Genomic DNA, 72089 nt, shown 5'->3' on the forward strand with positions numbered 1-72089 from the left:
GCGCCTTCTCCGCGGGAAGCATCGAGGTCAGCAAGAGTAGCGCGTGCGTATCAAGTTAACTGAAAGCCGTTATCCCCGATAAGCACGGGTGGCTTTCACGGAGTTAACCGTGCCAGGAGTCGTGTCGTGCTGGTGAAAAGAGCCTAGCGGATGGAACTTGCGCTTCCCGTGAAATTTGTGGACATGCGCTACTGCTGCTGATCTCGTCGCTTCGCCATAGAAAAAGAGATTCAACAAGAGCGGACACTCCCATAAAGCACAGCAGCTGAATTGACTGTAGCGCACCAGGCGGATAAGATTAACACCTTCCACTTTCGGTTTTGTGTGCGCACGTTTTGAACATTAGCTGGTACACCACACACCCACTCCAATGATCGACGCGGCATTTTTTTTCTTTCGCTTCTGCTGAAATAATAATTATATTTGGGGTTTTACGTGCCAAAACCACTTTCTGATTATGAGGCACGCCGTAGTGGAGGACGCCGGAAATTTTGACCACCTGGGGTTCTTTAACGTGCACCTAAATTTAAGCACACGGGTGTTTTCGCATTTCGCCCCCATCGAAATGCGGCCGCCGTGGCCGGGATTCGATCCCGCGACCTCGTGCTCAGCAGTCCAACACCATAGCCACTGAGCAACCACGGCGGGTCTTCTGCTGAAACACACATGCCCTTGGCGCAAAAGCGTTTTATTTAGTAAAAATGATTGCGAAAGATTTTTACAAGCCTCCACTGAATCTGTGCCAAGTGAAATTCAATAAATTAAACGCAAGAAGTTTTCTGAAATGATGAAATGTTTTTTTTGCTCTATATAAATGGTCTTTTGGGGCTTTTTGTCTATTTATCCAAAGTTGTGGCACCTGGTAAGCAGCAGTCGTTGCCGTACCAAGCTCCACCGGATACCATCAGCTGAAAAAAAAAAGTAAAGTAAAAGCATGTGTCATTTTGGTATATTCACCTAACAGCAATATTGCGTGTAGAGGCGAAATTTGCGTAAGTGGTGAATGGGCGGCATTACAGAGAAATTCAATTTTGCATACACTTCGTAGCAAAAACACTCCTCCCAAACAACGCCATAAAATATGAAAACATTGATTTTCAAGCATACCATCTAGCCCGGGCATTATTTCCTGTACTTTAAGAACACAGATACGCGGGGGCAGCACGTTTCCAAAACAACTTAGCCTCAGTCGACGCGATGGTACGCCAAGCACACAGAGGTGCCCACAACACAGGCTGTCAGCCGGACCATGTTACACGCTCGCAGAATGCCTTCTAGTCGCACTCCAGGCAGATGCGTGGGTGCACAGCCTGTTTTTAGTAGCTCAAAAGACAGATTCGTCAAGTTCGTGTTTTGGAGCTTCTCGGCATTATCTTTTACGCCTCCTGCCGGCTCAAGCAAAACACTCCCGTGTTATCACTTTTGATAGTTGCTCGTCGCGTTTTCGACAAGCGTGAGCACCGAAAGAAGGTATATGTTGTTGCAAGGCCATAAGAAGCGTCACAAACTTGTCCCACTAAAATTCAATACACGCCAAGCTAACATATGGGGTTTTACGTGCCAAAACCACTTTCTGATTATGAGGCACGCCGTAGTGGGGGACTCCGGAAATTTTGACCACCTGGGGTTCTTTATAATAATAATAATATTTGGGGTTTTACATGCCAAACCCACTTTCTGATTATGAGGCATGCCGTAGTGGAGGACTCCGGAAATTTCGACCACCTGGGGTTCTTTAACGTGCACCTAAATCTAAGTACACGGGTGTTTTCGCATTTCGCCCCCATCGAAATGCGGCCGCCGTGGCCGGGATTCGATCCCGCGACCTCGTGCTCAGCAGCCTAACACCATAGCCACTGAGCAACCGCGGCGGGTCAATACACGCCAAGCTATCACAACGGCCAGGTTGCTTTTTTGCTAACTGCTTCACAACCAGAGGCGCGGCGAGCGTGCCTGAAATGTATTAAAAAAATTACCAAAATAATTGCAATAATTTCGGGGGTCAGACAATGCGTCACGAACTTGTTCCAGTAATATTAAGCTCACGCAAAACTGCGGCGTAATAACAAGCGCCGCGCACATACCCCATAAGTATCCCAAAAAGTACCCAAAGACAATAATGTTGGTGGACAGGGAAAGCGACACGAACTTGTCCCAGTAAGATTCAGTACACACGAAACCGTCACCACGGTGGAGCTGCATTTCACTAAGTGCATCACATAGCCGGCTGCGGCAAGCGTGCCCCAAAGCTACCGAAATAAGTTATAATAAGGCTTGGGCTCACAGAAAGCGTCGCAAACATTGCAGTACGAGTCATTAACTCAAATTAACTGTGCCAAAACGGTCGAGCTGTCTTTCACTAACTGCGTCACTAGTCTCCGTCGTGTGCCGTAAGCCTAAATTGACTTGAAACGCGTCGAAGACTGTCAAACGAAATTTCTCACCTTGCCGTAGTCCAATACTGCAGTGGTGCCGTGTCGAAATGCAGAAGGAACGCAAGAAAACGGCGGGAGCCCAACAAGCGGGCTACATCCAAAAGAGGCGGGTCGCTGAGTCCAAAAGCTGTTCACAGCTTCACTATCGTATTCAGTTTTAAAAAAAACCTTTCAAGCACAAAATAAAAGCACTTAAGAACCGCTAATTAATTAGCAACAATTTTGCATCAACTAACCTTCATAAAGTTTTAAGAACTACCTAATTTGTAGCGTTAACAACAAATACTACGACCAAAGAATGCGACTACGAAACTAACGGTAACCGTGTGTACTGTTGCAGAAGTGTGCGCAAAACGAAGCTCGGTTGAACCCGCTTGCGCGCATACATACACACCCGAACGCTACCTTAACGTTTGTCGCGCCATCTAGAAATAAAGATTACTACTAGTTTTGCTATTTTTAGAAAAATAAAGCTACTCAAATAGTTTGTAGCATCTTTGCAGATGAGAAGGTGACAAGTCCAGTACCTGCATTTCTTCCATTTCCCTTTGGTGTTCTTAACTTAACATACGAGACCTGCAGGCTTGGGACATGAGAGGACGACAGTACGGCGAGGCTCAAATAAATCGCGTGCTTCTTGCAAGGCGAGAAACGGGAGCAGCCGCAGATACAGCGATTAGCTGTGATACTGTTGCGGCTGTTGCTGAATCCGAAGCTCTTTGAAGTCAATGGTTATAGTGGCTGCGCACTGCGATCTCAAAGCGCGTTCATTCTTTGATCTCTAGTACCACGGACATTGGATAAAAAACTATGTTTGCTTTACGGACAGAGGGTATGTCGCAGGAAATTCGAAGACCTCACCCGTGTATGTTTGTAGCGTGTGCGCGCTAGCATCCTACGGTTCCCACAGTGCATGGCTATGGTGTTAGGCTGCTGAGCACGAGGTCGCGGGATCGAATCTCGGCCACGGCGGCCGCATTTCGATGGGGGCGAAATGCGAAAACACCCGTGTACTTAGATTTAGGTGCACGTTAAAGAACCCCAGGTGGTCGAAATTTCCGGAGTCCTCCACTACGGCGTGCCTCATAATCAGAAAGTGATTTTGGCACGTAAAACCCCATAATTTAATTTTTTTTCCCACAGTGCATCCGATGCTCGAAGGTAGCGCCGTCGCCTGTCGGCACCTGTCTTATCGCCGGCCGCGCTGCCGCCGTGTCTACTTTTGGGGAACTCCACATGCGCGTAGTCACCGTGTTTGCAAGTGGATTTCACATTCTTCTGCTCCCCGAAACGTGCTCATTTCGGATCGTACCAATGGTTATGTCATCTAGTGTATGTTAAAACGACGATGGCATTTGTACACCGGCGAAGAAATAAATCGTTATGAACTTGGGCGGTCATGAATCTAGTCTAACGTTGCAGTTTTTACGTAGCGAAAGTGGCTACGAAAGTGGGGCGTTCCCGGAGGTAGGCGCTTCAAAGCGCCAGCTGTAGCGACAGCACCAGGAAGTGGCACGCAGCGCACACGCCAAGCATTTCAGAGCTTACTGGCTTTCGAATGAGAGGAGTATGCGCGCGCTCGTGGCCTATTGGTTAGAGTACCGGGATCGACGGCCGACGTTCGATTCCACCCCATCGGTAACACATAATTTTCTTTTAATGAAAGCGAGGCGAAAGAAGAACCTACCTACCGCAAAGTGACAGGAATGAGGTTGGAATGCATCGCAAAACATGTCTGGAATGTATTCATACGCGAGTGTTAATTATTGTATACTGAACTCAACTGCTACACAACAAAAAATCAACTAAAAATCAACACAAACTACCCAATAAATTGTTTATTGAGAACACTCAACGGTAATATTGTTGTGCCAGAGTTGAGTGAACTCGATTGCTCTTGAAAATTTGTTGAAGTCCGTTGTTTCAACAATTCCCCAACAATATATCAATGGTTACTGAACAGTCATTTTTGTACGGGGATACTTCCGGGTGGAGCAGGTTGACCTCCGGGCACGGAAGGGTAACCCGGGTAACCGGGCGGCGTGGGATAACCAGATGCGCCTCCGTGAGGCAACCCATTATTAATTTGTTGCTCACATGTTGGGCAAGGCTTTGTAGATTCCGTATCTGCGGAAGAAAAGAACAAGCACCAATACATTGTTTGATGGAATACGCTGTTCGTGAGGCCAGGATAATTAATTTCTGTGTAAAGAACATAGTAATAAATATGCGTGCATTGAAGCGCGTATGTCTTATTGCACGATAGACCCGCTAATAATGAAAGCGTATGTGAACTTCACGTATCGCATCACCTCTTTTCATTCTGCAAGCATGAGCTGAAATAGTGCCATAAATTATATCGACGCAGCGCTGAAGCTTGATGCATCCCTAATTACAATCGCAGTTTTTCTCATGTGAGTGCTTATCCGCTATGCCACTATGTTCTCACATGTATCCCCGATATCGTGCAGAATAGTTCTTTCTATTAAAGCATGTTATGGTGGTTTGAACTGACTATATCTGTCCAGCAGTAGCCTAAAGGGGCCTGCCATGTTTGTTGTGGTATAGTAATAACTTATTTTATTGAGAATATATACCTACCTGCTTAAACAGTTATTTTATAAGATTGATTATTTCGTGTGAAAACAGATTTGAAAACATTGAATTCAATCGTTTCGGCTTGTCCAAGAAAACTGGCAAAATCTAAAATCATCCAAATCCAGCGCATATATTAGAATTTATGGGGAAGCGAACTTTTCGTGAATGTGCAAATATAGTCCATAATACTGTTCATCTATTGCAACATGTTTTGTGGCGTAGCGACCACGTGTCTTCTTAACAAATCAGCAAGACGTGGAAACACCAACTGCATGATCAATGTGATCCACGCAACTAGGAATTATACAATCTCCGGGATCGCCACACTTTTTTTTCACGCCGTCGCCGCGGTCACAAGAGTTTCCTGTGACACATCTCCAGAACTTACTCCCACCTTACTTAGCGAGAAGCTTTCCAAACAGACGCAAGCCACCTCGGGCATTCTTGGATTGAATAAAAACATTGGGAGTTTCACGGAATATATTTGCTGCAGTAGGAATTTTAGTCTTTTGCTGTATCATCAGTGGGTAACTTCGCGCAGCACAGAGCCGGCGTCAGGCACATTCCTAAGGGTATTTGCATCTCTAGACGACGCACAACCTGATTTCTGCCTCGCATGTGATCTATTCGACAAGACAGCAGCAGGAGCCATATGGCTAGCAAAGTTTGGGGAAAATTCGTCTGGAAAGATTTCCACTGAACAGTGTTGATCTGGCGTCCCGCTCACGAGTCACAGTGGTGGTGCTCTCAAAGATGCCGAAAAGAAAAATGAACGCGGTCCTTGCAGAACTCGGCGGTTGCACCGATTTGACAAGAGAAGCGCCCTGTGGTCGCGAAATTATCACACGCGTCTAGACGCGCACGATAATTGCGTCTACATGGGATAATTGCGCAAGGACCGTCACGCCTAGCGCAGGACCGTTTGTGATAGCGGTAAAGAAGAGAGCTCATGCTATTGATATGCAGTGTGAGGCAAATCACACGTCTGGCGTGAATTCGTCGCCTTAAAGGAATTAAAAACAAAGAAAACGTTGCATCTCGCATTTATGACTGGTATTGTGCCTTGCGCTCTCTGAACTATTTTGTCAGCCGAGTGTTTCGGAGTTGCACTGGGGAAGTGCACAAACGGAAAAGAGTGTCGAATTTTAGCGTTTGAGGACTTTCATTTACACAGAGGAAACAGAATAACGCAAGTTGCAGCCTACAAATATGAATTAAAATTGACGTTTTCCTATGTCTTAGGAAACGCAATGTTCACCTACCTGCGTCGTACTAACTATTAAATGATGTGTATATTATCATTAAAGATTGACAAAGATCCACACAAGGAAATACTGAACGCTTTTTCAGGTTTTTGCTAACAAGAGACTGACCTACACAAGAAAATACGGAATGCTTTTTCAGGTTGCCACTAAAAGCAGCCTGTCACTTTCATTTGCAGAGAACGCTTCAATTTTGCTTAAAGATTCGCTCATGATAGCTGGCACGTTCTTTACGTACTTATGGATGGGGTGTGGGTTGATGACCTTGGGCCGAGGCACATTCACTGGCACTTCATGAAAAATAGCTATGGCGGAACTTTATGTACGATAGCATGCCATATCGGCATTATGGCAAGCGTTATGCTACCTTAATTTAACACAATACTACAACATTTCACTGCAGATACATTATCGGAAGAAAACAAGAACAAACACATGCTTTTCGATCAAGAGACAATTTTACCTTGAGATACGTTATCTCTGCTCGCTTTTGGTCATTGATATGCTGAGACACGTTTTACTATGTGCAGTGTTCGTCTGCGAATAAATACCTACCATAGTTCTGAAAGAAGGGGAAGTGTAGTTCCAATAATGTTCGTAAGATGATAGAAAGCATGATCCATTCGTGGGATCGTTTAGTGTTGGGTTGAGGTGTTAACGTCTTAAATACAAAAGCTACAAAATAATTGGCTCTGCATTTCTTCTGCTATACTATGTGGCGCGCGATACATGAATCACAGGTTGAACTGTTAGGTTGGTACTTCATAACTTCGTACCAGACCACTTTTTCTACTGAGAAGGGAGATAAGCTTGAATTAGTGGAATGATTATTGACTGCGATTGTAATACTATTATTTCTTTCAATATCACAAAATACTTACGAGTACGCTACTGGACCTGCAGTATAGGTTCCGAAGCCATAAAGCTAGTATCATTCATTGAAAGAGCATATAAACAAAAATATCGTTTACTGTAAATGTGCCACCCAAACATTCAAATCAGAAAACATGAAGAGCTTGTAGTGTGCCTGATCTTATCATATGTCCATTCCCTTTATCAAAAAAGAGGAAACTATGCGCAAATGTGAGAAGCAAGATCACGTAAATATATAATTTTTCTATTGATAATTTTCAAAGAACTCATCCAGAAAAGGCCCTGTCATACCATCCCGAAGTATTTCACCTTATCATCATCATTATCATCACCTGAGTTAGGTGTCAATTTTCCCCTGTCTTGCGCTGTCTGATATCAAGGTGTGGCTGCAAAGTTCTGAATTTCATCAGACAACCTAACTCTTTGCTGTCTTCAACCGCGCTTCCCTCTTCTGGGCAGTCATTCTCTAATTTAATCCTTGGTTCAGTTAGAAAATGCAACAATAGTCCGCACCAATGTCATCGTACCTCATAAAGTCGCGTCTAAATTTTCTCTTCCATAACTCATTGGGAAGCCCTCAGTTTCTTCTGAAGCTTCTTTCTTAATCTGAATGGTGGTGCGCCATGTTTTAGTACCAGTAGATTCTTTTCTTTTTTTGTACTCATTACTTTTCAAAGATGATGGTTTGCTTCAGGTACAAAACTTAATTTCGCGTGGGAAAAAAGCAATGATCACTGCGGCAAATTTAGAAAATATTTCGCAGAAATATAAATGTTGCACAATCGATGTTTCTGACAGACATAAGTTGTTTGTGGTATAGCGCGTTTATATAAGCCCTGTTGGCTGTTTTCCTGTTCCCTGTTCCTATCTCTGTTTCCTGTTTCCCTATTCCTATCCCTGTTCCTGTTCCTGCGAGTATCCCTGTTCACCGAGAACTAATGAAAATATTCATACTATCGAAATGATTTAATTACGCAATAAGTAAGGAAATATTGGCACCGCAATATGGTGCCACCTACACCTTTCGACGTCTGTGATATTGACCACATAATGTCATATATCAAAAATCTCGAATATTACGATATATCACAAAAAAGTACAATATACGGCACATCACAGTGATTCATTTTATGTCTACGAAACGCCAGTGGTACAGTGCAAATGCACAATGACATGAGCGACAAATGTTGATCGAAAGATTATTATATAAATGTTGTACGCACTAAAGTTGCAAACAACAATACGAGGGTCGCTTGATGAGGATGACAAAAATACAAGCGATGGCGCTTCAGTTTTGTTTTCTTCAAAGAGGTGCGCGAGAAGCACCCTTCATACTACGGCAGAACTTGTTTATGCTGCTACCGACAGTTCGTAAGCTTCTGAGAGCCAATGACACTGAGCTGTGTGAGGATTCCCACCGAAATGGAAAAGGTAAAGTTCGAGCGATGATCAAACATGTTTATTTAAAATACCGGATGCCTGCCCAACTTAAAGCTGCGTTGAGCGAAGCTTATGGAGCCTCTGCACCATCACTAAGGACCACTTACTACTGAACAAATGAATTCAAACGTGATCGAACTCCTACGCAATATGAAGCACGTCGTGGGTGTCTAGGGGAGGTCACCACGCCAGAAATGATATCTAAATTTCATGAAATTGTCATGGAACACCGCCGCGTGAAGTTACGGGAGATAGCTGAAATTGTAGGCATCTTGCTAGAGAGACGTCGCAATATTCTTCACGAGAAATTCCACATGAAGGAGGCCTATGCACGTTCTCTCGCGACTGCTGATGATCGAACACCGGCGCGTGAGGGAGCACATCTCGAAGCAGTCTTTAGCGTTGCTTGATCGCCATCCGCAGGTGCTTTAGCGTCGATTGGTGGCAATCGACGAGACGTGGATAGCTCATTACACTCCAGAGTCTAAACAGCAGTTAAAGCAATGGACAGGGCCTTATGAAGGCGGACCAAAAATGGCAAAAAACTGTTTGTTCAGCCGGAAAGGTAATGGCGATTGTCTCTTGGGATTCAGGAGGAATAATATCTGTAGACTGTTTACAGAATAACAAATCGATAGCAGGACCATATTATGCAACACTACAAGATCCAGTGAAAAAAGAGTTGCGCACTGTACGACCTGCGTTAGCAGGGGACTAACTTTTCACCAAGACAATGTTCCGCTCCACAGATGGCTTGTTGTAATGGCCAAATTACACGAGTTAAGCATCGAGGTTGTGCCTCATACTCCCTATTCTCAGTATTTTGCCCCATGCGACATTGCCCTCTTTCTGAACCGGAAGAATTCGCTGGGTGGAAAGATTTTATTCAGATGAAGAGGTTATCTCAGTGTTAAATCACTACTTCATACACTTCGAGGCATCCTTTATTTTTCTTAGGGGATAAAAAAATGGAGCATCGTTGGAAGTAGTGTGTGGAGCTGGAATGGGACTATGTTCACAAATAAAATAATATTTTCTGCCTACATGGTACCTTTATTTGCTTGTTACCACAATGATCAAATGACCCTCGTATAACACAGACACAGACATAGAAATGCACAGAGTCTACATAAATACAATGCGCTGACGTGCAGTGAGTGTTTGCTTAAGATGGTTAAGAAATGTTCAGTTTATAATAAAAGAAATCGATCATTTGAAATATTGAATTGCCTTCCGTTTTCCGTCCTTCACGAGTTTTGGAAGCTGTTGAAATTTCTTAAAGCTTAACATAAGAGATGATTGTGACAATAACGACGATGAAGCATATCCGTAGTCGTGAACGTTCCCTGAATGCAAAATATTTCGCTAAATTTGGATCTGCGTTTTTTTAATCGAAATTAGAGAAATGGTATGGCATATTGTTTGTCGTCCCAGATATTAGTGTGACATTTTTTCACAAAAATTCAGAATTGAAAAGAAGAGGAATACTTACAGCTGCACCGTTGCAAGCACTTTTCCAACTTTGAAAAGCCGTTTCTATTGCCACCGCATTTATTGTTTGGGAATATGAGACAGGCATTCCTTTTATCATCAAAGAAGAACCGTTTCTTTGCAAACAAACACCTGCCAGGTTTTGGCGGTTTGCTGCAGAAAACCTCTGGCTTCTGTTTTGCTGAAAATCAAAGATTGTTTTCACATTAACGAAGACATCGTGCAAAAACACAAAAATGCATTGCGAATATTTTTTTAGTTGCAACTAATCACCGCGGCGCACAATTGTTTACTGACATTCAGGTATTGAGTATTCGGAAATTTATTACCTCGCTGTGTCAAATTATATTTTTGCAGGGTTAAACGGAGGGCTGTTGTGACCGTTAGGTTCAAATACTATTTTTTTCAGTTTCGTCATTTTACATACTCGTACTATCGTGCACTAACCGTAAAGCGTTGTTTTTTTAACAAAAATGAGTGAAAGCTGCGGCCGTGCATTATGGCTACATGGCTAGAATGAGCTAGATAAGATGCTATATACACCTGAATGTCTCTTGATAAAAAAGAAACCATTGGCTACTGCATTCGTTATTCTTGTTGCTGTCAAAGAACATGAACTGCGCTGCTCATAAAACTTGTACATATTGCGCATTTGCGTACAGATGATTTGTCTTGACATATGCTCCATACTTCAATATAATATTTCTCTTTGTTGACATCTGTTTTATTAAAATTGGAAAGAGAATGCATTGACTATGTGCAAGGCTACTTGGGTGCTCACCGCACACCTCCGCTGACCTAACTGTAAAGTCCTAAAAATAGAGAGGATAATTATAGAGTCAACAGGTGGAATGGTGACTGCAATTATAATTGCCCCCATCTATTCTCCACTTAGTCCGAGCTTTCAATACGCGAGTCAAAGATTTATCAATTCTACTACTAAGATGTCAGTCATCTAGGTTATCGAGAAATTTCTGCGAAAGCCTGCTTGCGGAACAGCTTATATCATCCAGATAGTGGGTTTGATTGTGGAATGATGCTGGTGGTGTTCTAATAGTCGAACAAAGGCAGACTGCTCTGAGCTTGCAAAGCTTTCAATCTGAAAATTTCTCAAACTTTTTTAGTTTCGTGCTTTTTTCACGGATACTTTGGCATTTGCTTTCATCAAGTTTTTACATAGGTTTTCCGCATATATTGCCTGTGATAACACATAATTAACTTCATAGAAATTATACCAAATATGTCCGGAACTATGCAGACTACGTATGTGAACATCTACAAAGGCCGGCAACTTCGTTGACAGTGTATGGCTTTTTATATTATCTTTTAAAACACACCCAAAGAAGTAGGTAATGCCAAGCGCACTATGGAGTGTTTTCGCAAACTCACAGATGTTATCATATGTTCATACTACGTGCAACCACACGCACGTACTACAATCTCGTTGTACATGGCATAATTGTAGCGCCCTAGTAAGCTTGACTAAGGGAAGAGTCGGATTCCCGAGATATTTCTATTGTCGCGCCGCGTAAACATAGGGACCCGCGCGCGTAATAATAATATTCTAACTGATTCTTTTTCTGTCGTATCAGATGGGCGTCTTGTGTATTCTAACCATAACTTCGCAGTCGTATATGCGAGTGCGAGTGCACCTAAGTTGGATTAACATACGTTCTAATGGGAGTGAATGTATGATAGAGTGAAAAGATGTGTGTCTTTTCATGAGTTCATTCAAAGTGAATCCGTCTTCTTGAGAAGTCCATTGCTAGAATTTGTAAATTTCAGTATGGTTCATAAGATAATCGGCTAAAAAGTGAATTAGTTAATTCTTGTTAATTAATCAATTTTGCATTTCAATTTCTTGTGCAAGTAGTGTCCGCCGCTTCGAGTATACCGGCTCATAAACTAGAATTGAACTATCTGCCACAGGCAACCTTAAAAAAATTTGAAACTGTTCGCTGAAAGACCCTGTATATAGTGCCTTCTAGTTTCTTGTAGCGCAGGGGGACACGAAAATAGAGGTCAGACAAACACAGAGCGCCAACCTTGAAGGACGAATAAATTTTCAGTTCGCCCCAAGCGTAATTTTACTGCTCCACATGTCATAAGACGCGTGTACATTGCTCGGAAAATATGAAACAAAACCGCGAAAGCACATGCCGATACTTTTGTGGCCACACTGATTCTTTGTAGAGGTGTCTGTTCGATGCGAACAGTGATAATCAGGCTGTTTTATTGATAAAGAAATTGATGGCTTACTTGTGCACGTACTTGAATTTTGGTTGAGTTAACACCGGACGGGCATCGTATTTTTGAACCCCTGAGTCATCGAAGGCTTTCGCTTTAACAACTTTCGTATTGAATAGGGGCGTTCGAGAAAACATGCGCTAAAATTTACGAAGGCAAGTGGGCTCGCAAGTCCTACATAGGACAGACTGGATGCTGCATAAGTGAACGTGCCAGGCCTTGAACGTGCCTTGCGCACTGCAAGGCCTGAATGCGCAAACCACGTTTTTCTGAGATTAAGACTCTCAGCAGAAGCACGTGATCAAACAGCGCGTGAGCTAATGGAATCTTACTATATAAAAAATAAAGGTTCAAGTTACGTTAGCGATACATCTGTCGTGCTCCAAAAATCGAGAACAAGGTTGTTTGACCGCTGGATAACGTGGATTTGTGAACGGCCTGCGCATGTGTGTATGTGCATATATATTCATGTGTCACAGCCCAAATTTAATCAGTTAGAAATATCATCCGGGTTGTCTTTGCGTGTCTTCCTCTTGTGTGTGTTTTAACTTGCGGCAAAAAACATGTCTTCGAGTTCTTTATGCATGAGCCGCTGTCATCGTGCTGTTGGCTGGTCTTAGCTAGCCGAGGAAATGCTCCGTGCTCAAGGATCCTCGACGGAGTGGCGCAGAACCCGTTTCTGTGCCACCACTTAGCACTTGCGTGCTCTCGGTGAAAATCTCGGAGCCTGGAAGTTCCTGGTTATGCCCACATTCTCGGGAACCATTAGGAGCCTTTCGAAGAGCTCCCTGTCAAGCTATTGTTACTGATGTTATCGGAATGTACGCGACGCGATAGGCGGCAGCGCTCGTCCGGCGATGCTCAGTTCCCCCGGATTTTGGACACGGTTATGTATAATATATGGGGTTTTACGTGCCAAAACCACTTTCTGATTATGAGGCACGCCGTAGTGGGGGACATCGGAAATTTTGACCACCTGGGGTTCTTTACCGTGCACCTAAATCTAAGTACACGGGTGTTTTCGCATTGCGCCCCCATCGAAATGCGGCCGCCGTAGCCAGGATTCGATCCCGCGACCTCGTGCTCAGCAGCCTAACACCATAGCCACTGAGCAACCACGGCGGGTTTGGACACGGTTATGGATTGGTTACCCGATGTGAGCGTGGCTGAGCATTTAGCACAAACAAAATGTGTGCTCAATAAAAGTCGTGGTCTTTGCGGGCACTCCCGCCACCAGCGTGGACATACGTGCGCGCGCACTTAAGCCACTCCTAATCTACCGGTACCCAATGGGGTCGGGGCGGAAATGGGAAAGAATATGGACAGACGGGGCGGACAGGAAGTCTTAGCCAAAGCACGAGTTGATGAGCAGACGACGAAACCACGCCAAGTTCTATATATTAAGAGGAGCGTACAGACCGGTGCCGTATAGCTGTCCCAGCGGCTGAATGAACTTGCTCATCTCGAAAACACGAGATATACCCGCATGTTTTAAATGTATTTGTGACAATTCATTTTTATAGGGCTGTGGACAATTTGACGCCAGCTCAGTATGCGGATAATAGAAGCGTGCTCCGCTTATACGGTAAGCGCGTATATCAGCAGCAAATTACTGCTGATGGACTAGTTGAAGAAAATTTCGTACTTACGTAGACACACCTCTTGGCACTTCAACTCACTGAGGAAGGCGTTCCCTACTCCACCACATATGGTGTGGTTGAACATTTTACAGAACATGGTGTCAGCGTCAAAATACCAGGACACTTGTATTGGTCCACAAGGGCCAACGACTGGTGGTTGTAGGCATACTTTTGAGGACGATTTAGTCAGGGCTGGAAAAGTGTGAATTGTTAGTATTAGCAGTACCGGAGAAATAACGTGTGAAGAAGTTCGACTGCAACACCATTTTCGGTATATATCTTGATATAGTATTTGATATTTTCTGGGAGCTACGTCATCTGCAATATCTTGCGCGGTATTTCGTGAGTTCATTGCGAAGTGATGGGCTTCTTCTGTAAAATACCACCTTGTGTTCAATCCTTCACATGAAATATGAGCTGGCTCCTGTCCAAAAAATTCAAGATCAAGTGCATGAAAAAGAGAACTTTGACTGCATTAAGTGGCAGAGGTGGCAGCCTGGATCTCGGCCTGCTCAGTGAGCTTTCAGCTGAGCATGTGCAGTCCAAATTGTTGCAGTGCAGCGTTCATTTGCCTTGTCGACTATGGACGGTTGAACAAATTTCCTCTGCACTGATCGTCGTTAATGGAAAGCGCAGTGCCAACTGTGGCAGTGCATGCGTGTATGCCAGCTATATAAAATGAAAGTTATCGGTAGATTCCTTTTGATTTCAAACAAAAGTATCGCCTTCGAGGGCTGTAAACAAATGTCTTCACGGCGCTAGATTAGCAGTGCTAGTCTTATATGGCACTTGGTGACTGAAAACCGTGAGCTACTGTGTAAGCTACAAGGCGCTGTAATTGCATTAGTGCTAATGGCTGCGACGTTGTTGATGCTTTGGAGGTTATTTTCCACAAACAACCTTGCCCTCTGCGCATTCACTGTGTAAATTGGGTAAATTGCCCGTGTGTTTCCCGTCTGAGACATATAATCATCATTATCATGTACACCTCCCATTATTGCAGTGGCGCTGCTTTATAAGTCATGCCAAGAACGAATTCCACGCAAACACACCGCACTAACAATTTATATGCATAGCGCATAATGTGATCGTCTTCCACAGCACAATTGCTTGTTGTGGCATCCGATATACATGCACGGAAGATACTGGTATCAGAGGCTATCCGGATTCAGAAGCCTTGCAGTAGTTGAACAATAATGATTTTCCGCGATAGCTCGGGGTGCATGCGACCCCAAATTCTGTTGTCGATTACGGCCTTTGTCTTGATCAGCAAAACCCCACGACATTTTTTACTCATTTCCCCACCTCGACATCCCTAGATTCACCACTGCCACAACGTGAGGAAGAGAAGCAAGTGACGGTATTGTTTTTTTTATTGTCACTCCTGTAGAAAAAACGTGCAACCACTCAAAAATGCATTCGTTCAATTACAACGCCCCACATAAAATTCACTTACGCACGCACTGTTTGGTGCATCTCTTCATACTGGGGAACAGATTGTTTCCTCCGGCGCAAGCTCCGCGTGGCAACATCTTGCAGGTGTTGGCTTGAGCATCGTAATAATAAGCCTCCGTCAATGGGTGGCAAACGCCAACAAAGGGGGGCTTCGTGCAGGTCTTCGCACTCTTTTCACTGAGACCTGAAAAATATTACACACGTACATGCTCGTTGACTACGATGGCACTCGCTTTCCGTATTCGGCTTACCAACTGTTGAATAATATTTCGAGACCGAAGCGTCTTGTCAAAGTAAAGGTTAACCGGGTTGTCGTAGTGTACAAGTGTGCTATAGTGCGATCGGTGGAGCTGAACGCTTCAAAAAGAAAGGGAAGCATGTGTCTGACATGTTAGAAGGGCAGAATCGCTTCCCCAGAACAGGTATATAGAATATTGGCAATGTAGTAGAAGAGCACTTTCATATACAGAGACACATATTTGCAATAGCTTCGGATGATTAGGCAGTGTAATAAATGCCATAAAATAAATTCAATCACTGAATGTTGGATTGACGGTAGCAAGGAAGCAGGAATAGATGGAAAGACATGAAGGTTAGCCAAATCCAGACCGGCTGCCTGCCCTGTGCTGCGGAAAGTGGGTAAGAAGAATGAAGGAGGATTAAAATATAATAGAAAAGAGGTGTTACAAAAAAGCGGAAAGAGCGCGAAATAAAGCGTAAAAAGAAAACGAGAAAATGGCACTCCTCAAAGTCTGTCTCTAAGGCCAGTTCTCCGCAATAAGTGCGACAGCGCCTTCGAAACTTTCTGTTCTGAGAATGGTCTCGGCCAGTGTCCGTGGACCCTCTTCTCAGACAAAGAGCGTTTGTCAAGATAATCTAACACTCTTTAAAGTTTTTCCTGAGCGCAGTGAAGCGTGGGTACCCACAGAGAAGGTGGGCTATTATTTTCTTGCGCCCACAGTTACAGCATGGACGGCTGCTGGCTTCTCCGATTCGATGTGAATAAGCATTCGCGAAGTCCACGCCAAGCCACGCGCGTCACAGGAGTATCTCCTCAGCTCTAGAACGTACTGACGGTAGACGTAGCAGTTGATTCGAATCAAAGCTGTGAAGACTAGCATTGGTAAATTCCGTCGAGTTACACTGCGACATTGTCGGTTCACGTGGGAGGTAACGAATACCTGTAGCTGCGTCTGTTCTGGATAACGTTATAGCTGCACAGTGGAGGCTGTCGTGAGCTGATCGGGCGACCTCATCTGCATGGTCGTTTTCCTAGATACAACACCAGCCTGCGCGGTCTCCACAAGATGTCAGTGGTGGCAGTATACACCGTGCGAACAAAGAGGCAAGGTACAATCGATTGGCGAGCTGTATCATCTAAGAATACTGTACTCTACAGATTCACACTTGACCGGCCCTTCCGTGATGTGAGGAAAGTTGTTCATTTTGATTTCCTTTGAAATTTCAAGATTAGGAGAAGCACGCCTGCGTGGCAAAGTTCAAAATAGGCGAATCATAATCTATTTCTCTAATAGCTTTTATCATCCGTTCATGCCACATGCCGCTATGTATTGTAGAATTTTACATATGTTTAACGCAACAAGCGTGTAGGTTTTGTCGAGCACAGAAATGGCAGCGATAACAAAGCCGCAGTCTCACGGTTCTACTACGACTACTACAAAAACGTGCATTTTAATCCAGGGGTGTCACCTATCTGCATGGACGATATAAGTATACCACATTTCGCTGGTTTATTATTCCTATTAGGATGTCTCCACTCTCTGCTCTACTCAATTACACAAATTATTAAGATTTTTCCTAGTTTTGACAAGAGGCCCTAGAAGTTTCCGCTTTCCGGCTGCATATTGCGAGGTTTCGAGTGCCGGAAAGGGAAAGACCAACGACACCAGTCATATAGCGCATAAAGCCGCAAGTTTTCATAACATTCGGCTTGTAGCTAATTCGTCCTTTTTAAGGCAATTGTCAAGGAACAAACATCTACGCGAGAAACTGCACATATACGATGTGTTTAAGGCATCACGCAAACTTCTGTTGTTTCAAATGAGAGCCTAGGTCTCATGTAATAAGTGCCCTAGAGAACGCACACTTGCTCGCTCGGAAAAGTGTAGACTGCAAAAACCACAAGATCGGAAGTTTCTTGAGGACATCAGCTCACTACATTCTTGGCAGATGCGGAACCGACCACAGAGCGTTACAATTAAAAAATGGCAAAAATATAATTATACCTGTTGTGTTATATTGGCCGTAGCAAACGCTGAGCACTGAAACAGAAATGTAGAATCATTTAAGCACAATCAAAATCCTTGCTACAAAATTTGTGGAACATAGTTAATCTCCTGCAAGCTTTCTCTCATGTTGTAATATCCCCAAGAACCAAATCGGCAGTTCCTCTTAAGCACCTTGCGTGTATAAGATCCCAGCTTACAAACATTGAAGCTTTCATACTTCGTACATGGCGTTTTGTTTACCTGAGCATATTAATATAAATGTTAGTTTACACATAATGAAATGGTGGTATGGGTAGAAAAACATGAAGGGGTTAGGCTGGATAAACTTTGCGATGGCAGCGGAGGTGAAACAAACTTGAGAAAAATTCTATTCTTAGTTACTGAAGCCCTAAGTCTCCCCAAAATACCACCTAAATCTTACTTATTTAAACTATTATTCTCTTAATGAAGGCGTTTGAGAATAAGTAAAGGAAATATCTCGCAAAATTTAACATGGTAAATAGATGTGACGGACAGTACGTAGTGAACAGTGGATATTAAATCCAAACCATGGAACACAGCTCGGTGCAGTGTTCTGAAAGCTACACTGGTCATTACTAAACACAATAAGGTCGGGTTGTAGGAGGTAATTTCGCCTGAGGTGTTCCTCTCTAAACAAATCAAAGCAGCGACAGCATTTTCCTTGGCATGTGCTGCACTAAATTTGACGATGTTTGTGGTATCTAGAAGAAGCGATCAAAATTTTTCAGCTCTAGTAAGTGAAGCTTTAAAGTGAATAGCTTTCTCCCGCGCTTTCGCCCATTTTCTATAGACAGTGTTCGACGGTCAGAGGTTAGGAATCAGAGGTTGGAGTCCCCGCAGATATGAAGGCGCCGATGGAACAAGCAAGTGCTCTCATTGAATCTACTTGCGCGGCGTATTCTTCGCCGAACGTCAACAGGTTAAGCTTCGGTATTTTCTATACATACTAAGCGGTCACAGCTACCCTTTCTTTGTTCCAGTGGACAGAATTAGCCCTCTATTTTAGTTGTAAAGCAAAACATCATGGGGTGCCACTGCAGTGGGCACTCGGGGCAAAATATTCACTTCACATGTTACAGGAGAGCAACTAACAAAGACATTAAGGAAAGGAGAGGGGAAATTACTTGTGCTTACTAAATCACTTAGAGAAATGATCAAAGGAAACTGATGGCCCGATTACGCACTATTCAAATAATAAGAAACCAAGAAGCACAGGCACCAAGGACTGCGTAGAAGAAATAATTTGTGCTGCTGTTTTTTTATCCAGTTCGATTTCAATTAGTTGATAATTTTTTTTCCATTCCAATATAAGTAAAAGCAGCCTCCCTTATGCTGTAGTTAGTGTCTGTTTGTTGGCCACTTACTATATGACTACTAAAAAAAAATAGCACCCTCGGTTTTCTTTCTTCTAGTTCATTACATAACGAGGCCACGAATGCGGACCATTGATGCCTTCAGGCAGTACGCGAGAGTTTGCTAACTAGTTGCTTTCAGTCCAAAAGATCACGCGCACGTAACGCCTGCGCCAGAAATGATACTTCACATCCCACATCAAGGCCGTGAGGGGTGGCGCTGGCCAACACTGCCATGTTTTGTTCAAGTAGATAATCACAAAGACCCCAGAAATTGCATGGCAAAACAGCGTTGCGGCAGCTCAGTTGCTAAGACCACCGCATGCGTAATTCGAAGACGTGCTTTCGTGCCCCACCTTCGGCTAGATGTTCTTTCTTGCAGCTTCGTTTCCAATAATTTAACAGTATTTAAATAAATTTTAAGTATAAGGAATTTCCCCTATGCAGCCCTTCATGTTTTCCTTTTGAGCTTCTTGTGATATGAGTTAAAAAACTCGGCCGCTCGGTTTCCTTTCTTCTCGTTCGATTTACGCGTGTTACTACACGTAAAAATGATGCTCGGCCATGTTCTAACATTTTTTATATGTTTGCAGAAATCGATGGCTTTAATAAATATATGTTCTCTAGAATCAGCAGAAATGGGCGTTCTACTTCCGCCGCGCTAGCCTCGAACGATATCGGTTAGCATACCCAGGGCTATTCTTGTAATCAAATACCCGAGAAATCAGCGGGAGAGATGGCGCTGCGCTTGATAGTTAGGTCATGTGCTCCACGCGTAACGTAGTGGATGCGGTTTTGGTCACCTGCGGCAGGTTATCCGTTCGTGCGTTTTCATTCCCCTTTACCAGATTATTTTTACATTTAGGCTGCGCGTAACACTGCATTTACTTTATGTTTTCTGTGACTTCATGTCGTGAAATTTCGTTTGCTCGCGATTAGCAAAAAATCTAGCCCTTCAAATCTCTTGATTCTGGCCCATTGCAAATATGCATGCACAAGAAAGTGAGAACGTACCGTGCACATAGACTACGCAGAAGAAAACAGGGATGTCGGTGAAAGGCTTCATTGCTACGCATCTGATGCAGTATGTGGAAGCGCACAGTCGCGGCGAAGGCTGCTTTGCGGCTTACGCGACCTTGTCCCTATTTATATTGAGCTATTGTTGAGCTAACACTACTTCATCGATCACAGTGTAGACCTTTCTGGAGTTTTAAAAACATGTTTCTTATGTTGAAACAGCCGCGCTGGGTTTCGGATCGGATGCTTCCTCTAAGTAGTGCATGGCGGTCGAATGCCGTTGCATCACAGCGACCCTCAAGAAGAAGCTCTTACACTGCGAAAAATTCACTGCTGAAGGAGCCATAACAATGACTCTTTTCTTGGATCGACATGCAACACTTTTTTCGGAATACCAAATATCTTGTGAATTTTTAGAGGTACTTCGGCGTAGGGTTCAAATAGGTTGTTCCAAGGAATGACATGACAATGGTAAATCGCCAAAGGGATGGTGTGTGAGCAAATTTTTCTGAGTGGCACAACGAATTCAATGAACTGAGCAGTAAGCAGAGAGAGTATAAACGCTAGTTAGCCCCCACTAGACTAGTGAATCTTACAAAATTATAATATTTTGCAGAAAAATATCAAACATCTAGTAAAACACAACAGAACCACTTTCAGAAATGTGTTTGTCGGCGAAGCTAAAGCAGTTTAGTTTTGCCATTGACAAGTATGACGTTTCATAATATTTCACAAATGCTCAAGCGTCGCATCACGGTGAGTTAGGCATCGGCACTCTATTTCTGAAGCCTGCTGCCTGATGCATATAACCTTGCTTGGGTAGTAAAAATTGGTGCTAAACTAATTTGTGGCCCCATAGGGTTGTGCAGAATCATAGTGATTGTGAACTGAAAAGTGCGAAGATACACATGCTGCTTAATGCGCGTTGATGTTTTGGTGGTTCATGAGTAAAAGCTTCGTATTATTCTCGATAACTGCCATGGGAATGTTTCCTTTCCCATGATTTTTGTTGTTCAGAATACATGCACAATACCTGTGACATTGTCACTTTCTGTGAAGACCCTCACCAGGAAGACTTCAGAGCAGCTAGCAAAGGCATGGGGTCTGCTGCTCGGTGGTTTGGTGGGGCGGCGACAAGATGCACAAGATGTTTTTGACCTCTTAGTGAGGACTTTAATTTTCGTGGCCACGAAATTACTGTGTTCATTTGACTAGCTTTGGGTCACTCAGAAAATTTGCATATTTAAGTTCTGATCATGTAAAGAAAGCGAAATCCCAAGCTTTAAGCTTGCCCCGCACATCACAAAGATTCCTTCAATATTACCTTAAAGAAGTTAACGTGCACCAATATGTTTCATCTAAGTTTCAAGAACTGCATCTATTAAACACACATTATTACGAAACTTAAGTAACATAGGGTTGTGCAGAATCTCCCAGGGGCCAAAGCACTGCAGTGTGGTCATACAAATGAGAAAGCTCTGTGACAATCGATGCAAGCTTTAAGCTTCCTTTGCTGGTTGCTTTCATTAGACATAATTAGCATTATTGTTGACAGCGAAAGCCTAATTTCTTCAATGTGTAGTCTAACACGACAGTGGTGAGGAAATGTTAATTGCTGCCTTGCACGCACTACGGGTCATTGTCTGCGTAGTACAGAGAAGACACAGGGAGAAGTGTTTCTTGAGACCTTCTTTTTCGCACATTTCATAACTTCTGAGAGGGTCGAGCTTTGTCATTGCCTCACATGGCACATCGCATTGTGGCAAGAACATTCACTTAGAGCTGGATTATGGGGCTGTGTGTGCCAAAACAGCAGTCGGATTATTAGACGCGCAATAGTGGCGTACTTCAGATTAATTTGACACCATGGTGTTATTTAACTTGTCCCAAAATCTAAGTGCACGTGTTTTTTTCTAAATTTTGGTCCCATAGAAATGCTGCTGCCGTGGTCGGGATCAAATCCGCCACCTAGAGCATTCAAATAGCCGCGAAGCTACCGAGCAGGCACAAAGCTGTTGATTTTACGTGTGACCGCTCCCTCAGGGTCTCCTGGACCCTGTGGGTCACTTTAATTAATACGACTCTGCTTCCGCACGCCCTGTGTAACTTCTCCGCTTGCCATATGTGCATGATGCTTATTTTTCATTACTGGGGTTTTTAGCGCACGAAAAGGGACGACAGACAGAGGCAAGACGCGGAAACAGCGCTAACTTCCAACAATTGTTTTATCCCACGAAGCGGTACGCACATATATAGGTAACAGACAACAGCTTTACCACTTCGCGGAATAAAACAATTGTTGGAAGTTAGCGCTGTGTCCGCGTCTTGTTCAAAAGACTAGCGCAATATAGCAGGGACAAAGACAGAGAAGACGACAGGACGAGCGCTCGTCCTGTCGTCTTCTCTGCCTTTGTCCCTGCTATATTGCGCTAGTCTTTTGAATAATGATGATACACCAACTAGCCCAGCTTTCTGCTTTGTCCGCGTCTTGCCTCGGTCTCTTGTCCCTTTTCGTGCGCTAAAAACCTCAGTTATGGAATGCCAACACGCCCTACCCTACGCTCTTTCAAGCTTAGTTTTCAGAAATAGCAGAAAAGTACTTTGCCGTACCATGAACTTTAGTTTATCCTGTTTTCTCGGAACCACCGTCGTATTATAGCAGGGTTTCTGTGTTTCTCACTCCACCTACCTCCCCTTCCTCTTGTATGCGAACTGCCTCTTCTACCTCCTCCTCTCTAAAATTCGATCTACGTCCCCTATGGACTCGCAGCTTAGTAGAAAGGCAAGGGCTGCAGTTTCTAGAATACCTTTGAAGGGGATCACGGATAATTAGAGTTGTCAAGAGGCTAATGCGACGACGCCCATGGAGCTCCAAAGGGCACTGTGCACTTTCGACGCGGTGGGGTTTAAACGAGTGTCTCGTATCGCCTTCCCCCTGTCGTGTACGCGGGGGGCCAGGCAGCCACAGAAACTGCAGCAACTGCATTGATAGCAGCGACAAAGTTGATTTGTAAGAAATTTATTTTTCGCTTGGCGATATGCGTATTAAATCTAAGAAAGAAACGTTGCGCGTCAGAGCGCTCTGGAAATATCTCATTACGGGCCACCAGTTTATGCTGGCTTGTTTTCTTGAAGTCATGCGTAGTCCGCCTAAGACGTGGCATCTGAAAAAGATGGAACACATATGTGAGCTCATTTTGGGCACCGCAATATTTTTTTGTTCTATAATTACAGACTTTTTTATCCTTACAGAGATCGTCATCCACGCCCCCACAGGACGTGTTGGTAACCAAAGCTTGACGCTACAACATCGGGGACATTTTGATTCCTCGTATATTATTTTGTACATATGAGCTACCCTAGCTCATCTCAGGCATGCATATATCCTTTATCTTACTAAGGTACGATATGCGAAATTTTTAAAAAGGAGCGTTAACATTGGTGTCCTTAATGACGTGGATTTAACGTGCGGAGCCAAGCCAGCGGGATGTGGTACCATGACAATTACAAGACGGTACCTCATGGTTAAAGTTGAATGCTCCTGTTTACAAAAACTTTGTTCCCGGTATTAGAAACTTGTGTAATAGGTGTAAAAGGTGCATGTGTTTAAGCGATGTCAGTGGTGAAATTGCAAACGCAGGATGTAAAACGGGAGGAACTAGTCGTCATTCCAACTTCACATCCGGGGAGCACCACCTCAACAATAAATGATGCTTTCTTGTCGCCAAAAGATTGTTCTGCACGCATCCGCGAATGACTACAGCAACGGATACGGCATGAAACAGTGAGGGATTTAACGCGCATGATATCACACCGCTTTCGATGCTGCACAAAAGAGGACACGCTTCTAGAGAGCTCGGTATGGCTGACTCTGTATATCAATTCCGACGATTTAAGAAACCCTTTAGGCGCGCAAGTGGGGTTTATTAAAAAAAAAACTGTCACAAGTACCACCTGGCAGAAGTGAACTGGGCAATGAATGCACCACTAGCAAATCATCATGAGAAGCTACATCATAATATTAATTGACACTCAACAGCTATCACTCACAGTTGAAAACGTCATTTTTTGTTTTGTTTTATTTTGGTTTCACAGGGCGAATTCTGAAATGCGCACTTACTGTCAGACCCGTTACACATGCAGCTAATACCACATGTGCATAACAGAAAACCTGAAGTCTACCAGCCACTTCACCGAGCTCCTTACATGTTGTTTTGAAGGATGTGTCAGTGGATTTCCAACGTCGACGTTCATTTTTTTTGTTCAACTATTTTGACAAGTGTTTGTGTTCCACTTTTTAAAGCAGGTAGGTTCGGGATTTACTTTCGTAGACAATGTAATGGGCTGCTTTTTCTTTGTATTATCTTCAGATATGCTTGCAGGATAAATATTATGCATATGCACCCCTTCAGCGGACGATAGTGCGTAGACCGCTTGACTGCTCTGATGAGTTTTCTACTAACCCCGATTTCTTCCCCATTCTGTGGCTGCATGGAAGTTTGGCTTCACTATTACGTTCAAGAATAATGCTGTCCGCACGAGCAGCATAACGCTTCGACCCGTAAACACGTACAGCAAATCAATTTGAAACTGCAGTACGAGAAGTGTTTCTCGATTCGTCAAGAGCGCGTTGCAACATCAGCCCCTCAATCGGAGAAGTAACAAGCTACTTTTTCTATATTTGCGAGGACAAATTTCTCACAATAGTAAAGGCATGTAAGCAGAAAGCATGCGTACTTACAGCTGCATCGTTCCATGCACTGGGCAAATGTTTTAAAGCGGTTTCTGCCTTTCCCACAACGTTTGTTTAGATATACAAGGCAGGTGTTTTTCCTTTCATCAAAGTACCAGCGGTGTGCCGTGCCTGTACAAAATGTAGGAATTGGCGGTTCACTGCAGAAAGCTTTTGGTGACCTCTGGGCTGCAAATAAATGTCACGTTACACCGAGAATCAATAAACGTAGGACATACCAACAACGCAGAGGAACAAAAGTACTGCGTATGACATCTCTATTTGGTTTCCCGTTATCTTTAAGAACTGCACACAGAGGAGATTGCTGCACAAAGCATCAATCCTTCAGCAATACATTGCTGCGCTGAATAGCGTGTAAATTTGAAATTGCATAATGTTATATGGTGCAAGCAAAATAGCCTGAACAATGAGTGCTGCACAAAAGCTCAGAATAAGTATGTTATACCCGCACAAACTTGACACCAGTGACCGATGCATAGTGGAAAATTCATGCAGTCATTCGTTGAGCTGTTCGGCTAATCAACTATTGAATCAATCAATTGATAATTTATTGCAAACAACAAAATAAATATTTACAAATATATGGGGCCTGTTAACCTATATGGCTATCTACCGGTGCAATATTAATAAATTGCATATGTAAGCCACGTTAACAAGCAGATAGTATTGAATGGATTGTTCGTATGCGTGCATAAATATTAAAGTTCAATGGAACCTTAGAATTACACAGAAAATAGAAATCGCTGTAAGAATCAAAGCATATATATAATAGCCACGATAGAAATTTTTAACCTTGAGCACAATGTCGAGCATACACAAGAATTATAAAGTGCACAAACATTCGAGACTGCAAGCCACCCGGGTTGAAAACATTTTAGTGACATGACAGAGATAGGTTAAGAGTGACACAGACTTTAGTATACACATTACTAATGTAATTGATACGTTACTTAATTTAAAAGAGCCATTCATATTCTAATTTACTCTAACATGCAAGTTTCAATTGGAGTGGAATGAAGCGCCAAGTTTTAGTTCCGTTGAATTGAAAAAAAAAATTTTTCGCCATATACTTTTCAGAAGTAGAAATAATAAATTACTATTGTTTTTATTATAAAGTTCCAGTGCGCTCTTACAGCGAACCTTTACGTCGCTAGGGCTCAGAGTATCTTTGTTCGCCATGAACAAAATCTAAAATCATGATTGGCTCATACTCCAGTAAGTATTTATACTCCATAAGCAAGCAAAAGTCGCATTGGCTTCTAGCTCCCTGAGGCACAGGCTACAAGCACTCAGCAAAGTGAAGCGACCAGTGCTTAAATCCTTAAATCACGCATACGAGGTACAGAACAGCACGTCGAAAACTGTCATCCTCAATGGCTCATATCCCCGTGAGCAAATGGCTCATACCTCTGTAAGCAAGCAAAAAATGCAATGATTCATAATCTCGCAAGATTCCTGGCTACTCACTTTGCAGGAATTAGCTGCGATGACATTACCCCTGTTGTCGTTGCTGGTTATAGCAATGTGGAAGTGTTGGTACCGAAAAGGTAGCTGTTTGGGCGTTTCGTGTTGCACATACATCCCCTGCAATTCCACACTGATCCGGCCCAACCGACCACCCATCGGCGCACGTGTACCGATTTGACGTTATCAAAGAATGTGACTACAGTTGCGAGTGAAATAATGACCATACATCTAGACAATGAATGAGTGTGCGTACCTTTGTTAATATTATGTGTCACATCAATGTCGTCTGCAGAACAGCTTCGCTTGGTAACCACCTACCCAGAGTGGAATTGTTCATGCTTTTTCATCCACTTTCATTGCCATTATAGTGGCATTTCTTTAATTCAATTAGTAAGTTTCCTTAAGTTGGCCCTAAGTTGGCCCTAAGTCTGGCCCTAAGTTGGCCCTAAGTCCCTAAGTCTTTGTGTGTTGGGTTCTTATGATATGATTAACAAACATCGGGCCCCTTGGTTAACCCACTTTACCTCACGGTCGCGTTTTGTAACACAACCAGGCAATGTACCGCCATGTTTGCATCTAATGTATGGTTGCCTCCCGCCCACTTTCCATTGCTACTACCATTTGGATGCAGGGGCGTAATTCAGGAAAACTGTTTGTATGATTACGTAGCATACTTCCAAAGAAATATAAACACATCTGCCTTGGCCTCTTCGTAAGTGTATGTAGGATTCAAGATTTTGTTGCGAGTTTTGCAACGAAAACTAACCTAACGAAATGCTTCATATTTCTTTAATCATTTGTTTCTGTTTCTCAACACTACCGAAAATACGGTAACTCTAGCATACGCTAAAACCGCAGTGTTATAATTTTATTGAAAATGTGAATGGTAATATGTGATCGCTGGTAAACATTTCAGTGTTTGCACAAATAAGATGAAATAGCTTTATAATTTTCAATACGCGTTTGGTAATCTTGCTACCGGTGGTATGCTATGGTAAGTGTACTGTGTGTGGAATGTTTGACATTGAAAACCTCATTCAAGCTTTGTAAAAGCTTAATTAACCCTAATTTTTTAGCCACTTCAGTGCATGATGCAAGGTTTGCCTCAGGGTCCACGGGGTTCATGGTGAACCAAAGAAGCGAAGCTGTTTATATTTGGTTAAAATGCCAAAATAATGAACATGTAATGGGCGATCTGTATGCAAAGTAAAAAGCGCCCGGTTTACTTAACACGTTTGTAATAATTTATGCATTCAGGCGCTCGGGGGCGTTGTAGCTGTCTCATACGAATAGTGCAGAATTTATACCACGGTTTTGGAAGAAATACTATTATCAGCTCATTCAAATTTATTGAAATAAGGAGAATTTTCTTGCAAATCATCATGCCAAGATAAAAGAGCGCGGTTCTGATACAGCTTTCGCAAAGAAAATTCTTTTACAAGGGCTCTAAAGGACTTAATGGTCATTCCTTGCGATGTTTATACTCTTCTGAGACAACTCTCAGTTGCACCAAGTTTACATTTAATGACAAATGTGTACTTGATAAGTGTAATGAATACCCAAATTCCACCGCTTATTTCCTAACAATCAGTACCAGAAATATTCTATTTAGGGTCATCTTCGATCTACTGAACACACAAGAGCTTGTACATATTTCGTTAAATTAAGAGGCAGGTTATATGTTAAGTGGAAGCGCAGGCCATTAAAGGGGAGGGGGGGTCTCTTCCGACAGTTGCAATGAATTTCTTTAGCAAATGCGCGAAAGCACCGGAGGCCGTTTATGTTATGTTTCTAGTGTGACGAGATAACTCTGCCTAAACCCGAGTTCACACTAGTTAGGAAAGGAGGGCACGTTAATTGTAATGGGTAGAGAAATACTAACCTTTCTGATGGCTCTAGGTGCTTTACAAATAATTACTTATCTCGCATTGTTGTCCTGTACTCATGACTTTCAGGAGGTTCGCAGTAGCTTAACCGGCGCATTCTTTGAACTGAAGAAATCGTGTACTGTAGGTTTCGTTAAAATAAGGGGCATGCTTTTGCTAATGCGTGGGCAAAGTTCAGAGTGCGTGGGTGAATTACAGTCTTTGCAATAAATTGCTCATATAATGCTACATAGCATTAAAAATTAGCTTTTGGAACTGTTTAGAGATTCGCACACTGCCAACCGAAAACTATTAACTCTACCGAGAACGAATTCTCTAAAAATAAAGAGTTTATTGCGTATTAGTGCATGGTAATAAATACGTGTGGGTGTTGCACCATTTGGAAAACATTTTTTACTAAGGGCGCGAAAGTATTATGTGGCCCGTTTTTCGCCATACATTCCTGGGTAGCACCAAGGTTCATTTTGGCAAAATCCAGAGCTATGGTAAGTCCCATGTGCAGCGTAACTTTAATTTATTTGACCTAATTAGGGGCTGTGCGAAAAAAAAAATACTTTACCCTCCTTTAGCATAGTTTCGTGAGCTAAATAATGTGAGCGTTTTGGGTTTGTGGCTTCGTAGGTGCCAGGAGCTAGGCAGTCTGTTCATATTTTCCGTAAAATAAGGGTACTGTTATGGGTGATGTGCATTCACAATTCGAAGGGAGGTGGAGCAGGGAGGGTTGTTTCAATAAATTTCTTAAACACATGCTCTGAAGCGTTACAAGCTTGTTTTACGCAGGGTTCTGAATTCAGCCTGCGAACTTTTGTATGGCATAACTATCGCATTTAGTGAGGGTGGGGAGGAAATTATCGCGTCACCACTTTAACGTAAACATACATGACTTAATTAATGCCTTCGTGAAAAACTCTCTTAGTATGTACCAGAAAGTGTTTTGTTCGGGAAGGGCTCAAAATTTGTGCATCCTATGTAGGCAGTGTTTGAAACTGCAGTTCATTACCACGCAACTTAAGGCATTAGTGGAAATGTTCGAGAGAAACAGCTCCGCTCGAAATTGTTACAATATTCTGAAAGTTAGCACTAGTATGCTATCTCTCTGTTGTGGTATCGGAATGTCCTGGTGTTCCTGTCACCCGCTGTGTCCGTTGACCTCGGTATTACGAGCCCGCTTTACGTGAGCTCAACTTTGGCGGCTTAAATGACTACTTTCAGCATAAGCACTTCACCTGCCAGTCTTTGCTTGCAAGATAATATAGCTTCATGCTACCATCTGATCAAACCTATTGATCCTTTACTGATTGCAACAGTCGAAAAGAAAAAAAAAGACCCCCTTCGCTTCTCTAAAATGCTGGTGTGACTGCGCACAACGGAAGTGCGCCAGTGCCTTAGGGTCGCTTATGTTATCCCTCAGCCAATAATATCAAATTATTGAATTCAGGGTAGGATGCTTGGGTAGAAGAGAACGTGCATGCAAGAAAGAAAGAACCTCAAAAGACCGAGAAAAAGGGGGTGGTGATGTGTTCTGTGACCTGGCGGCCCCTGCGATACTAGCGGTCTACAAACCCTATCGCACGGTTGTCCACCGTAGAACGTTAAGCGTTCAGTAATCTCCGCGTAACCTGAAGGTTGCTCAAAGACGCATGAAAAGAATGACTCTGCGACAAGGAAATTTACATCGCCCTGCGAGTGCCGCAACCGCCTCGCCCTATCATGGACTGGTTTCTAATATGTTCGCCATGCCGTCGCCAAGTCGTGGGAATCGGTAGGGTGGTGAAGGAGCGAAATGAGGAAGCAGTCGTAATAGGGGCCTTCTTGCCGAGCCTGCGATACAGGGTGTTGTTGTATAGGCGCTCTTTTCTATGGCAGTTGTGGATTAAGCTATTTTAAATGTTGAATCCCCTTAAAGAGCGCGAAGAGCAATGCTTATGGCATTCAAACTCCAAAACAAGCATAATGCAAAAATTCATCTGCTTTTCTGGTTCTTGTGGGAACGCTACATGCCGCAGTATTTGTGAGTGAAATGATGCCTTCAGCGTATTTCTGACGGAATGTACATTCTCAACAACATGCATGAAAATGGTGAGTGAAAACTTTGGTATTACGTGCACGGCAAAAACGGTCGTTGTTTTTTTCGTGTCAGTCGCTTCCGGTAAAAGAGCACTAAAAAGACACTTTATCAATTTTAATTTTAGAGTATTCTATATTCATTCATTTTTACCGTTAGAAGTTGCCAACTACAAGGGCAAGTGAAGGGTCGCAGTGCAATGTTCTGAATTGAGGAGCCGATCACAAGCGCTGCTCCATCATGCATTTCAAACGACCTCTTCAAGTTCACGCCAATACTGCTCGGCAAAAGTTTGTGAATTTATCTCAATTCAGTCGCTGGCTCTTTTTGAATGCAATGTTGTCCTTTTTTAACGATCATAAATAAACTAGGCTTATCCAGACGACATCAAAATCTGCGACGTATCGGCGTCCTGGTGCAGAAATTTCAAGATGATGGCGGAATAATCCTACGTTTTTGCATTGTTTTTCGCCTTGCCAAGCTTTCTGTGATGGTTAGACATCTTCTTGGCATTGCGAAAACGTAACTTACTCAAGCATCTTGACCTCATGTTTTTTTTCCTTCGTTTAAAAACTTAGATTAGGGGGTTTAACGTACCAAAACCACTTGCTGATTATGAGGCACACGGTAGTGGAGGACTCCGGAAATTTCGACCACCTGGGGTTCTTAAACGTGCACCTAAATCTAAGTACACGGGCATTTTTGCACTTCGCCCCCATCGAAATGTGGCCGCCGCGTCTACGATTCGATCCCACGATCTCGTGCTCAGCAGGCAAATGCCATAGCCACTGAGTAACCATGACGGGTTTTTCTCCGTTTAAGAAGGACGCTTGGCGTTTATGCACCGGAACGCTACATATTGTTGAGCTTGCTGGGAAGAGGAGTGCTGTCTTCGTGACAGCGGTGGGCGTCATATGGCGGATTGTGGTCACGACATATATGCACCATTCACGTTATTGCTTTAACACTACGTTAACATCCTTTGCCAATCTTCCACAATGGGTATGACGCTTTGGGTGAAGGCCGCTATAAGGAAGCAATACAAGACCCAAAAGGGAAGTCGGCAGCAAGTCATTAAAAAAGTTGGCTATACGGGAGTGAAACAGGCGGCATCAAAAACATCTGAGAGGGAAAAGGTGAAAAGAATGGGAACATAGCATGCATTCAGGTAGGAACGTTGGGCTAAATAGAATTGACGAAGATGTCACTAACTGGAAATTGAACAAGTAGTCTACACAGAAGTGAAGAACATAGCAATGTGGTGTGACACGACATTCTTTGAATACGAATTGCGATAACGTCTACATTCGTCGTGAGTGGGTTATGCCTAAATGTTTAAATAGCATTGCTATGCATTATTTTTTGAAATAATTTGCTGGAAAGGTTACACGTTACATTTGTTTCACATGTCACACATGAACGTTCAGTGAACTCCGTCTACACTCAAAAAGACGAAACTCTTGCACAAACAATTGTGGAAAAGTAAGCGATCCAAATGAAATGACGTGGTTATGTTGTTCACAGTGATAAACACTGTGGCGCATTACTATCGCTGCGGTTGTACTCACGTAGGCACACAGACTGGCACTTCATTTCTGACAAGAAATAGTTGTGTTGTTTCGTACAAGTAGTGTAGCTGAATAGTTTGCAACTTTGACTCAACCGGTCAAAATACCAGGCATGAGATACTAGCGAACACATTCCAGCGGTTGGTTGTTTCAGACATACAGCGTCTGCTCGTCCAGTGGGAGCTGAAAAATGTTTAAATTTTCATTAGTATCAACAATGTGTCGAATAAGTACCGCTCATTTGCTCCAAGTGTAAAAGTGAAAAATTGAGAGACCTGCAAGATTACGGGAAGGTAGTCGCTTCCAAAGGAGTCTGTAAGAAATCTCTACTCAAGGCATGGTAGAAGTGTTGCAGAACCAACTGCCAGATCTATTGAGGAGCAGGTGTCATGTGTAGTGCTGTATTAGGTTGGGACCTTTTTGTTGAACAGGCATGCTCCAGGAGACAGAACCAATTTTTCAAGTACGCGGCCTCTAGCGTGACACCGTGAGTGCCCCCAGAGCCTACTGTGAGCATTAAAATGACCAACCACAACAGACGGCTCAGGAAACTAGTCTACAAATTTTTCAAACTCAGTAATGTCAAGCAGCTTGTCTTGTGGAATGTACAAAGATCACATTGTAATAAGCCTATTAAGCAAGATAGCTCGTGCGGCTACTGATCCAAAAGGCACTTAGGTTTTAGATGTTTGCACGGAACCATCTGATATTGTTACTACCACATCACCTGATGCAGCGTTTCCATCATCTCCGTCTTTGCATGCACCGCAGCATTAAAGGCCATTCTGAAGGAGGACTACCGCAATGCATTCCAGAGCTGGAGTCGCTATGTCAACGCAAAAGGAGAGTATTTTGAAGATTTTTAAACTCTTTTAGGGATAAATTCAAGAGCTAAGTTTTAACGGCCTTACTGACATTGAGGACAGACCCTGTACATCGATAGCATATCTGTAACTGTTTGGTTCAGGCATGCAGTGAGGTCATTTGTTTAAGTGTGGTATGGTTGTCGTTTACTTGTGTTTCGTGGCATAAGATCGAAGTAGATCTTGAATAATCCTACATAACGAAGTAGCGGCATCTGTCTATGAGAAGCTGGTGAGGAGCTTCGTGGTGTAACACGACGCCTTAGAGCAGGAAACCTGCGACGTGGGTAGCGCAACTGGTCTGGATGGATCGTGTGAAGGCGTAGCAGGTTTAATAATTCGTTGCAACGGCAATTTAAATATTTCCAGCTCTTTAGACAGGGAGAGAGAGAGAAAAAAACATTTATTCGAACCATCGAGGTGGTTGCTCTTGAGGTCGAGTAGGTGGTGTCCTCATTCCAGGACTCCACTGGCCATGGCTGCTCGACGTACTTGCTGGACGAGAGCTTCTTGTCCCGCCAGGGTATCGCCGGTCAGCTGTACCTCCCACCGCTCAAATGACGTGCTAGGCGTCTTTAAGTGTTGAGGTTTGCCCCCGCACCCCCACGAGATGTGGAAGAGTGTAGGGCCTGTGTCGCCGCACCAGCGGCAGATGCCGCGATGAGTATGCGGGAACATCTTACTGTATTTGTGTAGGTTAGGAAATGTGTTTGCCTGAATAAGTCGGAGAGCTGCGGCATCTTCAGTGCTGAGCTTTCTGTGAGGCGGAGGATAAATCCTGCCGTTGAGACGGACACCGTCTCCAGTCTGCAGCGCATTGTAGAAACGGTGGAAAAGGGATTTGTTACAGTTTTCACGTGGCATTTATGTATTCTCGTATATTCAGATTACAATCCGAGAGCTTTCATGTGTCTAGGTTGTGTGTGTTGTAGTTTACGATTTTTCTGCGTATTTCGTCTTGAGAAATTCAATCAGTTTAACTCCTTGCGTCACATGAACGGCCTGGTTATGTGCGGTTCAAAAATGTTTTTGCAAATGCGATGTCCGACGTCGGACAGCGGACGCCGACGTGGTATTCTTCACGCTATCGCGTTAAAATCAAGGCACGGACAGGAAACATGTTGATTACCTTACTAATGCTGCCGAGATGAGTGAAAACAGCTAAACAACTGCAAAAAAAATTTTCTGCAGGGTAAAATGCTTTTGTCGCGTGATTTCAACAAACTTGCCAGAAATGGCGACGCAGTCCTGGCGACGTGAAGCATACGTTATACAGCATACTCACGTTGGCATAATTGCTGGCACTTGTGAATAGTGTGGAAGCGGTTGCTAGCAGAGCTGCAGGAACCTGTGGTGAGCATTTTGCAAGATTTATAGGAAACGTCATAATACCAGAGGGCACCTGCTCGCCTACAGTTGTTGCCATCATACGGTGATATGTGACATAACATTGGCACTGTAGCGTTCTTGACTTGCGGCTTTCTGAAAAACGCTGAAAGTTGCGCAACAAGAAACGGAGCCACGATGACTAGGTGAATAAATTGTCATTATTAAAGTAATGCTTGTTAATGGTAAACTACTAGTTCATACCAGCTCGTCAAAATGCAGTCGGGAAGACGAATATGTCGTGCCAGGTTCAGAATTAGTTTGCTTGGTAAAGCCAAAGAAAATATATATATTTTTTGTGAAAAGTAACAGTTCCACGAGAAAATTAGGTGCTATGCACAAAATTGACTTAGCAATGAATTGCACTTACATAATCAACTTATAATCATCATGTAACGGTCCGCTATTTTCCTAACCCGGCTGGCTTTCTCGAACTAAATGAGCGGTGTCGGACACACACACACACACACACACACACACACACACACACACACACACACACACACACACACACACACACACACACACACACACATATATATATATATATATATATATATATATATATATATATATATATATATATATATGTGGTTTGTTGTTTTCCGGAGCATGAATATATTAACATGCAGCACCTAATTTATTAAATATAGGTGCGCCCTTACTTTTACTCTACAAAGTTGGCTGCAGTAAAATGTTTTACATTATTAACAAGCCAGACGGGTTTTATTTGGGCTTAACGGCTTGCATGTACCGTCCTTCTCGCGTTATCAGACAGGCTTAGACTGGTTCTTAATTTCTATATTCACATCTCCTTATAAAAGAAAGAAAGGTAACATTTTCTACTTGGTGCTATTTCGTCTCCCCTTCTTTACGTCGCTCTATTTTGCACTCTCTTGAAGATGCCGGCATCAACTCACCCAATTACCAATCGACACTGGGAAACAGCAGAGGTAAAAAAAAATGTTACTCTAGAACTGCTTGTCAAAGGAGCTCCAAGCCAAACGCTATATTCAGCATACTAAGATACAAAGAGCTGTTGCAACTGCAAAGGCTCTTACTGGCAAGAACTCTGTGGCTTTGTCACCTGAACTATTGTATAGTAATGAAAAAACCATGTTTTGTAAGAGGAGACAGCCTTGCAATATTCATTAAAGACTCTTCCTCTGGAATGTGATATGGTTAGCATGTCTGACAGCACTGATCTAACTGAAGCAACACGTTCGAAGCAACTTACTCTGCAACACCCTGCATACTATGCTTGCTCTAGAAAATTCCTTTTGAATTAAACTTAAGCATAACTTTTTTTTTACACGAGCGAGTAGATAGCAATAACTTCAGCGGTATTTTTAGCCTGAACAACAGGTTAAGTTACAAACTAACACATCACAGAAGGTCAATAAACACGTCAGGAAATGGTTGATTGCAGCACCCTACTTTATGCGCAGGACATGTTGATGAACAATCTCGGCCAATTGCCTGGCAATAGCTCCCGGGGAAGATGTTTGAAGATAGAAGAAACGTTGATAAATCACTTACCAACGAAAACATTTGAAGCTTTAGATACGAGTAGCAGCACTTTGCGCGTAAACATACAGTTTATCTAGGACCACGCATAACTAACCTTGTACTAATATCAATCGGAAGAAAAGCATAAATGTCGTTAGGCGCTTCATACCCCACAGCGCTTAATCGAAAGTTCCACCGTGCTACTGCCTTCAGCAAGAGCTATAGAGCTGCATACAGCTTTTCACACACAATACCTCTTTCAAATATCAACTCCGCCGTGTTCTTGGCATGTGCGACGAAGTCCTGTGCGAATTTTTTCAAGTGATTATAGCGGCAAGTGTGACTTGTATTGTTATAATTTCACATACGTCTGTGAGCAGCTGCTCTTTCACGTTCAAAGAGGCAAAAAAAGTAGATTCTCCTGATTCTGTTGCCAAAGGGATGCTTCTTACCATCCAGGCGGGAGGTAAATGCTTCGTCTAGTGTTTTCGTAAAAAGACAACACTACGTAATATTCGACGTGATTCACGCCTCGTGTGATATAGGAGCTGTGTGGCCTGAAAAAAAGCTATAGTAAAAGAGTATGATCTAGGTGCAGACACGAAAAGACACTTTTTCCTCTGTCATTGTTCATTAATATGTACCCCCCCCCCCCCCCCGCCCCCGTTCCGCGTCTTCTACACTGTAACCAATTACGAACCTGATGTCCCCGCCAGAAGCCATCGTGGCTGGGTGGAAATGTGTTATTAGAGCGAGAACGTTTATTATAGTCAAACCAAGAGCACGAAGCATATTCATCAGAACAGCATATTCTAGAAGAATTATTGGGCAGTTATGTTGTCCTCACAGTGACCACTACTTCCTGTAAATACGCAGTATTTTTAGGACTCAGTTATAAGCCCGATGCTTTGGTGTGAAGGCAGCAAAACCTGCTCTCTGTTTTGTCGTTCCCTAGTTATATGTCTGCATAGAGGAGCAATTGTTCCATTCCTTTTCTCTAGTTCTCTTTCTTTCGTTTCCGCAGGTGGATTCTGGCGAAGGCGTCGGTCCGCTTATTGGACGATATTGTTGGAGAGGCTTAATTATATACATAATATTTAACCTACCTTGTGCCTACTATTGGGAAAGAAATTATGTTTCCACTTCGCGAGCTTATTGAAGTAAATACTGATACGAGACATCTAGAGAATGGTAAGAACAATGAAAATACACTAGACAAACAGGAGCGTTCATACATTCTAATCCCATTGCTCGAGCGATTCACGAGAAGTCATGTAATATGTTCCAACATGGTTTAAACGATTGCTTTGGTGATCTTAACTTCCCTCTGAAACCGCAAATTTCTTTACTCTAACACCATATGATTATTCACAAGCGATTACGTATCCCACAGTAAAGCATCTTCGAATACGCTAAACATTTACCAGACAAAGTGCGCAGCGTAACGTGAAATATCCAACACAATAGTTTCTATAGGAATTGTCACTCTGCTAGTAAATTTGGGGTGGATAAAGGGGGCGGGTTCTCGGAGCAAAGATCGAAAGGTATTAAAAGAAGCACCTTTTCACAGGTACTTGTGTACAAAACATATGGGCCATCCTATTGGCTTCAAGTGAATATATAGTGTTGTGCGGATATCGCAAATATGTAAAGACGTAAGCAAAACGAATGGCTCAGAGGCGGTAACCGCGAAAGTCGTCTTGGATGTGCCATTTTTTTTATTAAACAACTTCGCCTTTAAGGCTGTCAAACAACAGCAGAACGTGCGCTGATATTTAGAATTTCCCATTTGTTATCTAGCAATGAATTCTAACAAACACCTCGAACATTTCACAGGCAAGGTAACATGGTAAAAGCGAAAACCAAGACCAATCCCTTCAATCTTCTCGTTGCGTAAAAGCCTGTCCAAATATTCCTGTTTACGCGCAGTGTGAATAATTCGCGAGAACCATTTTTGCGTGTGGTCGAATTGTCAGTGCGTCCAAAGGTTCCAATAATTTGGTCACGTCACCCGGCATGGGTGTACTTATTCGAAGGCCAAGTGTAGCCTGGTAACGCTTTCGTAACGTTCTGTGGTGGAGCCTACGCTGGAACTCCGATAAGGAATATCCAAAAAAGGAGAAATGAATGGTAATGGGTAGGAAAAAAAACACGTTGGGAATTTCTTCGGACATATCAATATTGCTAGTTGCCTCTTTCGTTCGTTACTTTCAAAAGATTTCGAAAAAAAATTGCTGACGAACACTGTTTTCTACCAGACCCCTCCACCTTACCAGACCACATTAGCAGGGTGGTCATCTTGCCACGGTAAAGGGTGACCGCTCAGGAAGGCACTGGTTCTAGGTTCTAGCACCGACCTAAGGTGCGTTTTTTTCAGCTGCATAGGCTTTTCCTTTTGAAACCTCTATGCGTTTCCTTAGTACGTCCGGGCTACAATCCAGGGTGTATGGGAATCCTCATCTTCAGACACTTTTTCTCTCTCGCCCGATCTTCCGGAAAATTCATTTGCAAAGAGACTGAGATTTAGCGTTAGTTTGCTAAGGCAATAACGTATTGCTTTTTTCGCTGATTGGCTGGTTAGTTCCTCGATAAGATGAAGACTGGCGCTTACATTAGCGTTTGTGTAAAAGCGAAAAGGGGTGGAGTTTTGGTGTCACGTTGCCAGTCATGTCTATTACTGGCATCATTCCAGAAAGTACATTTATAAACCATTCTTTCCCGTCTTCCTCATCATCTTTTCCAAATTTTTTTCTGCTTCAGAGTTACAAGTGATGAATTATTTATTGTATTCCCATAAAGTAGACTAAAAAGGTAAAATATGTGGCGCTCTGCTCATAAAAGTGTTCTATCTATTCAAGGCATGCTTCCGCAAACCGTATGAAGGAATCTTTGTGGGAAAGATTTTTTAATTAGCGGTAGCAAACGAGAGTAGTTTCCAGCAGTGAGCCTAGGCTTGTTTAAAACTTCAGTTATGTAATCGCAGGTATTAACAGTTCTGCGCTTACCAAAACTTGAACAGAACTTCTCGGGCAAGGACTCATCTGCAAGCATGTACAAGAGGGTCTCGTTGACTCTTCGGATTTTTTTTCTTCTCAGAAATCACGCTGATACGTTCCGGATCACGCAAAACTACGTTGCGCTAACTTTCCCGCTCCTGTGCTGATTTTTGGTCTTTTGAGTAGGTGAGCCTCCCCAGTATCAATCATGCTGGATGCCAGATAATGAAAACCGAAAGTTAAAGTACAAAAGCTTAACTTTCTCGGTCTGCCCAGTTTGCATGGTTTCTCTTTCACTGAAAGAGACTGTATGATAAAGGAAATAAAGACAAAGTGAATATGTGCAGCCTTTAATGGTATTTAAAACGAGATGACCTTTAAAACCGAACAATTTTACATTGAGCACAGTAATGATGTCATGCATTTAATGTAGTCCTCATAGACTGAAGCCTTCTGATTAGAGCATGGGGTCCAATCGTCCAGATCAGGTAGTAAGTGCAAGGCTTGGGACGGTAGATTAGGCACTTTTATTCAGTCTCGGCAGCGTATTCTGCATCGTGTGTGCGACAGTTATGGAACCCGTCGCAGCTTTCACATCTGTGGAGTAGACCAGAAGAAATGCGATCACAGTGAGGCGCATCACCAGTTATCTCCCGTTTCAAGAAAGCCACCCGTTTACCAATGAACCTACTGTCAAAAACATTTTGAAACAACCAATCGGCACATATTGCATCAAGAATGCTCTGGCCGGTCATCGCATGCAAACTTCTTATCATTCTGCTGATGGCAACTGCGTGCTTTTAATGCGAATTCATCCATCATGAAAATTATTCGGTAACATGCCGCTTACCATAAAGCACGCTACTTGTGCCCCAATCGGCCACCGGGAAATCTACCTTATCAGCACCAGAGGGTGCCGGGTCAGGCGACTATTCCGCGCCGTGTTCCAATGCACCATTTTGTGATCACGTTCAGCAGTTCTAAACCAGAGGAAAAGCATTCCGTGCCCCAGCATAAAACACCTTAATTGACGCTTCCATAGAAGACGTTCATGATGAGAGTTTGCATGAAATACATTTTTAGAGCGTAGCTCTAAAATATGTTGAGCGTTGGCGCAAGTGGCATCGGTGGCGTAAAGTATAAACCCCATGCAAGCGATCTTGCGCGCGACAGCGACAAGCGACGCGATGGAGATGGCTGTCGCGTTCGCTCGTCGCCTACAATTCGTACCCCTTGCGAGCGATGACTTCGAGCGACGTCCCCGTAGTAAGTACCTAGGCGAAGAGAAATCTCAAGGACCTAAAGTCCCCGCCTTTCTCTCTCACAATCACTGCTCCTCGCGCATGTGCAAAAAGAGCGGATAAATCCAATTATGATGTGTTCATCTCCATGCGGGCTCGTAACTGGTCTGAGCCGGTCCGCTCGTTTCGTAGTATCGTATGCCCGCGTCAGCTCTCGCTCGCGCGTGTTTGGTTTGCTCGGTTTACATTCGTTTGCACTTGTTTCAATTGTCATGGTTTGCGATTGTTTTGTAATCTGATTGTACGCGCGACGCGAAGTGTGTAGTACGTTCTGGAAGCCACGCGACATCAATGATTGCACTGGGTACTTCGACGAGCCATGTCGCGTTTGACCGGCAGATTAGATATTCGACGAAAGTCGACTCTGCTACTAGTCTCTATCAACTTCTTTGCCTCAATATATTGCGACATGAGAATACGTATTGAGCTGCGCTCAAATTTCGCATTTTGGAGTATCGTAATGGTCGGGGAATTTTTTCACAATAAAAGCAAATAGGATTACACAAAATGGTCAGATCATCGTCGGTGAGCACGACAGAGATGTATCTTATTAGGATCCGTCTAGAAGGGTCACGCACTTCGAGAGATCCAAAAATGATGTCCCTTCTAACTGAAGTACACGCAGGTCAGTGATGAAGAAAGGGTTGCGGATGGCCAAAGAAGGATAATTAGTGCACCATGCGATGGCTTTATGCTGCACGAATTTCCGTCATGTGAATGCCCACAGAGGCCACGTGCCAGCGGGGACCCAAGTACCGACAAAATTGCGGCATTGGAGCAGCCCGCTGACTCACTATAAACGAAGCCGCCGCATGGTGACAGTGTTCTACAACGCCGTACCATACCGTCCGGGTGGGATGGGAAGTAGGTGGTGGTTGGCCAAATAGCAATGGAATCCCCCCCACCGTAGTGCAAGTAGCTAAACTCTATGTATGATTTTGCATGTATTGTTTGTACGCGCCTGTATGCAAGTATGTTTTGCGACGGTCATTATTTTTTACATGATTGGGATTCGGCCTGTGAATGTTCAATATTGCAGCACACAATCTTAATGGCCGATCGGCGGGTGTTAAAATTTGGGGTGTTTGTCGAGGTCTGCGCGAATATGAGATGGGACGTATTTTGCCGCGAGTATCGGAGTCACTCATTTCATTATTCCTTCCCTGGATTTTTTCTTGACGCCATAACTTCTAAAAATAATTACATAATTGCCATTGTAACAGCTTCCGCGAGATCTTTCGGAAGAACTTTAACAAAGATATTAGAAGGGATAAAAGATAAAAAGGACACAGTCACGTAAGCATACGTTTGGGTTGGCCTCCTTGATGAGTGCTTAGTGGTTGTTGCTTGAATTTTTTGTACCATGTTCGCTGAATAACCAACAGGGACTGCGCAATATTTTTGGGGGTCATTATGAGAGCTCTGGTTTGCTTGGAATTCATTCTGCGTTTACCCACACCTAAATAGTACGTAAGCGTCAACCCCAAGTGTGTGAAAATTGATTGTCCTCATTACGAGCTGCAATTTTTCAACAGTGTATTAATGTATACTACAGCTCATGCTTATAATTACGGAATAGTTCAAAGGCACTGAAGTGTTTTTTCAACTTGCACCGGTAATTTATGAAGCCATACAAAAGAAATTTTCTTTAAAGTGTTGAAATACCAAAACAAGTAAGCTTTCTTGTTTGCACGCGCTTCCATATCACAACAGCAGTGAAGCAATAATGTTATATATAAATATTTTCTACCTCTTTCAACACAGTTAAGTCTTCTGTTATGTAGAGATAAGTGGCGTTTTTTTTGTTCAGTGCAACCTTTGGAGTCAGAAACAGTTGTTCAGAAGCTTGTGCGTATTGCCGAGATTCCGCCCGTCGCTCGCCACAACAACCGACATGCCCCTCCCACTACATGATGACACAGCTCTGAGCGCGGCAATCTGGTCACGTGGTGCTTCGGAGCTTGCGTGTCTTAGGCCTGATAAGTCGATGGCGCATGCGATCAAGGGAGAGCCTGCTTTGTGTCGCATGGCGCATCTCTGTGTCATGCACCATATTAGGTCCAATGTTTGTGGTGCAGTGCTTGAGGAGAATGGCCGCTTTCGCCAAGTTTGTGGAAATATTTTCGCCGAGTAGTTGAACTGAGGCGTGGTTGTTCTTTTTCTGAAAGCTGAATTATTAAATACCAGTTGGTTCCTTGGTCAACGACTTCCACTTGCACCTGCTCTTGGAGAGGACAATTCGCGAATACAACCAAGAAGCCAAGTAGCTTCAAGCTCTAGCTCTAGACGTATCTCTGGTAACGTTGGAAGAAACTTAATGAGTGAATTGATTTGTAGAAAAAATTTCGATTCCCCTCTTTCCTGAAATGTTTCTATAAAGTTCACCTATGGAAATAAGGCTGCACTCTGCGAGTCCTTCTCACTAAGGTAACAGTTAAGACAGGTTTTTATTACTGCATAGGTTGTGGCTTTGTAATCATGTACAGTTACCAGAGAGTTGCCGGTGTTTATGTCAGAAAAGCGTAGCTGTTTTTGCAGGGTATGCCAAAACAGTGTGGACTTACAGCTGCATCTTTCCATGCAATTCCGCTTCGATGAAAATGAATTGTCGTTTTTGCCACAGAGATCACCTGCGAACTTACGACAGCTGTTGCTGACGTCGTCAAAATACCACTGTAGTGTGCTTCCCAAGCACTTTCCTGGACTGGGCCGCAAGCTGCACAAAGGTTTGTTCTTGTCTGTAAATAAGGAATAAAATCACTCACACTATTTCCGCATTCATGATTTACTAAATAGAATTGACCGGAAATAAAATAGTAATAGTTGTCTTGCCTCGCTATTATCGACTATAACAGAACATAATTCCCCTTCAGCCAAGGAAGAAAGAGCGAACGACAAGGAGAGGCTGCATGGCTAACCAAAGAAAGGTCCTGTTTACTACACCGCACTGGGGTAACAGCTAACGGGGTGAAAAGACTGAAAGAAGCAGAGAGAGAAGTAGATCACCAGTCGTGTGCAAACGCGAGAGAATAAAGCGCAATATTTATCCAGGAAGGTAACACAGTCAGATCCATAGTCTGCAGTTTCACTCACCACGTTTTCCAGCGTGGTGACAATGAAATCCCTCATGCACTCTCATTTTTTCAGTTCACCTACTTAAGCTGTAGGATTAGACATGGAGCTCAGCTCGGAATAGGGCGATGAGTGGCGTGTAGGGACAGGACCAGAGGACATGAGTTTTGGTAGAGTAGCCACCACAGCATCGGCAGGGCGGCAGATCACCTCAGAGACCTTCACAAAGCAAGTGCATGGCAGTACAAAGATGCCAGTAATGTGTTAGTGCATCCTTAGTGAAGGAGAGTTTCCAGTGTGCGCGTTGCGTCGCAACAAATAGAAAATCCCATTCTCTAGGAAGGTAATTAGGAGTGTTAATGTTGCTGTAATTCGCCATACAATACTAACCTTTCGGACGCGAAGACTAAACAAACGTGTACGTAGAAAAGACAAACATTCAGTTAATATTCTCAATATTTGGGAACTACGATGTGTGGGCAGTGATGTGGAGCAGACGGAAGACGTAGGACCCGTTACTTTCCTTATCTCTTCCCCAGTTTTAGCGCTGCTGATGTAGACCTAACTGCAGCCCAAGCTTCCGCCTTGATGGTACTCAATCTGCCACGACAGTTAAACGCAGGCACTAAAGTTTTCATGATGTAATGCATCTAACAAGGAATTTTTCTTCCTTGCATATCCAATTGAGGAAGAGCGAATTTCGCGCACACTTGTTCGTGGGGCTTTGGGTCATGCATGCTACGCTACCACCTTAACAAGGATGCGTTGAGAATGTATATCTTATTCCAACATATAGATCATTTGTTTTCAAGCCAGCAAGGAAACACTGCACCCTAATAGCCTTACGCAAGCGCTGCGGATATTAGTTTCAACTAAAACTGCTCAATTGTTTTTCGTTATCTGAAGAGAATGCTTGCATGAGCAAAACCTTTTGCCAAAAATAACCATGTCGTGAAATTTGTCTTCTATGTAGTCTTGAGGGTGTAGCAGCGCAACTTGTTATTGATACTTTCAGTTACCTTTGGGGCAAACGGTGTGTGTCAGCTGGCTGATAGCAACAGTGTAGACAAAAAAGGAACTTGCGTTCACCATGGCACCTGCTTTTAAAACTCTCTAAAGTGCATCGAACTTCCCAAATAACATGAAGCCTATTCGCATTGCAGCTGTACTAGCGACCACCATGATAACCAAGCTCTTTAAACAAACGTTTCAATTAGCGCCTGCATATCTGTCCGAAACTTTTTGGCATTACCGAGGCGCTCTACTGAATATCACATAAATGTGCCCGCACTCATTCAGAGTTGGGGCTCAAGACAGCCATTCGCAGTGCCCGAGCTAACAAAATTATGTAATTTCGTTACAAAAGTTTATGTCGCATACGTAAAGGTACCTTTGTTTTAAATAGCCATGGAAATGTTTTAAACACCGTAAACCAAATTGCGCAGTCTGGTAGAAACTATGTTTTGTGTACGCTAACTAACTTATACTCACAATTCTTGTAGACACCGAATCTTATAAAAAGAGAACACAGAAGCATTACATCTTGTCTAATGGTTGACCACTTCACTAGCATTAAATGCTTGCTCTGGGGGCCCACTAGGATATCACATCGTCATTTTCAGCATCCTGCTTGTGTGGAACCTTAGTCAGGTCGAAAGGCTAATTATGCTAAGCTAGCTGCGAGTCATTTTTGGGCCTCCTGAGAGCTGATTCTGCTGCTCCTGATGGACAGATATGTCAAGGTTTATGTAGGAGACGCACTCGTGTTTCATTATGTTATTATAGTTGGCCCTTCAGGTGCCACAGCGTCAACCTTTAACCGAAATGTCACATTTCAATACACGCGATGCGAAAACCAGAGATTTTGGGCATGATCTTCTTACCAATATTTTTCGCTTGTCTAAATATATCGCAGCCACGATAAAGTTAGTATCTTCACTAAAATTCTGCGCTATACATCAAAATCTTGGAGTCATCCAAAAAACAGGAAATTCTAATGTATGTTCACTCAACACAGCCTTCGGAGAAATATTTTGATGATGTTGACTTGTCAGACACAAGCGACCCTAGGATTTCAACGATACGGAGTGGCTTTTAGCACAATGTGCTTTGTCTCAGTTTCGTGCTGTCAGTATAATTGATAGAAGACTCATGCAGGTGTAAACAATGGTCGCCAACCCTCATACCTAATATTTTCCGTTGCCATGTGGCATGAATAGGCACTCCGTATAGCTCAACACTAAGTTCTTACTTTCTAGTGTTAAAGCAATTCTCGAGAACTGCGAAATTCGCACGCAATTGTTCTCACCTCCATCCCAGCATTGTTCATTGTTTCTTGAGGTTAGGCAAGTGTTCATTGCAGGTTATTTTGTTCAGGTTCTTCTGTTTAGATTGTCTACATAGGAACAACGGCGCAGAAAGCCAGCGATATCGACTACGAGGTCGTTCACTGTGCTAAGTGATACTTTACTGTCGTGGCTAACAGAAATAGGCCTTGTGCTGCCCGGAGTGAAACTCATTTTATTTCCCATTCTCCCAATTCATCATAACTAGGGCTCGTTGACAATGACTTCTACCATGTCTGACGGTAGGTATTGTTGTTCTTTGATTGAACGCCAACTTGCAAGAATGCTTTCTCTATGTCCGCAGCTGGTTCCGCAGTTGCGTTCCCAATTGAAGCAAAAAATGGAACAACTCTGGGTTTAGGTGGATACCTTTATCGAGACGTCATTATAAGAAATTGTGTTTATTGATAATAAGGCACGAAACAAGTCTCTCTGTTTCGTTGCAAATTTGTTCACCCTGAAAAGTTATTGGCGGGGTATATAATGGAGGCATTTTCTGATAGATTTTTTTAGTATAACTTACAGCATGATTGTGTATAAGGTACTGAAGGAAAACATCATCGTACTTCGAGAAATTGCCTTCGCCTTTCGGGAGTAATCGAACCAGACTAACGCAACCATAGAAGGCCTTCGCTGTTGCTTCGCACCAAATGATTTTTCTTATTCTCTTCCAGCGGCAGCACAACGAGGTACATACTGTGTTCTCTTAAGCTGAACTCAGTGTACGGGGAATGATTTATCAACCTCTATTTTCTTGTAACACTAGAAATCCCAGGAGTTCAAAAGAAAGTTTGGCGCCATTGTATTCTTCTCAAGCAGCGGCAGCTGACTCGCATGTAAGCCGCTTACCCATGTAGTTGGAGATCAAAAATTTCTTCCTACTGCATGATGCTTCAAAGGTCCATCAAAAAAGTTAGGGACGTTTCACTTCGTGAATCGAGTTACGCGAAAGCATATGGGTGCTTTTCCAATTCTGTGCATCGCGCCCAATACGTTTAAAAAGGCTTTCGTTTTGCGTAACTATGGCAGTTCTTTCAAGGATTATTATTTATTTTGTGTTTTTTACTTCCATTTCTTGATTTTTATGAACTACCATTGAGAAAGATGGTAAGACACTGCAAGTAAATGCACAGTCTTTCTTATTTCAAGCAATTTGGCAACGCACTATTCACACCATTCTTTTTTCCTCTTCACCTTTTTTCTTTTTATATAGCCTAGTGGGTATGCCAAGCGAGGGTCTTTTGATGGACTTGTTCAGTTCGTGCTCGGCAGTTGGAAATTACATCGGCTTCTCACGTCGCCCTCGGCCTGCCGCCGCTTGCGTCGCTGCTCCTTTCTTCTCGCTCTACGTTCGGCCTCTCGAAGACGCGACAAACCAGATATATACATAGCGCACACAGAACCCGTAGCTACTGGCAGAGAAGGTCAACCCAGTGTGCCTGCGCTTACCCTACTCTTCCTCGACACTCCACCTTCTCCCTCACTTCCCATTTCGCTCAAGACTACCAAGAATTTTGCTCTAGGTGATGTTGCTTTGCCGCACACTTAGTACGCTCCTCCTTACCTTCGCTGGCACTCGCTTCCCTCGCGGCTACGCGCATAATGTCACTGATTTCACAGACGGGGCCCATGCGCTTGCGCGTGAAATGGCCTGAATCCAACCAGTCCAAAGAATTCAGTTAGAGATTAGCCGACACTCCTGCAATTGTTTGAGGCGATCATTGAGGTTTGAGGCTCTCGACTGCCTTTATTGTGCGCTCTGAGCTGACAAACTATCTGCGCAAAATCAGGCGAACTATTTTGCAACGAAGCTGCTTATGGCTAGCCGATTCGCTCATCCGTGTGGCCGTCTGTCTGTCGGCCGCCTGTACGCCAAAAGCTCTGGCACAACCCCGCCTACATGCGCGAAAAAAGATGTGAGAGAAAGAGAGGCCCGCGATTAGTCAACACGACCTAGATAGCACAAGACCTGTTTACTCCGATCCATGACGTCGTGCTACCTGGCCCCAAATTTCTATTGACAAGGCTAGCGGGATGAAAGCAGTGACGTCAAAATAACTTTTGCCTTCTTCGCAGCATTCAAATTAGAGTCTATGGCAGTCTGGCCAGCTGATATGACGCCATGGATCGGAGTGGAACGGCCTTGTGTTAAGTGGTCTTCGATTAGCTGCCCCAATAGTGACGTCGTTGCTCTCCGACGCAGCCGAGTGCGTGCGCAGCACTTTCTCTCAAGCTCCGAAATGTGTAGGCCACGCGTCATACGTACGCCTTAGGAGCAGGCAGCTTTCGATCATCAACGCCACGAGCAACTGCCTACCGAGGATCCGGCAGACTACCAAGGCGTCATATAATGAACCATCGAGATTAACCCAGCGATAAACACCGGGGCCACACGTTTAAGCTTTGCTGGTTAACCATCTGTAAAGAGTACTTGGTCGGTGATTTTTTTTTACTTTGGGAACTTGGCTAGGCAGCCCGGTGGTGAATGCACATACCCAAAACCGCCTAATCCGCACCAGCCATTTTCTAGCTAGCGGAGATGTTCTGGTGTATAAATATCTGCATTACATGGCCTCGGTGCTACCTACTTTTATTGTAAAAATGTTCTTTGAAACAGACCAGACTCAAAATGTGTGAATGAAGACGCTATTTTGGGCAGTGGATGGGGCTTTTCATGACTGTCACGTGCAAGATCCTTCTTGCCTCGCAAACAACTGTTTGAGACGGGTGTGTTTCTGCAGGAACGTACTGACAAAGTGACGAGGAATGTCGGAGGTTAGCTCAAATGTGAGCAATTTGTTCACGACAATCAGATGCTACATGCGCTCTATAGATGCAGCAAAACTGCGCATTGTGGTATCGAAGCCAGAGGAGGCGTATTGTCTTCCTCTCGCATTGTGAGACACACGTTGGAAGACGTAAAATCTTGTACGTAGTGTTCAGATCTCTTGCAGGAGCAGCAACTTGCTGTTTCTTGTGGGCGCCAAATTATGACTTGCAAGACGCTAGAGGAGCCCTTTTTCAACAGAAGCACTTGCAATACAGCGCCTGCACACAGCGTGTCGGATCATTGTCTTGGTTAGGCAGCGTACACTTATCATGCCCTTCAATATTATTAACTGCAAATTATAGTCATTTTTTCAAACGAGCGTCTGCTGTGCCGGCCTGCGAAAATGGTAAACGATAGGTCGTACAGTTTTACTAGAGATGGTGAGGCGGCTCGACAGATTATCCCTCATTACTGAAGTGTTACACGTCGTCACCACTGCAAGTGATGTGAGACCTCAAACATGGCTTTAAAGTTAGTTGCACAGCTTTCTTCGCCTAAGCACGTCTGTCACAGAAGCCACCGGTAGTAATGCGCTCAAGCGGTAGACGCGACCTTGTGCTATACTGAATGTTCGAAAAACCACTGATTTAGAAGACTGTCAGCTGCATTGCACTAGGGCTCAGTATGCCTGCCCAATTAGCAGTGTATATAGCAATGTAATTCCTGAATTAGCGAAATTGATCTCTAATGCTTACATTCGTATTTGAGTTTTCCGGTGTTCTCAAAGTGTTTGCAACACGACCACCATCACCACAAAGTTATAGGATTCGATAAGTTGCCAGTGTAAGCGAAGTGAATCTTGTGTTAGTCTGAATGGGTACACAGTGCATGCTGCATTGTATGGAGAGACACATAAATGAAAATTAGAACTGCCTAATTGTTCTTCTGTGAAGCAATGTTGCATTCATTGCTTCATCTCTGATTTCCATAGACTACAGAATCTCTACATCGAGAGGGTCCATATGGAGCAAAGCGCACAAGTACAATTTCAATTGAGTTCATAATTGGAGGTTGTGAGATCAAAAATTTACTCAAGGCCCAGCACTGTGGCAGCACCGAATGAAAATGATGCTTATGCCTGGTTCACAAGCTTCGTTGTAAGGGCACGACCACTCGTGTGCTTCAGCTGTGGGGGTTTCACTAGGTATCGTCAGAGTTTTTTTTTCTTTCTTGTGATTGAAAAGGTTGGAGCGGTGCGATTTCTTGAAAGTGAATTTTCCACATCGTATGCTTACAAAACACAAAGGCAGCACATCTTCCATCTTAGTTAATCACTTCGTGGCATTTTCATTCTCGCGACAAGTTCGTGCTATCATATAGCGCCTTCTATTTCAGCGCAAGAATAAAAATCCAATTTTTTGAAAAAGCGAATTCCTGTGAAATGTTCGATTCCAACGTCGCGTGTCTTACTTAAATATAGCGCGCATGAAACAATATTATCATGAACGCATGTGTGACCCACTATTTTGTAGCGCAATGTTATAACATTATCATTCCTATACTGGCGAAGGGCCAACTGAAAAGATGACTGAAGGGTTAAAGTTAACAAAAATAGGAATGGAGAGCATGGAAGGTAGCTATATGCTCGAAGTAATCTGTTTGTTTTTACACGATAAGATGCCCGTAATTAGCAGAGTGCTCAATCTCGCTTTATTACCCCTAGCTAATGTTAGCAGTAAATTGACAGTGAAAACTCACATGCATAGCATACACGAAACAACTGCCCAAGAAATGTGTGTGCCAGCATACCTAAGGATTGTATAATATACATGGACACAATAATATCTGTTCAGGCTTGTAATAACACTTTCAGCTCACTAAAGTAAGTGTATTCGGCACCAAAAAGATTGCTGACTGCTTCCGGCGCTATTTGCCATTCAACTTATACTTACGCAGGCATATAGCTTGGCACTTCTCTTCCGTCACAAAATCGTTCCCACCACCACCGCAGATGGTGCGGTTGAACATTTTGCAATAGTGATTTGCATTATCATAGTACCAAGAGACATACAGCGGTCCACACGGGCCCTCAATGGGTAGCTTCAGGCATATTTTTGCTTTCGCCAGTGTTAGCGCTGAAACATTACCAAGGTATATTAAAGACGAGAATTTTTTTAAATACTAGACAGTTATTTTCGCTAAATATCATTCATAGTGAATGATATAAGAAATCTCCAAACTATAATGGTACATGTTCTTATTACCTACAAAATGGTTTGGTTTTTGTAGGAGTTACATATGAAAATGAACGTTCTGTCATTTACATTATAGCATGGAGCTAGAAAGAAAATCAATAGGGACTTTTCGAAAATAAGCTTTCGAACGTGGCGAAAACCTTGCCTTGGTGCAGGGATCAAACACGGGAACAAAGCTGTTCCGGCACAGTCACTCTATCATCTGGGCTAACCAGGAGGCCAGCAGATCGCAGAGCTTTGTCGAATTCATTCGACAAGTTGAAGCCCAAGGACGCTGAATTTGGCAAATCCGTTCTGCAGAACTGGTTTGTCATATTGCCCAATATACCATTTGCCAAATATGGAAAATCAGGTCCCCAGAACTTCTTTACCACATTTGCAGAACACCAAAAGTAAAAGAAGGCTCATGAAAGTAAAAAAAAACTGACATCCACCGCTCTGGGGAACGGATTGTAGCCTTGGTAGCTTTGTGATAGAGCATAGTAGAATTCTTTTTCATGAACCTTCCACCACCATCAGAACAACTGATTTGCTATAACATTTAAGTATTGCAGAATTAGTCACGATATCGAATTGAAACCTAATGTCTACTAACGAAAAATTTTGATGAAACTTGAATGGAAAAGAAAGGATGTACTCACGGATACATGTTTTCTTGCATACGCTGAGGGTGGGGAACAAATTTCGCCCAGAGGCGCATGTGCCTGGTGTCAGCTCTCTACAGGAATATCTGTTAGGGTCGTAGTACCATAAACCATACAATGGATGACAGCTGCCAATATATGGTTCTTTCTTACATTTGTTGTGCATTTTCTTAGACGAAGCTGAAACGGTACACCATTTTATTGGTCTGAGTGGGATTAAAAAGATTGTTTTTATCTCATTGTCCAGTGTCAATATTATTTCTGCGAATGTTTAAAGTTCAATGTTCAGCAGGCAAGTGCGTCTTCTTTTCTAAAAAAAATAGTATTATCAATCAGCCATTCTTAGTCATGGATTGAGCAGAGAGAAGTAATTTCTTTTTCAGCGGTAGAGCCCAAGAAGATTTTTGAGAAAAAGTTTCATGTAGTTTCAAGAGATTAGCAACGCGGTCGTTTCAAAGACACAATAGCCATTTTACCTGTCGATAATGTGCCTATACTGGTTTTATGCTAAACGTAATATGGTAACATAAAGTTTTGCTTGGGTAGTTCGTAGGTTTCGACCAGTCTGCGTAGCACATACTACCATGCCTTTGTAACGTTTGGTCCATAACCAGCGAATGGTATAAGCGATGTCACAGGTGGTGGCTCTGGCAGGACGTACACCCAGTTGATGAAGTAGTGAAGTTTCTGTAGGTGACATATTCTAAGTTACAGAAGTACACGTAACGGGCTATTGGCGCCCTAATGCGTAAAATGGCGCGCCCCAACTGTAGTATACGCAAGCTTTTCACACAAATTTGGCAGTAGCACTTTGGCAGACGACACTAGCAATTCATAGAAAGTTTTTTGAAATCCTGGAAGAGCTTTAGATCTTTTCAGAAACAAATAAGTCTATTTCGGAGCAATAAATTTGTATTGGTACGAACCTAGTCAGTAGAATGATTCACTCCGCTCCTACGATTATTCACTATTGAGGGAATGGTTTATAGGTTGTTCTCGGACAAACGTAGTCTGAGGCCCCCTTTCGTGAAGAAAATTACTCCATCTTACCAATCAAATAAATATTCTTTCTTACAGGGCAATTTCTCTTTCACCTGTTATTATTTGATATTCACCTTCAGCGTACTCATCTGCTAAACCTCGTCGGTGACGTATTTTAGTGCCTCACCTGGTGAAATTATACCTTTATTGAGCATTATAAAGTATCATTTCTTTAACAAACGTGTAAAAGAGCATTGGAAAGTATAATTTCTTCAACAAATGTGTAATATCTTTGAATTAATTTTTAAGACATGTGAAAAATATAAGCGGCGACTCATATTTTATATAATACTTTTTCTATACTGAGGTTTGGTGTGTATGAACTTCTTTTCTACTTTGCGAGATGGTCGCATATTTAGCCCAACTGCACATCGCCCGCTTATTGTTTTAAGTAGCTGAGAATTTTCATCAGAACATAGTGACCCCAATATAAGGCATAAGTAGTCACAGAGCCGTTGGAATATACGGTCCAGGTGATTGATCATAGCGATCTAATAAATTTCCTAACGATGAATACACAAGTAGGCGATGCTAAAATGACTGCTGATGCGCACAGGACTTCAGCGCTCATATTCGGACTGCAGCAAAATCACATAAGGCATCATCGTGACTCGACTAGTATGCCTTGACTGAGCACTGATGAGAAACTATTGTAAATGTTTGCATTAGCCTCCAAGAACTTTAACTTTATCAGAGAGTCAGATCCCATAAACAGCCATGAACTGTTACTGCAAAAGATAGCAAAACTCTCTGAGAAATGTTTTTTAAAGGTTCAGTAACTACGAACACGGAGACTGTACCATCAGTAATCTGGTAAACTCGTGATTAAGACTACGCGATTTGTAATGGTACCTAAACGTGGCCACCACTGATGTCATTTCCATTGGAAACCTACTGCAGCCTAAGTATCTCGCAGTTTGTCCAGCTGTTGGTAGCTGCAGGCCGCTATTAAACTTGTAGTGTGATTAGGACCATATCACAGCGGAGCGCCTAAGTATGCCGATTTTCCTTGTGTTCTAGTTGTAGCGTATTCAACTTGTTGCGAAGGGGGTATCCAACAAACGACATATAGAAAATATATTCTTCATATTTTTTTCTCAACATTTTCCAACTGGTTTAGTTCTCTATCCGTAATAGTTTGAAATTTTTGTACCTTATATGAACTTCTACCTTTTCTTTATTTTTGTGTTTTAATGTTCAAATGAGCCTCGGAAGTGAGGTGTACGCATTACATGAAGCCGGAGACGTGGTCATAAGGTTTTATCGTTGTCCTCCATGCCGCTCAATAATCTCCTGCTTCATGTTTGGCAGATGTCACAGGAGGACTTCGCGTAGGGGATTTTCAAACATGACATGAGATCGACGCAAAATAAGCGATCCGCCTTATTCTTGTCTTACATTTTAATTCCGTTAGCAATGTTTTCGAGCTTCACCCAGGTTGTTCTTTGTTTCTGCGTATTTTAGTGTGTTCGCGCCTGACTGTTTTTCTCGCCTTCTTGAATTCCTGGATAGCCAGTATTCAAATTGGCAGAGCGTCGGGCTACTGAGCTGAGAGAGCCAACTTGGGTCAAATACTCTTCAATGACCCTCCTTCACCTCAACTTGAGTGTGAGGGTATATGTCAATCTTAAACTAACCTATTTGATTCAAAGTTGCGTCACAGCGTACTCGTCACTTGCTATGAGACGCTCTTTATGAAATAATTTGATGTCAACATTGGTCAATGGGTATGTGTGGCCTCTCATAATAATAATTAATAAAATATGTTATCATAAATTACCCACCCAGAATCACGTACATCGCCAATAGCAGTAAATTGGCCAAATATATCTAAAGAGTTACTACACCGCCAACTTTTTCGCCAAAGCTTGCTGTAGGGGACAACGATCACCTTGTCACCTGTTGTGGTGGCACATGATCTATGACATTCCGCAGGTCTGAAATGAGCTAACCGGCCCGACACCTTGCCATGGTGGCTAAGTTTCAATGAGTGCGCTATAATTACCGTTTGTGAGCCATGTTTCTTTTTTCTTATGAAAGTAATCCAGCACCACTTTTTAAGACGAGAACACAGAAAGACTTGACGGGAAAGTAGCACTGGATTCATTTCGTAAGAAAGAAAAGTAGTGCATCACCGACAAGCCCCACCACGTGTTTTGTGAGCCGTGTTACGCAGCAAATAACACAATGAGACCTAAACGAATCTCGGGCTTGTTCATTGCTGTGTCATTCAGACTTCCCTTTACGCCTTCGAGACAAGAAATCGTGTGTGACAAATTGCAGTATCGACGGCATTGCCCCTCTCATGTATCAAATTTTCTTTAAGTTATTGACTTTATTGTGTATATCTGACAAGATTCCCCATGTCGGTAATGACAATAGAGGAGCAATAATTAGGTAGATGTTGTTACGAAAAACAAGAAAGTGTAGCTATGTTTCTTTTTTTTCTTTCTTTGAAAGCTCGTGTTATTGAACGAAAGATAAGGACAATAAGGACATAGAAGCTTTCACTTCTTCAGAGCACTGATGTTTTCTGTTTAGTAAAATAGGGATATGCAGCGTTCCTGAAATCAATTTTACTTTTTTGCAACTATAACCAACAAAAAAAATCGGCGATTTAGTGTGTGTAGGTTATCAATTTGAATTGCTACTTACATCTAGATAGTTTTCACTTACGGCTTTATTACATTGCGGTTTATTTCTTGACATATCGCTGTACGTGAGTTATCCATCTAGACAGCATTCTCATTTATGAGTAAGGAACGGAAAAAATAATTGGTAATCATGTACGCTAAGGCATTGTGCTTCCTTGTTCCAACGCGAATAAGTGCACCTGATGGAAATTTAGCAATTACCCTATGCAAATTTAGTCTAAGTAAACAGCGAACAAAAACATATCTTTTACTTGCAGAAACTTTTGCGGCAAATATAAATCGCTCGTATGCAAGGATGCAGTAAACATGACACAGTTAGTAGCCCCGAATCAATCATCGCGTTGAATAGCCCTTTCGCCATTCGCACACGCTGGTCACTTACCAAACCCTGTCATACATATAGACAAATGTTTGCAGAAATCGGGGCTTAAGATATGTGCTTGCATCTTACTGAATTCACTAGCAATGAGCTGAAATTTTGTTTACCAATAGTGCATACATATTGCAGTCTCTAGTGTTGTCCGTGATGGTTTCATTATAATGTAATGGTATGCAACAACGTTGACGTACTAATGTTTACCCCGCGTTAAATTACTAGACTGATTAGGTAATTTCTGACGTCCTGATCATGGCGTCTTTTGTAGCCGATGCTTATATGGTTAAATGTGCCTAGAGAATGAAAGTCCTAAAAAATTCCAGTTTTCACAACAGTATGCATGTTTTCTAAAGAAAGTTTTGATTGTCGTTTGTGCGTGTATGAATCTACGGCAGTGTCTGTACTCCACAGCATTTTCTATCTGTAGTGTACGAATGAGGCTTGTCATAGCGATCTAGCAAATTCTGTTTTCTCACATTAAGGCTGTTTCTACGATGAACACTTCTTCAACAAACCATCAGGCAAGATAGTTTGAAAATATCGAGAGAGCTGCCATCTAGGTTTTTACCCGCCAGCGACTTAACGTGCTACTTACATCTTACCATGAGCTTGTGCGACAGACAGGAAGACTAGGATGCTAGATAGTAGCTTCATTCCTGCGCATTTGCTTCGATGATATCGAAAGTTCTTATGTAAGGGCGGAGCGGTAACGCAGTCCTGACCCCAATGCGTATAACCATTGTTAAAAAAATAAGTCGTTCTCAATGTTGTAATGCCGCGCTTCTTTTAGATTGGTATATTTGCAATAGACAATGCACCTTACGTAGGCAATTGTTCATGCGTGAGCAGCTTGCAAAGTGCTTGCATTACATACGCAGTACATTGTTCAAAAATGGGGCAGCACACCGAGCTTGCGGTTGCCGCTGGACTTAGGCGGTGAACTATTGCGCCTGAAAGTAAAAAATAAACCAGTGATTATCTTCGAACTGGTCTGCTTGCTGTGAGAACAATCAAAAGCTAGAAAATTTGTTTGCTGCGTCCTCTCTCACTGCATTCATTATGCCGCGACCATCACTGCGATCATTCTGTTGGGCGAGTCCCTTAGCCTTAACAGTTCCGTACGTTAAAGGACAGTTGCCCACAACCGCTACTTGGATTCAAGAAAGACTGCTCAGGAAATTAGCTGTTTGGGAGCTGGTAGTGCTAATGACTGTGCTATAGAGCCAATTTGGCGCTCGATAATTTGTGTGCGAATCTGTCGTACACACATAGTCTGCGCAAAAACAGCCTACATCAGTATAGACTGAAACTGACGAAGAGTAGGTGTTGCGTATTGCAAAGAAGATGTTGTCGTTCAGAAATAGCAGCGTCAGCTTTGAGAGCCTGGTGCTGTTGATCGCTTAAAACAGGTGAAAGGAGATTCCTAGTTGTGATAGTGGAAAGGGACGCCTTTTTGATAGGAACACATTTGAGGGCACCTATCTCAATGAATGATTCTATACAAGCTTGTTCTCGGGAGTGAAGTATAGGCTGCTTTTTCTCTCGGCTATGGCGATGAAAGGTACACTGTTACAGGAGCTGGCTGTCTCGGGCATGGCTGCAGCATGGAGCGTGCCATGCGCTTTCATTGCACTTTATTACGAATAACCAATAATAGAGAACGCCAGAGAGTAGGAAAAGCGCGAAAATGCGCTATCAAGTTGACTGATACCGTCTTACCTGAAATCATGAGTACAGACACTTGTCTTACCTGAGATTGACCTATCAGGCCTACGTAATTGTTACTTCGCCTTAAGGGCAAGCCTTTAGCCTCAACTTTCTCGTATTGAGCTTTGTGTATCAGTACTTCGCGCTAAACTGCCGGCTTGCTCCCTTGCTGCTATGAAGAAACTCCCCCATCTGGTGCATTCCGTGCTTGCAGTCGCTTTGTTTATCCTTTTGCTGGTCACCGCTCTTACACCTACTGCTACGTTAAAGTTAAAGTTAGTTAACTGCTAAAGTTATTTAACTAGTTAAACTAGTTAGTTAACTGCTAAAGTTATTACAGGCCGCAAGGCGTCCTCACGTGGATCAAAACATTCAGTATTGTTGCAACCGGTTCTAAGTTTTGTCCATCTTGTCGGAGGATCTTCGTAAGCAGATTCCATGTGCTATGCTTATAGTGTTGCACCTTCTGTAAGGCAAGCGAGCACCAGCGATTGAACTGCAATTATCGATAAGTCATCTAAATATAGACCACACCTCTGGCTCTTAGGCCAGACTTCGACGGTCGACGCCTGTGGTCGTCGCTATAGTTCTGCCCGAGTGCAAATCCTTTTGTGGATGCAGGTTTGCCTAATAGTTTCGATTCGGTGTCTCGCCGTATTGCCACTGTCTGGTTCGTCATGATCCTGACAACGTGACGATATACTGCGTTTAGATACTCTAAATTACCGTATAATTTTGTTAAACAATTCCTTCGGGAGTCTTTTACTGTCAATGTTAAGGCCCAAAAATTAGGCACGACGATTAAGATAGGCAGAAACAGCACCATTCAGCTGGGGCTCTTTCTAGTAGTTGGTCTAGTACTGCATACCTGTCAACGTACTTTGGTAAATTACAGTTTGGTAATGTGTACACTCGCCAGTTATGCTGGCGAGTGCCGCCGACACAGTCACATTTCCTGCATTAAATTTTACGAAAAAATATGTTTCTTTTAAATTTTGAGTCTGCTTTGAGTTCGACATCTACATAAAAGAGGCAGCACCTTCTACATCCCCTAAAACAACATTGATGCTAACATGGAGGCAATACCCTTATCTCCAAAAGTATGTCCTTAGCAGCAAGTCTTTGTTATGCTGCCGGAACAGAAGGGATCGTCAGTTTCCCAAAAGTGTAATATTAGCGGATGAGCGTCATAGCAAGGCTTGGTCTTGCTGTGGCGAACCGCGTTGTATTCGGCGGAAGTATGCGGTGGCATGTAAAGTGATTTCAATTTCGAGCACCATCTGCTGCCCTTTCCGACTAAGGAATACCCGTTGCCACTGCAAGGCCGCTTGCACGGCGCGCGGTCGACGCTCGCGTGATATTAATAATTTTTGGGGAGGTCTGCACTTATGTTTAGGAAGCCACCGTGATGCGTATATTGTTCGTCAATTACATATGGCACGACAACACCAGGTAATCTTGAACCCCACTAATGCCTTTCTCAGATATTTCATTTGTTTATCAACTAATAAATCAGAAAATTTTTCAACTCTGTGGCCGCTTCAATTAAATTTGTTCAGCTTTTACATTAGAAGTAGCATACATTTAAACAAAGGGCAGTCTGTGTATTGGTGATAGACTGAACTCAGCTAATTGCTTTGTAACAGTTGCTTTAGGGCACATCTAGGAGCTGAAAATCTCAAGGACGGTTCAAATTAGGAAGCTTACAATGGGCGTGCGTTAATTTCAAAACATCAGGCAATACCGTATGCCAGCATTGTTACACGCTTTGTGAGATATTTTGCAAAAGCGTCATTTTTTATACAAGAACTGACAGGATGACATGCAAAAAAAAAATTCTTAAGGGTCTATCTATGTTACAGATATACGCACTGTGGGCGGCAACAAACACTTCCAGCACTCTGATACAGACGCTGCCATTCTGGTGCCTCCATACAGTTAGTACAGCAAACCCTCGAGGAAAAGTTCCCCATGCAGCGGCCGTGCAAGCTTTTGGGAACTGCGTGCATTCGGCGATGTTACATCAATTTTATAGTGGCCAGCTGCTTATACCCACCACAAATTTGTTGATAGAGGCTTATTTTCAGCTCTAAATGCATTGACACATGCAATTTTCTGTCCGCCCATATGGCGCGTTAGTTACTTTCGGCACATCAATGTGTTCCTCCAGGCAGAACGCCAGGTGGTATAAATTTAGAATCATTGTCGGGTAGTGACATCAATCTTTTTTTCTACCTCTTGCACACCTGTGAATGTTCTTTCATGCATCGTTTTTCTATGTTCGGGCGATAAAGTACTGTCAGTGCCAGTGGAAGTGGATGGTGCGCCGAACGCGTACATCAGCAATTCCTCTATTGCCCACAGGCATTGATTAGTTCAAGTAATTCCACGATTCCATTTCAGTGGACCGCAGGCTGTGGTTTCTCAACACGCAAGAAAGCGCCACCACGACTGCAGCGAATGCGACCGCGTTCCTCACAAAGGAGTAAACAAAACGTTCATAATATCAAATATCTAATTAATGTAAAGTGCAGTCGTTTGTTGGTGTGTGCTTCGCTGTAAGGATGGTTACAATTTCTTAGATGGCAAGAAGTTGAGTTGCCGTGCTAACAACAGCTCAAGTTTCCTAACAGTAGCAATTTGAAAGAGCAACTTGGTCTGCGTACAAGGAGGTAAATTATCCGCAGTGCCCGTGTTTTAAAACCTGTCCCTAGTTTTCAGATAGACAAAGCAGAACCATGCTGTATTCTTGCTAATGCCTAGCATTCTTTTTTTGTGTTCATCAAAAATTGAAGAAAAAGATATTCAATTGCCTAAGGTATGTCCACATCTTCAGCAAATAGGATTCGACAATATTTGTTGATATTTTCGTTATTTATGTTGATACCTTACCAGAATCTTTTTTTATCAATTTTTATTTTTGTCCCCCCTATTAGAGTCAATACACTGATGAGAAGATTAGTTCGTTCCTTTTCTAAGTTTATTATTGCATATGTCCAATACTTCTCACTGGATAAGGATCCAGACATTACTGCCTGTAAATGCGAAAGTAGTCCAACTGTAATAAAGAATTGAAATTCACGTTGAATATATCGCAGACGCTGCCCGCATACGTTTTCTAAAAGTAACGCTGTTCTAGCACACTTCGTGTGCGGTATCAAAATGTATAACATATAAAAACGTCATAACCTATGTAAAACCAATTTATTTTTAAGCAATTTTGGCACCTATCTGCTTCCGGAAAACCCCAGGAAACATTTATTTTACATTAAAGCAGTCTCACCAAACCTTTAGCAGCACTCGTTTTCATCATCCTGCTCCTCTAACTCACGTCAACATACAATTCTTTGCACACTGACTTAACTGATCTCTTGCTCTCTAGCCAAAAAAGAAAGGGCCTGAAACAGCTATCTGGCATCACAAAACTTTCACTAATGTAAATTGTACACGGTGGACTAAGAAATAGCAAACTTGACACCGATAAAGAAGGCATATACGTTTCCGTAATGAAGCTAATTCAAATAGTTGATTCTTTTGTGGCTGGACTACTACTATGCTCTACTATATAGCACAGATATCACTATGCTTTTCCTATTACTACGATACACCACAGATATCAGTAATCGCCTATGCCAAGGCACGCACAGTTCCAGAAAACCTTAAGCAATTGGCAACGCAATAATCCATGTCCAATCCATGTCCACCTTCCAAGCAAATAAAGCATTTTCACTGTTAGCGCAAAAGATGGCTTGTGCATACGCATTGAAGCAAGGTATTGCATCTCTTGCGCTTCCAAAGTCTCTCTCCTAAGCAGATTGTTGATTTGCTAAACATTCCTACATGTTTCAAACAACCGTTGATAGCCATATAATTTCATTGCAATCCATAGAACACATGGGACTCTCAATTCATGCTTGATACGCGTAAACTAGCGAACCAATTACAGGAATAAAACGAAAGCGGTAGGAAAACTTTAATTCAGCGTGCTTAAGCATGCATATTGACGTGCTACAAGGGAAATATTTTGATTTTCTTGGTGTTGTTGTACCAGTTATAGATTTGATAGGTTATCGACTTGGTCAGGTTGCACTGGGTAGCGCGGACCGAAATGCTTAGAATTATACTTACATCGGTGGGTATTCATAATAACAGCGTCAAAAGAACACACATATGGAATGGGCACTATAGAGGGGGTGTATGTGTTATATTTCCTTCCGTGTGCGGTAATCGCACTTCTTTAGTTGTCCTTATGAACTACCAAAACGCCCGAAGCACAATTATCAAACACTTGAGCTTCACCTGCCAAAACGACGATACAATTGTGAGGCAAGCCATAAAGAGGAACTCCCAAATTGTTTATAACCACCTGAGGTTGCGTAACGTGCTTCAATATCTAGGCACACGAGCGTTCTTGTATTTGGCGCCCGTTGAAGCGCGGCCGCTGTTGTCAGCATTACAATACGAAAACTACTACTCTGGTGCAGAAGGCATGAACGCCAATTCATATGCAGCAGCACACAGTGAACGCGGTCCATGGCAATCGGAAAGCACCTTACGGGTGCTGAATAACACCACCGAGAAAAATAATTTCGACTGCATTAGGTAAACTTACCTAATGCTCACAGATTCTACTGACCGATTGATATTGTGCGAAACTGGCCTTGTCTGCTGCTACTGGGACGAGAACATGTAACAACGTTTCTCAAGGTGCGGTGTAACCTTTACCTACGCGACTACGCCGACGTAAATTGACAACCGGTCAACCGTTCCCGTATTCACCGAACGTTTCATAGGCGTGTCATCGCCCACGAACCATGGCAAAACGCTTGCTTTTACATAGTTACACCATTTTTGTACGATTTCTAATGAATTTAGGCTGGTATATACACTGCAAAGGTATTACAGCCGGAATCCTCTGTTTTATTATTGTGGCAGTTGTGTCCCAACTTTTTCATAAGCTACATTCAGTATGAAAGAGATACGAGCAGTCTTCATCTTTTAAGCGCATTGTTGGCAGAGTTATCGAAGCTTTGTTCCTGCTGGCAAAGGTGTGCCAATGCCGGGCAAGGTAGGTACGGCCCCCGCAAGGTGTTTCTTGGAGAAGCTGGGTTGGGGCGGTAGCTGATGTGGCCTATAGAGAGGAATCTCGTTGGAATTTACGGGTTGGATGGGCTGGCTGGGCTGGCCGGGTGCCATCGTTGAAGGTAGCTCATTTTTATGCGTTTGCTCGCAGTTTACACACGTTGAAGTTGCTTTGTTATCTGAAAAACAAAAGAAAATTGTCATGAAAATATTATCTTCCGAGATCGCCAGGTTGACACGGTAAAACACAGCCCCTAAACCAAGCCTCTTGAGTACACCATCGCCGGAATGAGCTGTCAAAGTGTGGCAGTGAAAACGGAGGGAACTTAGCCGTATTTTACCATTTATCCTGTGACTATGGATGATAGTGCTATATCTAATGCAAACGCGTGAAAAGGCACAAGGGTAAGGATGGGATGGAAATACCAAATGGAAAACTTACTGCGTCATTACTTGCATTTGTTGCAGTGGTCATTTTCATGTCATTTGTAACATGCAATTACCAATATACATCACATTTACTGGGGCACTGACATCAGCTACACGAGGGGAGTCCCGGCCTCAAGGTAACGACAAGTGATCATGCATATATGGCATGCTTATGAAGAAACTGTGCTAACTTACGGCTGCATCTTTGCATGCACTTCTGGTACGATGAAAATGCGTTATTATTCTTGCCGCAACGTTTGTCAGCAAAAAGATAACAGTTGTTTGTTTTCTCGTCAAAATACCAGTGGCGCTTTCCGCCCCAGCACTTTCCAGGAGTTGGCGCCATGCTACAGTAGGGCTTTGGTTTCTCGTTCGCTGAAAAATTAAAGAATTCATTGCTTAGCAACCATTCAATTACATGATAAAAAGCTTACTAGGTAATGTGCACGATGGGGATTTTAAGAGGGGATAAGGGGCAAATAATTGCGATTTTCTACCAAAAAGGCGCACTTCGAGATTATATGAGTTTCAGGTTGCTTTACTATGTGAGAATGGGCCAATAAGCTCAAAGGCCATTACGATACACCGTAATGCGAAACTTTAGCGCGGCTCTATATGTTAAAGGCGCATGCGTATCAAATATTGGTGCTATAGTTACGTACTTACACGATCTATATTACAAGGTGAGCACTGTGGATAGCGTGGCTGGTGCGAACAATCTGTAGCACGCCGCACATTGCAAAGGAAGCGCAGTGTGGCGCGACTGCTTCGCTAATCGTGAGATGGGGAGAGGCAGTCCATGGGTGACGATTTTGAGTGATTCCCAACAACCACCGCAGAAACAGCTCTGCCTATGCAGCGCAGCTCTATACGTTAAAGGCGTATGCGTACCAAATATTGGTGCTATAGTTACGTACTTACACAATTTATATTACAAGGAGAGCACTGCGGATAGCGTGGCTGGTGCGAACAATCTGTAGCACGCCGCACATTGCAGAGGAAGCGCAGTGTGGTACAACTGCTTCGCTAATCGTGAGATGGGGAGAGGCAGTCCATGGGTGACGATTTTGAGTGATTCACAACCACCGCAGACACAGCTCTGCTCATGCAGCTTTGCGCATATGGTAAAGGTGGACGTGCTCGCTGGAAGCCTTATCGATGTCGTCATCTGTGAACAGACGAGGGTGCGGTACTCTAGCGCCATCTCGTAGCGGTGGTCGCCACAGGGCCCATCTCGCGCGGCGCTACGCTTTCCTTCTCACGCTTTCGCCATACCCTCCTCCTCCGCTTTCCTCCTCACGCTCTCTTCGCTATCACCGTCTTTCATCCTCCGCTGCGCTCCTTAGCTCGGTTACACCGAGGACGCCGACGCTCAGCGTAGGAATGGGTGCTTAACAGCTGCGTTCTAGAAAAAATATCTTCACCAGCCCAGTAGACATGCTCAAAATAGTGTTTTTTTCACAAGCCGATGACTCCGCGCCAACGAGAATGTCCTGATTTTCTTGAGATACACAGTGCTAGATGGCTCGCCACGGTTCACTTGTACGCGGATTGGCCCGCGGATTGGCCATCCGCGAACATCCAACAAACGGGATCGTGGGATCACATCGGTGGCGGCTCTCAACGCCAGGTCGCTGCTCCTGCGGTCCACGACACTCTACTACAACGGCTCTCCCTCTTGTGTCACTGCGAGACGTGGTGCGATTTCTTCTTTCAAGTCGACGGCTACAGCGGTGTCCCATGCACCCGTCGAGTCTAATAGCCAGTTGGCGGAGTTGTCATATACGTGATGAACGACGTATCCACCACTGTCGAGCCATGCGACGTTTGGTCCACCACCCAAGAACTAGAAAGCGTGGCGTTTTGTTCCGACGTGTGTGCCGGTAACAGCGCCAAAGGGACGGTCGTTTCCACTGAGTACGTTCGCTCTGTCTCTTCGAAGCCCGACGTAGAGGGCTTTATGAATGACCACTTTGGATGGCTGCTCCATCCGGCAAGTGACGATCAAACTCCTGCCCTCGTCACTGGCGATGTCAACGTCCACGTGTCGCGGACTGATGGCAATTGGCTGCCCTCGTTTATACTGTAACGGTTCTAGCTACAGTGCTACATGTGCCCCAAGGTGCTGACTACCGCTAGGCGCTCGCGTTGGGATTTGACCTTCACCAAGAACGTGCCCATCGTGGTCACCGAACCCTTGGCTGTCTGCCATAGGCACCCCATAGCTATAGTAACTTGCGTGAAACAATAAACAACACCAAAATATTCAAGCATCCCTGTGTTGTGCATTATAGAATCTATACAGATGCGCTGGTCATGCACCATGACAGAGTGGAACGGCTAGCGATTTTTATCATTCTTTTTTAAAAGCTGCCGCAACGTAATGCCCAGGGCCTACTTCGCACTATTTCTCTTAGCACTTATTTCACTCGAACCGAAGCTGCGCTTTTGGAGTCTTTTGGTTTTTACATGCGCTATTTATACGATCACTCGGCCTTTTTTTTTTCACGCAGTGCTTGGAAGCACGAGTACTAGACATTGCTTGTCACTGTCCCAAAGGCAGGGCACCTAAGAGTTCAAAAGTGACTCGGAAAAAAAGAAAGCATACAGCTATAGCCACAGAATAAATCCGAATTGAAGGCCCAACATATGCTTCACGCGAATTAGTAAATGATAATAGCAAGAAAATATTTATTTTATGTTTATTTACGCTGCAGCTTTCGTGCGGTAAGCACTACAATGATGTTTCCACTATCGTCAAAGTTCGCACAACGTTTCAGTTTACCTAATACACTTTTCTGTTAGCGTGAAAACGGACCACACAAACAGATAAAATGTGCTTCACAAGAAAATGAGTTAGTATAAGACTTGTGCAATTTCCATTTCGGAAGAGTTTTAATGCAAGAGAAATTCAGAATTACAAAAACCACCAATACAAGAAAAACTATTTATGTAAATATATAAGAAATATTAAGAAAATGTATGATGCTTCGAGAATAGAACGCTATATATACACGCAGAGTAGTCCACTCAACGACCAGATTCAAAAGCAGTGATAGTTACAGTGAGTACGCGGCATATTCTTAAGATAACAAAGGAACAAACGGATAGGGAAAACTTCTCATGAGATGAACTTCCAAGTACTTTTGAATTGTGGTTCCGTAGTGTAGTCTAATTTAAAATCAAGATATACAAAAGTGATGGTACAAGATCAAGGCCAAAACGGGCATGTAAACGTGCAGTTCGGTGTCTTTCTGAAACGATTTCTGAAAGCTTGCTGAAACGATTTGCAATCAGTAAATCCCACTTTTTTGTTCCTTGAGGAGACATAATGTAACGGTTGCATTCTACAGATGTGGTTGTATTATGAGGCATAATATAACTGTTAAAATATGCTAATTGCTGTGCACCTAGCACTTAAATAAGAAAAGAAACAGTAGAAACATAGCTCTATAGATTACAGAGCATAAGGTTGAGGTAAATATTTTGCTTTTGAGTACGACGCAAAAGTGTAATTGTACTTGCAAAGAGGGCGTATACCAGAGAATCCAAATCGCTTCACAGGGGATCATGTGATGTCATGGAAAAAGCAATGTTGCAGGCCTAGGTCCGAGTCGGTTGTAGCAACACGTAGAAGATGGGAAACTGCTGATAGAGGCTTTCGTACAAGATTGGATTTATTCTCAACTAACAATATACAGTTTTCTGCCGCAGTTATTTTAATCAAATAATAAATATTGTACGCTGGTGCTTCTTTAAGTCGCGTAATCCCTAGTTGGCCAGGCATGTGCGTTCTTTCGCTATCATTCGCTATCAAGGTACACACAGCGAAAATCAGTAAACTAATACCTTAAGTACTGTCTATACTTTTTTCCTTTAACATTTTTTGTACGTTAGCACAAATACAGGTCTTGTCCGTCGCCTTGTCCCTCGTACATATTTAAAACATAATAAAGTCCTAGAGTTAGTATTGATTTTTATATTCAAAGTGAATGAACGCTGGGAGTACTTTCCAGAGCAAGCATTTCTGTGTGCATTGTCAACTGCCTAGGTGCAATGACTTAAAACATAAAAGCAAGATGCATGATCACAATTCGCAAGCTTGAACCATCATTTCTTCAACGTAACAAAAGCCACATTTTCCAAAAGTGACCATGAGTCTGAAACTCAAGAAATTAGTGTGTTACATTAGTAAAAAGACCGCATTGATAGCGTAATTTACTTGCTGCCATTCATTTTCACATCAAACATTGTCTCGTCGACTCTTGTGGGCATAGGTTTTACTTACGTTGGCAGGCTTGCTGGCACTTCATCTCTGTCAAAAATAAATTGGGACCTCCACCACAGATGGTATGGTTGAACATCTTGCAATAGCTGCTCTCGGTATCAAAATACCAAGCAACAAGAAGTGGCTCACAGGTCCCTTCCACAGGTCGCTGAAGGCACACTCTCGAATTTCTTGGTGTGAGAGCTGAAAAAAAACACGAGCGTTCTATTAAATGGACAGCACCTTGAACAGAAAACACGCCTATGCGAAGTTGAATAATGCAACTCGGTTGTCCATTACAAATACATAAGTGCATTTGTTGCGTCACCAACCAAGAAGAAAGAATACATGTAGTTGTAATAGCCAGTTTGCAAATGCAGGTTCTAGTGTGACATTATTCCTTCACATTATTTTCACAGTCCCTGTGAACAGAGACAATAGAAAGGACTTCTACAGTAAATCTATGCGCATTCATACAGTCGATATCTCATCGAGAAAACGTGTTTGCCTAGGTTATGCGTTAAAAAGGAGTCTTTGATCGCATGCCTCTTGCGAATGCGGCAGATTGGAGCTCACAATTGCTTTTGTGCAGCTGACCGTGAGTTTACTAGATGCCACCATGCCAACCACACACGTGTCTTAGCCTAATTTCCTTGAAGCATTCGTAGCTTCGTATGTGTACTATTCTGATATTACTTTTCAATGGAATTTGTAAAATTAACAAGAAGGATACCGCGTTTTTTGACCAGTAATATACTGAATATTGTTCGCAAGGGTAACATGAGCACAATTTTAAAAAATGCGACATTGCTGCATGATTTTTTTAAATATTTTCTATTGCTGAGGAGTTCAGCGTACGGTGTGTTCTTTTCACTTATGGCATCCTTAGGAAGGTATTGCAGGTATCGGTTGGGTAGCAGCATGTGCCAACGTATTATATTTAAGTTTATTCACCACACAGCTACCGTATCTAATATCATGTAATGTTTATATTCATACCTACACTATTCAGAACTTTTGCCCGGACGGGAAAGTACTTTATGGGTGAGGACAATGTGAGACGTCGACGCTGAAATGCCAAGACGAGCAAGGCAATCTTTGATTTAGGTCGCTGGAACAGTAGTGAGGAGAGGAAAAATGAAGTGCGAAGCACACGAAAACACAATAAGGGCTTCTACTTGTATGTCTATCTGTAATAAGTGACACGTAGTCATTAAAAAATATGGTGGCACCAAAATATCATAAATAATCCCGAAATGTCAAAGATGCCATAGGAAAGCGCGCGCTATTCTATAAGGAGCTCTGTGCGCTTAGCATATACCATTAGAAGTGTGCTTTATACATTATATGTACCTACAGATTTTCTGTAGTATATTGAGGGAAAATGCACATTGTATACAACCCTGATGACTGTCACCGTTTTGTTCTAAAAATGCCGTTGTGCGTAGCCTCCAGTGGTGCATGCTCAGCTTTTGAGAATTACGAAAACTAATTGGGCCACTCAATATCAGTTGCTATAAGGTAATAGGTTCATAAGCCTTAGAGATATTGAGACGGTCTAAGGGGAATGCTACCGCACATGAACAAGGTTGGCGAACCGTCTTCTTGAGTCTTTCAGTTTAGTCGAAGGTTATCGTTCAGTCACGGATATGAAATAGTACGAGGAAGCCGCTGCGGTGACTTAGCGGCTTCGGTGTTGCGCTGCTATGCGTGTAGTCATCGGATCAAAGCCCGGTCGTGGCGGCCGCATTTCGATAAGGGTTAAATACAAAAAAACGCCCGTGTGACGTGCATTGGGGGCCCTTTCACAACCTCCAGATTGTCAAGATTAATCCGAAATCTCCCCCCGTACGCTGTGGCTCACGATCCAATCGTGATTTTGTGCCGTAAAACCCAAGAATTCATTCATTCAGTCATAGTGCGAGCAGGCCTTGTGGAGCTGCCAAGGTCTGAAGGGCACAAAAATGGGATCAGTTGGATGTTGTGTCTCGTGAAGCACGCATCGCTTGCGTTCGCCTTGTTTAGACTTACTCGCTTCCCTCGCAAGGATACTTATGTTGATACAATAAATATATTTGTTCCTTGCCGCCATATATTGTTTGAATATGCACAACAGGAATGTGCTGACTCACACTACATTGGCGGGTAAGCAAGCACTGGTTATAAATGCCGGTTGCTATACATATATATATATATATATATATATATATATATATATATATATATATATATATATATATATATATATATATATATATATATCCAGCAGCCTCGAAAAACAACACGTCTTCCAAAACTTTAGTCTCATTTCTGCATATGTTATTTCGGGTCCTGCCTGCTGAAGTTTGAAAAAAAATCATATATAAATATATATATATGTGTGTGTGTGCATGTGTGCGCGTTTGTTTGGGGGGGGGAGGCATAGATCTACTTAGGCAGGTATTGACCGCGAATCCGGATATGTTACTGATATAATTGGAAGAATAAGAATGGGCTGGCGTGCGTTTGGCAGGAATTCTCAGATCATGAGCAGCAGGTTGTCATTATCCATCAAGAGTAAAGTGTATAACACAGCTGTGTCTTACAAGTACTCACATAGGGATCAGAAACCTGGAGGCTTACGAAAAGGGTACTACTTAAATTCAGGATGACGCAACCAGCTATGGAAAAAAATGATGCGCGTAACGTTAAGGGGGGGGGGATAAGAAGAGAGCAGATTGGGTGAGGGAATCAACGCGAGTTAGTGACATCTTAGTTGAAACGAAGAAAAAGAAATTGGCATGGGCAGTGCTTGTAATGAGGATGGAAGTTAACCGATATTCATTAGGCGTTACGGAGTGAATTCCAAGACAAGGGAAGCGTAGCAGGGGGTGGCAGAAATATAGATGGGCGTATGAGATTAAGAAGTTTGCAGGGATGACATGGCCACAATTAGCACAAGACCGGGGTAGTTGGAGAAGTATGGGGGAGGCGTTTGCCCTACAGTGGGCGTAGCCAGGCTGGTTATATATATATATATATATCTGTTGCAGCGAGGACTTCCAAAAGTTGTTAAAGGTCGCCTGCGGGAGTTCGTTCAATTCTGACAATTCTCGTTCAAAAGTTTGTCTGCTCGATGACGTAGACATCACTAGCACAAACATTGAAACGCCTAATGGACTACTTACCAAAAAGCACTACTTACATTTCAATCTAAGGTCCTGATGGCCCAGATTGCAATTTACAATTTCTAGCCGCGGAGTTAGCGAGGCGGATCCACATGGAAGGAATTCTCAAGATGACACAAATTTCGACAGACCTATTCAGGAACCCTCCGGAGAAATGCACTGGTGTTCAAGATACTATCTGAACAAAATGTCATATTATGTATTCAAGCACAAGATTAACTTGAACTATGGTACATTTAACTTGACAAATTTCAGTACAAGGAGTGTCAGCAAAAACATTATGCAGATCCAACGCATGTGTTGGACTTTATGTTAAGGGAAGCCTTATGCAGTAGTTGTACATAATTTTATTGACTATCGCGCATACGTTGGTGGAAACACTTATTTGGCGTGTGTATGAGCTGCCTGAGCAATTAGGTTGTTTGCGATTGAGGAGGCACCCTGTGGTCAGTGGAACACAATGGATACACTTTCAAAGTCATACTTCAGAAATGGTTCGCTGAAATAACGGCTTGTTGTCCTGAAGTGATGAAGTCTACTTATTGTCGCAATTCTCATCGCCTTGCGAGTCACACTTTCTATCGCCCAATTCCCCTGTTAGCACGGTACTCTCCAGAGTGCCAGGTGAAACGTGCTTCGTGCGGTTGTCTGTCAAAGCTGGCATGCTACCCTCACTTGCGCGAAAGTATGCGTTTGTATTTGCTCTGCAGCAAATGTGTCCTCGAGTAAGTGCTGTGCCACCATTATGCAACATAGGACATATGCTCAAACTTTCCACCTGCGCTGACAACTGAGCTTGGAAAATAATTCCAATCCTTAGAGATGATGTGGCGGCCTCAACTAAGCCGCACTGCAAGTATATATATATATATATATATATATATATATATATATATATATATATATATATATATATACCATGAATATCTCCCTAGGAAACGAGGAACAATATATATATATATATATATATATATAACGTTGTTGCCTCCTGCACATATATATATGTATATATATATACCATGATTATCTCGCTGGGAAACGAAGAACAACTAGCACAGCCTATCGTCCAAGGGAAGCTCCTATTTCAAACAAGATACTCACGCATGCACTCTTTCATACATTTCTTCATTGTCGGAAACAGGTTGTTGCCTCCAGCACATGTGCCCGGTTGCAACATTTTACAGCAGTTCGCATTTTGATCGTAATACCAAGCTTCCTTCAATGGATGGCAGACGCCAATAAACGGCGGCTTCCTGCACGGTTTTGGAAGGTTTTCCAGAGGAGCTGGAAGAAAAAAGAAACAATGGTCACTATTGCGAAGCACCTTAGTAGCAGCGTTGGCCGGTCCGTAACCTCGCGCAGAAGGTACGGTGTTACGAAAGACTCGGTTAAAGCCAAATAAAAAGCCAAAAGCCAAAAGCTCGTCGGGTTACGGAGAGTGGATCGGCATGCACTGCTGCAGTTCAAGTAGTTTGCAAACCTCTTTATTATAAAATGTTGTTTCATTCTTTATATTGTTTTCGGCGAACGTTCCAAAAATAGCAGAAAAACGAAAACGCCCTTCTCCTACATTACATCATTGGTTAGCGTGCCGGTTGCAGTGTTCGTATTATGAATTAAAATTTTGTAATAGGGCTCAACAATAGCGTAAAAGCCTTTAATTGGCATTTCAGAAAATAATAAAGCTTGTAGAATGAAGCAAACGGCTGTATCAGTATATGCACAAGTAACAGTTATGGCAAGTCCCCACATACTTAGTTTCCACACGGCGTCCAATGGCTCGCTGCTGCTCGAATAACTACGGCAGGTGTTTGGGTATTGCTTTGGCTATATGATGTTTATTTCTGCAATGTTGTGATAATGTTTTGTAGTGGATGTGTCGAGGACGACAAATGCGTATATGTGTCTTCCAACAATGCATCGAATGCTGTCCACTTGGTGCACAGAACGTGTGAGCCAGGGAGGCTACAAAAGCTACTCACTTCCATATGCGTGGGGATGTGGTCGCAGCCCTACAAGTTAGGCATCTGTTCTCAATAAACGAGATTGAAGTATACCTACAGCAAAAAACCTTGCATAGTTCTCATATGTGAATGTAGCAGTGGCTTCTTTCACTGCAGTAATAAAACACATATTTTTTGACCAGTTAGGAACCTTCACCTAGTCTTTGACTTCTTCCACCACTGCATTGCAAGCTGCCTGGAACCGCAATATTAGGAATATGACGTTTATGTTGAATGAAGCTCACAAACAAAACTCGTTTTGATTCAACAACAAAGCGGCGTTTCCATATTGCTACAATGCCGGGCGAAAACGATATTTTTTAGGGGTTTATTATAATAGAGCATCGTTTTTCGTGATACAAAGTGTCAAGACAATTTTGCATATATTCAGGGCACATGCACG

The 72089-nt window shown here is 42.9% G+C and overlaps 3 protein-coding genes and 1 long non-coding RNA gene across 9 annotated transcripts in view; all 4 read right to left on the minus strand.

Annotated features, from left to right (window-relative positions):
- Positions 1 to 4247: 4247 nt before the first annotated feature.
- LOC135920990 (amblin-like) lies at positions 4248 to 20211 on the minus strand. Its single transcript, XM_065455279.1, has 6 exons — positions 20078 to 20211; positions 17688 to 17723; positions 15443 to 15625; positions 13996 to 14178; positions 10101 to 10280; positions 4248 to 4562 (listed from the first exon to the last, which is right to left on the minus strand). Exons 1-6 carry the CDS (start codon positions 20127 to 20129, stop codon positions 4399 to 4401), a joined length of 798 nt encoding a protein of 265 aa, XP_065311351.1. The 5' UTR covers positions 20130 to 20211; the 3' UTR covers positions 4248 to 4398.
- A 2858-nt stretch (positions 20212 to 23069) lies between these two features.
- On the minus strand, positions 23070 to 35836 carry LOC135920987 (amblin-like). Of its 5 annotated transcripts, none has more exons than XR_010570397.1 (5): positions 35693 to 35836; positions 33968 to 34174; positions 31820 to 32002; positions 24822 to 25001; positions 23070 to 23244 (listed from the first exon to the last, which is right to left on the minus strand). XR_010570397.1 is itself a non-coding variant. In XM_065455276.1 (5 exons), the coding sequence occupies exons 1-5, from the start codon at positions 35742 to 35744 to the stop codon at positions 23231 to 23233; spliced, it is 492 nt and encodes a 163-aa protein (XP_065311348.1). In that variant the 5' UTR covers positions 35745 to 35772; the 3' UTR covers positions 23070 to 23230. The 5 variants fall into 5 exon arrangements, 1 of the variants encoding a protein (XP_065311348.1); XR_010570396.1 differs by having other exon boundaries at positions 24822 to 24944; positions 35608 to 35816; XR_010570398.1 differs by having other exon boundaries at positions 33968 to 34030; positions 35608 to 35815.
- Positions 35837 to 38922: 3086 nt separating this feature from the next.
- On the minus strand, positions 38923 to 55751 carry LOC135920998 (uncharacterized). 2 transcript variants are annotated; one of them, XR_010570405.1, is made up of 5 exons: positions 55627 to 55751; positions 50958 to 51140; positions 50014 to 50196; positions 42439 to 42612; positions 38923 to 39170 (listed from the first exon to the last, which is right to left on the minus strand). It is a non-coding gene; the product is annotated as an uncharacterized lncRNA (long non-coding RNA). The 2 variants fall into 2 exon arrangements; XR_010570404.1 differs by having other exon boundaries at positions 55634 to 55746.
- A 5886-nt stretch (positions 55752 to 61637) lies between these two features.
- Positions 61638 to 72089, minus strand: part of LOC135920966 (tissue factor pathway inhibitor 2-like) — a 12612-nt gene continuing 2160 nt past the window's right edge. Inside the window, exons 3-6 of the mRNA XM_065455253.1 lie at positions 70785 to 70967; positions 66538 to 66720; positions 62445 to 62624; positions 61638 to 61999 (exon numbers count right to left, since the gene is read on the minus strand). Of these exons, the coding sequence (XP_065311325.1) occupies positions 61758 to 61999; positions 62445 to 62624; positions 66538 to 66720; positions 70785 to 70967 (788 nt within the window). The 3' untranslated portion in view covers positions 61638 to 61757. The remainder of the gene's footprint in view (positions 62000 to 62444; positions 62625 to 66537; positions 66721 to 70784; positions 70968 to 72089) is intronic.

This window comes from Dermacentor albipictus, chromosome 7 (assembly GCF_038994185.2).
Source record: "Dermacentor albipictus isolate Rhodes 1998 colony chromosome 7, USDA_Dalb.pri_finalv2, whole genome shotgun sequence".
In the NCBI taxonomy this organism is placed as follows: Eukaryota; Metazoa; Arthropoda; class Arachnida; order Ixodida; family Ixodidae; genus Dermacentor; species Dermacentor albipictus.

Excerpts from the sequence above, each read along its gene's own strand:
- LOC135920990 (XM_065455279.1), bottom strand. The coding sequence starts at position 20,129 with ATGAAGCCTTTCACCGACATCCCTGTTTTCTTCTGCGTAGTCTATGTG. Across the intron at positions 15,626-17,687 it reads CGGCCAATATAACACAACAG|GTCTCAGTGAAAAGAGTGCG; the intron begins GTATAATTATAT and ends AATATTTTTCAG. Across the intron at positions 4,563-10,100 it reads GTGCTTGCAACGGTGCAGCT|ATACGGAATCTACAAAGCCT; the intron begins GTAAGTATTCCT and ends TTTCTTCCGCAG.
- LOC135920987 (XM_065455276.1), bottom strand. The coding sequence starts at position 35,744 with ATGAAGCGCCTAACGACATTTATGCTTTTCTTCCGATTGATATTAGTA. Across the intron at positions 32,003-33,967 it reads GTGCCAGCAATTATGCCAAC|CTCCCACTGGACGAGCAGAC; the intron begins GTGAGTATGCTG and ends AACATTTTTCAG. Across the intron at positions 25,002-31,819 it reads GTGCCAGTCTGTGTGCCTAC|CCCAGAGGTCACCAAAAGCT; the intron begins GTGAGTACAACC and ends ATTTATTTGCAG.